We start from the raw sequence: 64,682 nt of genomic DNA, 5'->3' as shown, positions 1-64,682 counted from the left end.
AGCAATAACTAGCCTTCAATTTTGGAATTTTTTGACCTTTTTTCGTCCAGAAATAAAAATGGCTGAGAGAAGTTTACTATGGACCCTAATATCCTCCGGGAGTACAATTAGGTTTGTGGAACTATTCGATTTGCCTTAAAACGGTCAATTTACCCGTTCAAAAATTTTACCGATTTCGTGAACTCAAGCCTATTAGGACATTTATAACAACATATAATGGTCATATATGGTTCTAAACTGCATTATATGACCCTAAGATGTATCCCCTAGTGCCTTCAATTTTTGAATTTTTTGACCAATTTTCGCCCACAAATAAAAATCAACGAGATGTTTAGTATGGTCCCAAATACCCTCCTAAAGTCCAATTATGTGGGCGGAACCATCCAATTTGCCTTAAAACGATCAATTTACCAGTTCACAACATGCACCGATTTCGTGAACACAAACCTACCACAGACATGTTCGACAACATTTAATTGTCATGTATGGTTCCAAACGGAATTATATGACCCTGAGATATATCCGCTAGGGCTTCAAGTCTTTTCGCCACCAGGTCCTTGTAACCTCCGAAATTACTCAAAAAGAGTGGATAATAGCCTTCAATTTTGGAATTTTTTGACCTTTTTTTGTCTGGAAATAAAAATGGCTAAGAAGTTTACCATTATCCCTAATATCCTCTTGGAGTACAATTAGGTTAGTGGAACCATACAATTTGCGTTAAAACAGTCAATTTAACTGTTCAAAACTTTTACCGATTTCGTGCACTCAAGCCTACCACGGACATTTATAAAAACATAATGGTCATATATGGTTCTAAACTGCATTATATGATCCTGAGATGTACCTCCTAGTGCCTTAAGACTTTTTTCCACCGGGCCCAAGACTCCCGAAATTCCTCAAAAATCATGGATAATAGCCTTCAATTTTTGAATTTTTTGACTATTTTTCTCCTACAAATAAAAATCGACGAGATGTTCAGTATGGTCCAAAATACCCTCCTAAAGTCCAATTATGTGGGCGGAACCATCCAATTTGCCTTAAAACGATCAATTTACCAACTTACAATATGCACCGATTTCGTGAAAACAAACCTACCACGGACATGTTCGACAACATTTAATGGTTATGTATGGTTCCAAATGGCATTATACTACCATGAGATATATACCCTTGGGCTTCAAGTCTTTCTTCCACCAGGCCCTGTAACCTCCGAAATTCCACAAAAAGTGTGGATAATAGCCTTCAATTTTTGAATTTTCTTTACCTTTTTTCGTTCGGAAATAATAAAGGCAGAGAAGATCACCATGGTCCCTAATATCCTCCGGGTGTACAATTAGGTTGGTGGAACCATCTAATTTGCCTTAAAACGGTCAATTTAACCGTTCAAAACTTTTACCGATTTTGTGAACTCAAAGCCTACCACGGACATTTATAACAACATATAATGGTAATATATGGTTCTAAACTGCATTATATGACCCTGAGATGTATCCCCTAGTGCCTTAAGACTTTTCTCCACCGGGACCCGAGACTCCCGAAATTCCTTAAAAAGCGTGGATAATAGCCATCAATTTTTGAATTTTTTGACCATTTTTTCGCCCACAAATAAATATCGACAAGATGTTTAGTATGGTCCCAAATTCCTCCTAAATTCCAATTATGTGGGCAAAACCATCCAATTTGCCTTAAAACGGTCAATTTAACCGTTCTAAACTTTTACCGATTTCGTGAACTCAAGCCTACCACGAACATTTATAACAACATATAATGGTCATATATGGTTCTAAACTGCATTATATGACCCTGAGATGTATCCACTAGGGCTTCAAGTCTTTTCGCCACCGTGCCCCGTAACCTCCGAAATTCCTCAAAAAGTGTGGATAATAGCCTTCAATTTTGGAATTTTTTGACCTTTTTTCGTCCGAAAATAAAAAAGGCTTAAAATTTTACCATGGTCCCTAATATCCTCCGGGAGTAAAATTAGGTTGGTAAAACCATCTAATTTGTCTTAAAACGGTCAATTTAACCGTTCAAAACTTTTACCGATTTCGTGAACTCAAGCCTACCACGGACATTTATAACAACATATAATAATGGTCATATATGGTTCTAAACTACATTATATGACCCTGGGATGTATCCCCTAGTGCCTTAAAACTTTTCTCCACCGGGCCCCAAGACTCCCGAAATTCCTCAAAAAGCGTGGATAATAGCCTTCAATTATTGAATTTTTTGACCATTTTTCGCCTCTTAATAAAAATCGACGAGATGTTTAGTATGGTCCCAAATACCCTCCTAAAGTCCAATTATGTGGGTGGAACCAACTAATTTGCCTTGAAACGATCATTTACCGGTTTATAACATGCACCGATTTCGTGAATACAAACCTACCACGGACATGTTTGACGACATTTAATGGTGATGTATGGTTCCAAATGGCATTATATGACCCTGAGATGTATCTCGTAGGGCTTCAAGTCTTTTCGCCACCGGGCCACGTAACCTCCGAAATTCCTCAAAAAGTGTGGATAATAGCCTTCAATTTTGGAATTTTGTGACCTTTTTTCGTCCGGAAATTAAAATGGTTGAGAAGTTTATTATGGTCCCTAATATCCTCCGGAAATACAAATAGGTTGGTGGAACCATGCGATTTGCCTAAAAACGGTCAATTTACCCGTTTAAAACTTTTACGATTTCGTGAACTCAAGACTACCACAGACATTTATAACAACATATAATGGTCATATATGGTTCTAAACTGCATTATATGACCCTGAAATGTATCCCCTAGTGCCTTAATACTTTTCTCCACCGGGCCCCAAGACTCCCGAAATTTCTCAAAAAGCGTGGATAATAGCCTTCAATTTTTGAATTTTTTGACCATTTTTCTCCCACAAATAAAAATCGACGAGATGTTAAGTATGGTCCCAAATACCCTCCTAAAGTCCAATTTTGTGGGCGGAACCTTCTAATTTTCCTCAAAACGATCAATTTACCAGTTCACAACATGCACCGATTTCGTGAACACAAACCTACCACGGACATGTTCGACAACATTTAATGGTCATGTATGGTTCATAACATCATTATATGAACCTAATATGTATCCACGAGGGCTTCAAGTATTTTTCGCCACCGAGCCCCGTAACCTCCGAAATTCCTTAAAAAGTGTGGATAATAGCCTTCAATTTTTGAATTTTTTGACCTTTTTTCGTTCGGAAATAAAAATAGCTGAGGAGTTTACCATTGTCCCTATTATCCTCCGGGAGTACAATTAGGTTAGTGGAACTATCCAATTTGCCTTAAAACGGTCAATTTACTCGTTTAAAACTTTTACCGATTTCGTGAACTAAAGCCTACCACGGACATTTATAAGAACATAGAATGGATATATATGGTTCTAAACTGCATTTATGACCCTGAGATGTATTCCCTATTACCTTAAGACTTTTCTCCACCAGGACCCGAGACTCCTGAAATTCCTCAAAATTCGTGGATAATAGCCTTCAATTTTTTAATTTTTTGACCATTTTTCGCCCACAAATAAAAATCGACGAGATATTTAGTATGGTCCCAAATACGCTCCTAAAGTCCAATTATGTGGGCGGAACCATTCAATTTGCCTTAAAATGATCAATTTACCAATTCACAACATGCACCGATTTCGTGAACACAAACTTACCACGGACATGTTCGACAACATTTAATGGTCATGTATGGTTCATAACGTCATTATATGACCCTAAGATGTATCTGCTAGGGCTTTAAGTCTTTTTCGCCATCGAGCCCCGTAACCTCCGAAATTCCTTAAAAAGTGTTGATAATAGCCTTCAATTTTGGAATTTTTTGACCTTTTTTCGTCCGAACAAAAATGGCTGAGAAGTTTACCATGTTCCCTATAATCCTCCGGGTGTACAATTAGGTTGGTTGAACCATAGATTTTGCTTTAAAACGGTCAATTTAACCGTTCAAAACTTTTACCGATTTCGTGAACTCAAGCCTACCACGGACATTTATAACAACATATAATGGTCATATATGGTTCTAAACTGCATTATATGACCCTGAGATGTATCCCCTAGTGCCTTAAGACTTTTCTCCACCGGGACCCGAGACTCTTGAAATTCCTCAAAAAGCTTGGATAATAGCCTTCAATTTTGGAATTTTTTGACCATTTTTCGCCCACAAATAAAAATCCACGAGATGTTTAGTATGGTCCCAAATACGCTCCTAAAGTCCAATTATGTGGGTGGAACCATTCAATTTGCCTTAAAATGATCAATTTACCAGTTCACAACATGCACCGATTTCGTGAACCCAAACCTACCACAGACATGTTCGACAACATTTAATGGTCATGTATGGTTCCAAACGGCATTATATGACTCTGAGATGTATCCCTTAGGGCTTCAAGTCCTTCCGCCACCGGGCCCTGTAACCTCCGAAATTTCTTAAAAAGTGTGGATATTAGCTTTCAATATTCGAATTTTTCACCTTTTTTCTTCCGGAAATAAAAAAATTCTTAGAAGTTTACCATGGTCCCTAATATCCTCCGGGTGTACAATTAGGTTGGTGGAACCATCCAATTTGCCTTAAAATGGTCAATTTACCCGTTTAAAACTTTTATCGATTTCGTGAACTCAAGCCTACCACGGACATTTATAATGACATATAATGGTCATATATGGTTCTAAACTACATTATATGACCGTGAGATGTATCCACTTGTGCCTTAAGACTTTTCTTCACCAGGCCCAGAGACTCTCGAAATTCCTCAAAAAGCGTGGATATAGCCTTCAATTTTTGAATTTTTTGACCATTTTTTGGCCACAAATAAAATTCGATGAGATGTTTAGTATGGTCCCAAATACCCTTCTAAAGTTAAATTATGTGGGCGGAATCATCCAATTTGCCTTAAAACGATCAATTTACTAGTTCACAAACATGCACCGATTTCGTGAACACAAACCTACCACGTATATGTTCGACAACATTTAATGGTCATGTATGGTTTCAAATGGCATTATATGACTTGAGATGTATCCCCTAGGGCTTCAAGTCTTTTCGCTACCGGGTCCCATAACCTCCGAAATTCCTCAAAAAGTGTGGATAATATAGCCTTCAATTTTTGTATTTTTTGACCTTTTTTCTTCCGAAAATAAGAATTTCCTAGATGTATACCATGGTCCCTAATACCTTCCTAGAGTCCAATTAGGTGGGTGAAACCATCCAATTTTCCTTAAAACGGTCAATTTACCCGTTCAGAAGTTGCACCGATTTCGTGAATTCAAGCCTACCACGGACATTTAAGACAACATATAATGGTCATATATGGTTCCAAACGACATTATATGATCCTAAGATGTCTCCCCTAGGAGCTCAAGAATTTTCGCCACCGGATCCCGTAACCTCGTAAATTCCGCAAAAAGCGTGGATAATATCTTTCAATTTTGGAATTTTTTTGACCTTTTTTCGCTTGGAAATAAAAATTGCCGAGAAGTGGTTGCTTTTGTCAGCCCTGTTTGCATGATCATCACCACTGCTATAGGATCCATTATCTTGCATGAGATACTTCATTTAGTCAGGTAATGTCAAATTAATTGACTTCATTTACTTTACTCATCAAATTAAAGCAAATATAAAAGCTACTTTTGGACCCATCACTTTTAAATTTTAGAAAAAACTAGAATTAAGTAATGTTTACTTGAAAACCTAGCTTAGCTCATTAAAAATAAAGCTAAAGCCCACTATAGAGAGAGCTAGTTTGCTATGGAAACATTGCCCAATAACAATATAATAGAGCAAAAAAAACTTCAAGCCAAATAGATTTCCTTTCTAAAACTCGCTGGGCACAAAAGGTATTTGGTAACATTAACTACTTTTTATTTTTATTTACTTTTTTTTTTAATCCTACCAATTTTGAAAATGGAGCAGTATCATAGGATCTTTAATTGCATGTGCTTGCGTGATTTATAAGTAATTTCAAATACTACATCTATTAATTGTTATTTGCAACTTTGAAATTATTTTTATCTCACAAAGATAGTAATAATGTTAAAGCTTATAGAAAAAATTTTGGTGCAGCATTATAGGAGCTTTGGTCATAGTCATAGGCCTGTACACGGTGGTATAGGGGAAAAGCAAGGATATCCGAACATTTGATGAGAAAGGCAAGACGCTACCTGATTGCCTATTGTCATCGACACTGCCACCACCACCGCCACCAAGTCTATTGACATTACTACCCTTACTTCGGACGATCAAACCAATCATTCTGAAATCCCGACGACGAAGAAGATCTCCTCATCACAAGAGGTCGCGTAACTAACACCATCTCTGATGGAGCCACCTAAAATTATTAAACAGGAAACAAAAAATGGATGTTTGTTGGTTAATATGTATAATTTGGATTATTTGACAAAATCCTTATAGCAATTAATCTAAAATTTTGAGATAAAAGGGGACTATCATGAAGAGAAATGATTAGCTTACCTTATATTGTTGGATTGAAAGAATATTAATCCTTTTTTTTTTTTTGTCATCTTGTTGCTAATCAATTTGATTTTTTTTTATTTCTCTTGTTATCACACAATCACACAGTTACACTTAACGTTGATCCTCGTTCGACTACACTAGCTTGATACGGAGTTTCTTTCATTATTAAAGTTGGATGTGACAATTAAATTGAAGCCCCTTACTTTTAACAAGATTGCATTTTTTTGGTATTCCGTGCTAAAAACCTCTAAATTTCAACTCAATTTTATTATTATTTTTTTTTGAAAAATACAAGTCATTTTTTTTTTAATACTTGTGTATTTTAGTAAAATGTTATATATATATCCCTTAGGGCTACTTATAAGCATTAAATACACACTAAATAAACCGTGCAAAGTTAGATGATCAATATTTAGAAGCCCCAAAACTTTTATCAAACTTACAATTTGTTGGTTTTAGCTTTATAAACCTCTAATCCTTTAATGAATTAGGAAAAAAAAAATTTGCTTTGTCACTAAGCCTGATATCTTGGAACGAAATTCTAATTTTGCAAAATCCCAAGTTCATTTGCAACACTATAACTTTAAATTTGTAAAAGATTTTCGGGTGATTCTTTCACAAAATACAGATGTCTTAAATCGAAATCATTTTACCCTCAAAATGGAGGCATCAAATCAAAATCTCGACATTGCAATGGTTTGGTTTAGGGTTTTAGGGTCCAGGGTATAAGGGTGGGAGGGGGGAGTAACATGAGAGGGGAGGTTTAATTAGCATAACGGGGTTTGAATAACATGAGAGGGGGGTATGATTAGCATAAGGGAGGTTTGAATAACATGAGGGGGGTGTTTATTTACTATAAGGGGGGTTTAGTTAGCATAAGTGGGGGGAGAATATGAGAGGGGAGGGGGTCAAATTACACTCATAAGCTAGCTGATAAATTTACACAAAAAAACCTATTATTGCACAAATTGGACAAACTTCGCTATTAAAAAATTGATCAACATCATCAGCATGATAAATTGATTACTTGAATTAGTCTGACTTCTTGGACATGATGCCTTTTTTAATTATTGCAATTTGTGCTCCCTTCTGACCTTTTTCTCCCTCTTTTTCATCATCTGAGCTGCTAAAATAAGAAGCTCTACCATTTCAATGCCTGCTGCAGAAACTGAATCCATTTTCTCCGCGTTGGGGTTGCCATAATTTGAATTCTCATCGACATTTAAATCACTAGATGATGCTACATCTCCCTCCCCAGACCAGCTAAGAGGCAAGGCAGCGCTAAGCGCAAGCTTTACCATTTCAGCTTCCCTAATAATTTCATCCAAGATTTCTGTTGTGCTAGAAGTAGCACTCTTAGATGAACGTGCATGTTTGGCCTAGAAATACAATTGGAAAATATAAAAACCAAGTTTTTATCACTTTGTAAATATAATGAGTTGATACTTGATAAGTGAACTGGTACTTGTACACACTACAAGAAGCATGGTTGCAAAAATAATATAACTAGAGAGTAAAAATCTGTTGAAAGAATCACCTGTATGAGAGAGACTCGAAGTTTACGAATATCAAATGTCAATCGCTCCAAGTTTTGCATGCTTTCCTTAAGGGTTGCAATCTCAATCCGCAACCTGCATGCTAAATTAACAGATCCGACTAAATAACTAGAGCATCAAGAATCTAATGAATTCAATCGAACCATGATTCTGCTAACACAAACTTTGTAAAAATTATTAGTCATAGACCTTGCATCATTCATGTTGTGATAAGAGCTTCTGTTTAAAGATGCTTCAGGTTCCAAGTTAGGGCGAGTCACAACAGGAGAATTTTCTTCTGTACCAAGCCAGCGTTTCAAAGAAGTTCTGTAGAATAAATTTTTAAGTCTCCCATCTCTTCCATGAGCAATTATTTTTCCATCACCAGGTTTAGTAAGGTTTCCTTCTTCAGTAGTTTTCCTGCAAAGTTCCAATCATAGACACTTAACAAGATGCTAGATTTTTGGCCAGCAATATAAAATCCAAGAGGAAAGAAACGCAGAGGAGAGTGGAAGATGTAGCATTTAAGGAAGAAGGTACATTCCATTAAAGGCATCAAGTTTCTAGTTTTACTAAAATTAGTCTTAACCCACCCTCCCCCCCCCCCCCCCAAAAAAAAAAAAAAAAAAAAAAAAAAACCCCAACCACACAAAGAAGCAGATAACAGCATTAGGCATGAAATGTATGCGTATGAGGTCAGAATATGAGATTATATATACTCCCATTATAGGCAGTATGCACAACTGCTGTATCATGGTTACACTCATCAAACAAAACCTATATCAAGCATTCTACTTTGCCAAGATGATGTTCCCAACCTCATTTCTTCTTCCCCTCTCTCTTTTTTTTTTTTTTTTTTTTTGGGAGTTGGAGAGAGGGCAGGAGGGGGGGGGGTGTTGCAACAGGTAAGAAAACCTATTCAGAGTTAGCTATTTTGATCGAGCAAGAAAGAAAGCATATTAATAAGGTCTTTTATTTGGGGACGTGGGATTGGGACTGTAGTGGCAGATATGAGGAGCACATACTCTAGTAACAGTTGATATTCCTTTTTCACCTCTGCCAGTTCCAAGAGGGCTCTCACCTTCTCTTGAGTAGCCTGAAAACATGATATTAGCAATGAAAGCACTAAATATCAACCAGTACGAAAATTTAGCTCAAGAAAGAGATGCTTAACTTTGAGTAACTATAGTGTGTGACTGTGACAATCAGAATGATTTCCCAATGTATAGTATAATTGATATTATCAGCTTTCCAGTAAATATAGATATAACCCCCATATTCTAAACCTTCCAAACTGGAAGTCTTGTAGTTAAATGAGAAGATATCCACTGCTTTCATATCCAAATAACTCTCTCTCTCCTCACCTAAAAAAAAAGACGTCTCTTCCTCAAATCTACATTTGCAAAACTAATACTCTCTCTCTCTCTCTCTCACAAGCACGTTCATTACAAGAACCGTTTGTTTTTTTAATAAGGGAAATCCAGTGTTAACTGTTCGATCTAATTTAGTTCCTTACATCTGACTATAGACTAGAGTTTTCCCTTTCCTCATTCAACATTTTTTGCCTTTCATACTCTACAGTCAATACTCAATAGATTTCAAGGAGGGGAAGAGTAATTACTAGTTGTAGAGTCCTTTGAAGCTCATCCATAGTTTCTTGCAGTGCACCTTGGACATTTTTCTCAAAAAGATGTCTTTCTTCTTGCTGTGATAGAAGTAATAAAGTCGAAACCTGAAAATAAAGACCATGTCAATTAAAATGCCATCATGAACCAAAAAAAAAAAAAAAAAAAAGGACAAGTGACAAGCATATAATCAGTACTTTTTCTTGCAACGCCTGTGACAGAGCTTCTGAAGAATCGACCATCCGAGAAACATTCAGTGCAGAAGAATCAGTTACCTGCAGAGGAATGCCCCACAAAAAATCACACAGGCTTTTATATCTATTCAAACTACAGTTATCAGTTCATATGTAAGCTCATTAGCTACTTTTATTGCAACTAGTCACTGTCCAACACAATTCCTGTCAGTATAGTGACTACAGTCAGCTAGTCACTAGGGAGAGTAGTGTAATAAAACCCAAACCATTTCCTTAGAAAAATTTATGCACAAAGATGAGCCAACAGACCTCAGCAGAATGGGTGTGTTTAGGAAACTCCTTAATCTTTTCCTGAATGCTGCTGACAACTGATTTTATATAAGATTTTTCGTCATCAAGAAGTTTCATGATGTAGGTCTTTTGTTGAGAATTATATTCACGAATTGATGATATTCCTTCAACAATAAGTCTGTCTGACAGAATCTGGTTTGAGAACATATTTACCTTATAAATAATGCAACAATTAGAGAGTTGATATTCAAACTTCGAAAATGGAAAAAGAACCTTACCCTTTTATGCTCCAATTCAGTAATCTTACTCTTCAAGTGCTTTTCAATTTCCCACCCCTGCAAGCCATACCATGAAGGGAGGTATAAATTCATAGCAGGAAGATAAACAGGAAATGTACACTGAGTTCATCCATAGAAGAACTCATTCATTTACATTTGGAAGTTCCATGACTTATTTTATGTAGTAATTTAATCCAATAGTGGTACAAATGTTGTTTTCAATTTAAACAAAGAGTTACTGAAACAAAAAGACTAGGACACCATCCCCCTAGACAATAATTGGACTAATAAAGTTCAAATTTGAAAAAGAATTTCCATCTCACCATTTGCATTTTGTTTTGAAGATCACTTCTTAAGGTCTCCACCTCTTCTTGCAAAGCAGCCTGTCTGAGAAAGAACTAATAAATATGGGCATGTAATGTAAATATAAATGCACATAAAAGCCCAGGAATTCATTAGAATTAATATACAATCCAGATTATATTGTATTCACTACTCAATGTACCTAAGTAGAGATCAAAGGTTATTCTTTAAATGCAACAACAAAATAGATTCAGTGACTTTTCTCACACTTAACATGCTTCCTAGCCAAATATGCCCTGTTCACACTACCTTAAAAGGAAATAAGTATTTTTTTTCCTTTCTTTTCAAAAGTCAACAATGTGTCTATTCTTCCAAATTCAAAGAAAATATTTCATCAATACTTGATTGAAAATGTGTCATCAATACAAATCCCTTTCAGCACTTTAAGTTTTCATTCCTTTTAAATAGACAGCTTGAGGATGTGGTACTGCAGAGAACTTCTACAAAAGTAAGGTCTTTAGAATATTTTTCTTTTTTAAAACTGAAGAACAAATAAATCTTCCCTGCTACAAAGTGGGGCCTTTTCCACGATTAGCTCAAGTGATACAATGTAATCTCTCACCGTCTCATTATAGGTGCTTACTTCTACAGCTTTGTCATTATCCTCATTTCAATAAGATTTATTTATTTATTAAAGAAACAAGAACAGGGAAGAGTAATCTGTTTCTAAAGATGCTTACTCCAACAGCTTTAGCACCTCTCCAATCCTCTCAAGCCTAATACCAGAACTACATCTAATCCAAAAGTTTCTCGCATTACAACTATGAACTATCACATGAGTCATAAATCTCATAATCATAGAAATCATGGTACACTCTTTCTTCTCTTCCATACTTCCAGGGTAAAATATAAACAATTATCTCATAGGACCCTGGGTTTACAAAAATGCACAGCAGTCAAATGTAGAAAAATGGGCCATATTCACTTATCCTGAAGCTTTGAATACATAGAATTAGTTCTAAATCAGCAACTCACAGCATAGGCATAAAATTTGTTTACACATAAGGATATGGCATATCAGATAAAGTTAAATTTCAGAAGACTTCAGGTTCAGGATATGGATAAATTAATTTAGTCTACAAAAAGCCTCATCTTAATTTTACACCAGAGCATTGCTCCCAAGGCCTTCTATAGATCTACACTCCCTCTGTTTAAGCTTATTAGTATACACATGTCGTGTCATCTAAAGGGTCATGTACACCATTTGCACAGAAAGAAAAATATTTCTTTTAATCTCCTCTTTCCTACGGAATAAAAAAGACACATATTGCCACATTCACACCAAATTGAGCTACAAGCTTCCATTCAATAGAACCCTGGAAGGAGTTAATTGTAAAACAAATAGAACAATGTAAAAGAAAAACATTAACTCACCACATAAGTAGCAAAGGAAGCTTCCTTATAAACATTGAAGCTCCATGATTCTGAGGAATCGTTATACAAGCATGCACACTTGTCATCCCAACAAACATCATCACATTGATCATCACACCCATTATCGTCATCCCCGTTACCTCTACAAGCTTGCTGTCTGATCTTGTAGAACTTATTAATGATCTGCAAGAAAAGGCATTGCAAATGTTATATAGAACCAGCTGGACAAACTCAAATTAAACCATGATTTGGATAACTGGATCAGGCTCATTATTAAAGGAGGACAGAGTATATGCCTCTCTAAAAATTTCCATCTCCTGATCTTGTTTTGCAAGCTTAATCTTCATACTCAATAGTTGCTCTTGTGTATCAGAAAAATTTACAGTAACTTCTTGTAGCCTGCTTCAAGGATTTATTAAAACGTACATCAACTAAGCACATCTAAATCAACTGCCAATCACTTGCTTCAAAGAAACCAAAAGGCAATTTCAAATACCACCAACAAACTCCAATAAAACACTACTAGAATAAAGGGGACAAATATTCTACTTCCTCTGTTTTTTGTTAGATGAGACATTAAAAAAATATTAATCAAGACAAAATTAACAAGATCCCACATGACTATGATTTTCCTCATAAAATAACAACAAACATCGATTACACAGAGTGTGAAAAGTGTAAATTTAGAAGTGTTTCATCTACATTAAAATGATGTATATGCTTACATGACATCCGCAAACCACATATCCAACCAGTTAACTGTGTGTAAATAGTTATATTGAGTTAACTGATTGAATATGTGGTTTATGAAACATATATCACATTGCTTTTATGCAACGGACGCGTGCACTTTCAAGTAAAAATAACAACTCAATAAGGAAGAAGACTAAAGGATTTGATAGATAAATAACCAAAAGGTTGAGAGTAACAAATGTAATGACTTTAGGCCATCAATCTCCAAGGTTTCAATACAATTTTTCTGAATGCCTTCACTCTCTCTATTCTTTGCTATTTATACTACTTACTAGTGGCCAAGCCTTAATTACTACAACAACTATTTTTGTCCTCTTCCATAAGCCTCCAAAAGGGCAGATAAAGTAACGGTCCTCTTTCACTTTTCCCCTTCAGCACTGAAATGCTGCTGTGGTGTGTTTGTGCCAAGCCCAAGTCCTGCTGTTGCTGTTTTCTGTTGGTGTTGTCTCCTGCTGTAAGTCCGTATGATGGGTGGCCTTCGGTTCATTGCATTTTATATAGTCACGGCATTATAGTGTAAGCCAGATCTTATAATGTATTATTATTATACACCTTCCCCCCCCCCCCTTCTCTTTTTATGGGTAATATAAACTTATATTTCAAGGACATCGAGGGGTTGTTAGCCAATTAAAGAGGTTTTAAGGTACATGGTCACCAACAGAAGGGGTCAGTATGGTGTTATTAGATAAGGAGCCAGAGGGGCTCCCTTCACAGGCAACTTGCAAGTAAATTACAAATACAAATGCGCATATACCAAAACTTGAAACACTTATGAATCACAAGGGGAAACATTATGAACTGAAATGCACCTTTTCTCGGCATCATTCATTTTCTGAAACATCATATCTTCATTTTCTTTAGCTTTTTCAGCCTGCAAACAGTGAGCCAACATAAATACAATTACAGCTAAACATAATAATAGCAAAGCATCCAAACAAGAAAGAGATAGATAATGACCTCCAGTATTGCATGATCACGGTCAGTGAAGGCATTCGTAAGCATTCCACGCATGTATTCAAGCTGCTTAGCTAATTCAGTGTTCTACAAAATGGTGAAAGCAGATAAACAGAATCAAATGTTGTGTTTAATGTCCAATTTCACATTAAAAATTAATACACCTTCCCTTCTTCATTCAGACTCAAGCATCAAATAAACAAATGAAGTTATAATCTTCAGTTTTCACCAATCTCCATACTGACTGTCCTCCCATACATATATTAAATACTTAGTACACGAAATTAAAAAAAAAAAAAAAAAAATGCCAGTTTTGCCTTTTTTTTTTTTTTTTTTTTTTTTTGAGGTCAATTTTGCCTTCAAAACAACTTGTATGCTCTATGCATTGTCTAGCGGTAGCCAATTTGGTATTTAAGTGCAAAACAATGATTCTGAGTCCAATAAACAAAAGAACACTCCTAGTCTCGTAGTCTTTGCCCCTTTGTTCAATAAAATAAGTCAGTTTTATTGGCAGGTTTCCACAACAAGAAATACTTAGCTGCTGCAACAGAAAACAAGATGCAGCACAATCTTTTAACAAAAATTGAATCAAGGGAAGAACATATAACATAAGTCTCTAGCAGAAGCAGAAACTTCAGTTCATCAATGCAGGTAATTTTGTAGGTGTGTCTAAGTTCACGGTTCACCCAACATAGTAGTGAGCTAGTAACTAAGCCAAATAAGTCTTACACACCAATGTACAGGAGAGAGAAAGTAACTGACCTTTGCAACCTCCAATTTGTGGAGTTGATCTATATATGTCTGGAAAAAGAAAAGAGAGCCCATCAGACATCGATAACATTAAATAGTTGATTGTAAATGTAGTAAAACTTACTTTAATTCTCTGAGCCTCAGAAAGCTCTTCCTTGATATTTGAATTCTCTTTGACACTATTAGTCAGCTTCTTCTTTAGATTCTCAACTTCCTGTTCCAAGCCAGCAGTTCTAATAGACCAATAAACATGCAGTGTTGTAATATTTCTCAGTTTAAACTTCAAACCTCACATTCAGCATACAACACATTATTGATATTAAAAAAGATAAAATCACCCAGTAGCTTCATTAATTCATATGTGATGTTCACCTTCGACAATACATCTGAGTGGCAAAAGCAATATAACTGGGACCTGCTTGCTGCATGCACAATTGCTCAATGTCTTTCTGCAGCTCATCTTTCTCTACCAATAAAAATAAACAAGTGTCATGACACTCACTTCCCAGGGATATCCATACAATGACAATAAATGAACATTGTAGTACAAGCAAAAAAAAAATTAGGGGGGGGGGGGGTGCGCCAACCCTTAAGCAAAACGCAGCTGTCTGGCTCCTAAATAGCTCATACATGAACACTCCCAAGTCCACCTCTCCCCTCCCCAACCCCTAAAATAATAGCCCGAAGGTCCCACACAAAACCATAGTCCATTCAGCTTTGTTCAATAACAATATGAATAGAAATTCCATCCCAACTTATCCATTGTCTTGTTATTTGTTGTACATCACCCTTCTTAGCCTCAATATGGAAGGAGTAGAGTAAAAAGGTAGCTAACATGAATGGTGCTGCAACCACCACCTATAGTGTTTGACAACCTTCCAAACAGAAGAAAACTTGTAAAAGCGAAACTAGCTACAATATCATCTTACAGGAACAGGGGTTTTTATGATGGGAGAGGTCCGTGCTTTTGGAAATGAGCAGAAAGCCTACATCAAGGAACACTGCAAGTTTTAGTGAGCTCTGGCAATGATACCACCGAGAAAATGGCAGTTGAGACAGGTATAGACCAAGGTTGGCAAGGTGAACACTGAAGATCTAGACGATAGTATGATCATGAAACTAACAAATGGAAAATAGGAAACAATAGTTTGAAATTCAAATTTCGAGATTAATACATATTGAAAGTCCATTTAGGTGCTTAGTCGGTTAGTCTCACTTTAGAGAAAGGAGAAATAGTAACTTCTCACAAGCTTAGGTAGGTGATCCTCTTCCCATTCCCATGATTTTGATATGGAATTTCACTAGGGCTTTGCGGGTAATGTGACTCTTCTACTCCATGGACAGGCTAAGACAGCTAGGTATATTTGAAATCCAACAGGGTACCAAAGGTAGGTTTGCTAATCTTAGATTATGAGCCTCTAATGATGGAGCAGACGAGAAGCATAATTGTCCACTAAAATGTTTCGGCCCAAATAGAAGAAAACGAGAGGAACCAATCAACTTATAAGCCTATTTAATCACTCCTCCCACTATGAATTAGCTTCTAAATGGAACTTCACCTAGATTCTGAATATGTTTTCCTGTCCTCATCCTTCACAAGCATCACGAGCGAAACATATGCTAAATTTGAAATGATGAAATTTGAGAAAACAAGCTTACTAAGGCCCTCCAATTACAGTTATAGAAAGAAACCTTCAAACAAGTTTCACACGAGGTAATTCATTCCATTAGTTCCACTTCAATCTCACAATTCCAAACAAACAAACAAAAAAAACAAGCAAGCGTAGTAGCACCGAGTTTTCAGACATCATATTCATCAAAATTCAATTACATCTAGTATGTATATCTTCTAGCATAGTATGAGCAACATACCATGTTCCAGCTGCTGAATTCGAGCATTTAACGACTCCTTGTCACTCGAACTTTCATCCATACCTGAAATTACACAAATTAATCTTTTACCAGGCCGTAATCAACAATCTATTGCATACCATAATTTACATTACAACAAGATAATCATACAGAAATGACATACCTAAAATCAATGTAACTTCCATGCTAACATAAAAAAAAAAAAATTAAATTCCAAATGCGAATATCATCATCGATTATTAATTAAAACATCACTTAGAAAAAAAAAATTAATCAAAAATTAATTTAAATGGATTTGGGTTATCATCAACATCACATATCAAAATTTTAAAATGGGAAAATTAAGAGAAAACCAACCTGAAAACGACGAAAGAAACCCTAGGTAGCAGAATTCGGAAAGGAACAACGTGTAATTGGCAATTAGAAGTGGGCAGTTTGCTTAAACCAATCAATTTCTCTTTCTGTGTGGATTAATCCAGTAGTTGTTGATGGAAGGAAGACGACGAAGATGATGATAGTTTGTCGAAGAGAAAAAAAAAATGAAAAATGAAAAGTTAAATTGAAAAGAGAATTGTGGAAGAAGAGGGATTGAGTGGGTTCGACTTGTGCACGATTTAACGTGCAGCTTCCATTGTTTGGAGAAGGGAAGAAGTTGTCAAGCCTGTAAAGTTTACGATTTTGTCCGGATCTTCGTGCTTGCTTCTTTAAATTGTAATCTCAATATTCACAAACTACGGGAAGTGACGAGTCAACACATATACGTAGTACGGAGTATTATTATTATTCAACTAGTTTTTAGGTCCGGGTGATGCCCAGGTATACATTGTAATTTATGATTTTATTTTCTTGTAATTAAATAGGTTATTCAAATTTCACTAGTTTTGTGCCCCGTGCGATGCCTGCATTGTTTATTGAATTTTAAGATAAATTTTTAATCTTTATAATTATACGATTTGCCAGATTGTGAAATATATTATTTTAACCGATTATAAGGCAAATGTATGTTCTACGCTTTGAACTACTTCCTTCGTCCAAAAAATATTATGATATAAAAAAAAGGTTATTTTAGATTTTAACACCTCACAAAAACACGAAAATTGATTTTAACACCCCCATAAAAAAAATTGATTTTAACACCAGATAAATTTCCAAAAAATTGGTATTACCACCACTTAACGGTTTCCATCCAAAAATTCCGTTAAGTGGCCCACATTAACACGTGTCAGCATTTTATTTGTTCAAAAAAAAAAGAGATTAAAAAAAAAGAAAAAAAAATAAAAACCTAAAACTACCCAGCCACCACCATAGCATCACCCCTGCGCCACCGCCGGCTTCCCCCCAACTCACCACAGCCCTCCTCGAAACCACCACCCGTGTCGCACCACCACCCCTAACCCACCTGAACACTCCCCCTCCCTTTCCCGCAACCATAACACCCCCAAAAACCACCAAACCCAAAACCCTCGTCCCCCCTAAACGGCCACGAATCCGGCCTTAAAAGGCCGAAATCGGCCGGTTAAGGCCACTAATCCCTAAAACTGGCCATTTTTGGCCAGATTCGTGGCCGTTTTGGGGAACAAGGGTTTTGGGTTTGGTGGTTTTTGGGGGCGATACGGTTGCGGGAAAGGGAGGGGGAGGGTTCAGGTGTGGGTTGGGGGTGGTGGTGCGACACGGGTGGTGGTTTCGTGGAGGGATGTGGTGAGTTGGGGGGAAGACGGCGGTGGCGCGGGGGTGCTGCTGTGGTGGTGGCTGGGTAGTTTTAGGTTTTTATTCTTTTTATTTTATTTTATTTTATTTTATTTTTTATTTTTTTGGCCAATAATAACACGACACGTTGCTTATGGACCCACTTAACGGATTCCTAAACAGAATCAGTTAAGTGGTGGTAATATCAAATTTTTAGAAATTTATCTGGTGTTAAAATCCTTTTTTTTTATGGGGGTGTTAAAATCAATTTTTGCGTTTTTGTGAGGTGTTAAAATCTAAAATTTCCTAAAAAAAATTATTTGATAATTTTTGAGAATTATAATCTAATAATTTTTTTAATAAAATTATAATTGAATTTGTACATTTGAAATATAACTTTTTTATCTCATGGGGTCTATTTAAATCTATCCAACATGTCGCGACACTTGGCAAAAAGTTGAAACGCCAATTGTCGCTACACCTCGTGACCTGTCTAAAAGTTTAGCTTTATATATTAATTATATGATTTGCTACATATTAATATTTTGTATTCAAAAGATAACATAAAGAATCACATAACTTGGTGGTAAGACATTTAGTTCTTGAATTACAAGTTGCAAGTTCAAATCTTGTGGAGATTTTTTTTTTAATAATTATTATGAGTGCATGACATGTGATGAAAATCAATGGAAGAAAGAGCCATGTGGCGTTACGAGTACTTGAATGGATGACGTGGCGTAGTGAGGGGAGCTTACGTAACACGTGGACGTTGTTAGAAACATCTTTTAATATATTAGTATAGATTAGCTTTGTATACTTATGTTCTACTCATTTGATGTACCACAATTACTATTATTTTTGTGTGTGACATGGAAATAATAGTAATTATACTGCTTACGATTTATCAAGGCTAATGTCCCAAACTTACTTTGTAGTTTATTAATAGGTGTACAAAAAGATAAAAAATCATAATAATTTCTAATAGTTAATTATTACTTCTAAAAGAATATTAAGCAATAATTTTATTAATTATCTACGTACTCTTAGAAAGAATCTTGAGCTATAATAAAAGTCCGACTTGATGAGTGAGGACCCACTTTGAAATTTAGAGAAGTTAATGGAGAAGATTGTTCATCCAATGTGTGTAGTTGTCCTAAGAGCTTGACTTGATAATCACCATGTAAGAGTGAAGCGTTGAAGAAACCATCGGCACCTGTGGTTGCAACGAAGGCTTTGTCGCGGTAGCCCCATTCTTTCAACACCTTGTCTACAACATCCCCTGCTGGTAAATTAGTGAAGTTAGGGTCTACCAAACACAAATTGTAACATTGTTGGCCTTGGGGTGACCATGGTCCCCAAATCACAATGCCTTGTACTCCTTTATGGGAATGCACTTCCCTTATTACTTGTTCAAAGTCTGATACCTACGCAACAAGTCAACGACTACTAATTTAGACAGTAGACTTTTAAATATAAAATTAAAACACGATGAAATTGTTGGTTATTATAGTATTATTAGGCGATGGATGCATAAAAATTACCTGGTTAGGTCCCCTTTTAACATCAAGCTCAGTGATCCAAATAGGGAAGTTAGAAGCAGCAAGAGTGTCAAGAGTGGATCTGACGTAAGGAAGATTTGGGACACCGAAATGACCCTCAAGGCCAATACCAAGGTTAGCGTTACCCCCAAGGAAGTTAGATATTTCCCCAATCTTCTCGAGATACTTTGATGGGGAAGAGGCTGCGTCGCCCTCATCCTCTATTGTGTTATAGTCATTCATAAACAACGTTGCTTTTCCATCTAGTTGACGCGTTTTCTGGAAGAATACATTACTAATATTTGCCCCAAGCTTGTTCTCGAAATAGTTAAAATGTAAGTTTTCATTGTTAACATCCCATGCTATCACCTTCCCTGCATACCTCGAAACTATTGAGTTGAGTCTCTTATCGGTGGCTGCTTGGAGGTCACTCGGGGAGAGATTGTTTTCCCATCCCATTTGAAAATGAGGATCATCCCAGAAGATGTTGTGGCCACGAACAGATATGCCGTGCTGGCTAATCAAGTCAAGCATGGAATCGGCTTGAGAGTAGTCTTCCTTGCCTTGAGTGCTTTCTGTGGAATACCACTTCATCTCGTTCTCAAATGTGGTCACTGTGAACCTGGAGGTAAACCAATTTTGGTAGGCTGTGTTATCGACAATGTTATGGTTGATAGAGGCTCCAAAAGGAAAGCTTGGTTTGTTTTGCTTGATTGAGATGTTTGCATAGGGTACCGCCTTTCCTTTGGAGTTTACAACTTGGACTCTCACATTGGCCTTTCGAACCTATCAAACAAAATTAATTTGCTTTCATTATGAGTATTTATATATGGAGGACTAGTTCTGATCGAGTCACTTAAGGTTAAATTATTAGTACCTTCTCAATGCTTTGATCTTGATGAGATCTCCATTCCTCCTTGGTGAAAGGTTGTAGTGAAATGCTATCAACCCATATATCAACCGATGTATCATTGCTCTAACACGAGGAATAAAAAGTTTTATCATCAACTTGACAACTTTTCCTGCCAAATACAGTAAATATAGAAAAAGGATGTATGTTACCTGGAAATAAAATTCAGCTGGGCCTGAAGACTCGACTGTGATGCCACCCTTAAGCATGGACCAACATCCTACTTGAGCAATGACTGAACCAGCTGCCTTGAACCCTTCATTAGTCTTAAAAATTGCACTGACTGGTGTATTTTTCCTCCCACTTACTTGTATCCAAACTTTATGGAAAAAGAAATAACAATAGGAAACATATCAGACAATTAACTAGTTGGAAATAAAATATTCCGATCCATGTATCAACTAAACTAATTAACATTCACGTATATATCATAGATTTGTGGATGGATAGAATTTGACAAGAGACGAACCAGAAAATGTGTAAAGTTTCTCTTTGTCTAAGACGAACTTCTGGGATACACTGGCATAGCGGTGTCTCCTACTATGAGCCACAATGAAGTTGTTTCCTTGTACTGACACTTTAGGCTCAATTTTCACCCCTCCATGAGTTGTCCAACCATTTAATCCATCATTTATATCGGGGTTCACAACTATTCCTCCATTATACTGAGGCTTTAGGGGCTCTGCCAAGCACTGAACGAAATAATCAAACAAAATTTATTAGATTGATTAAAAATATATACATATACATAATTCATAGTTTTTCATTGGTTCATGTTGTTTAAATAAATTCATTCATTGCACCTAATAAAATACGGAGTACTACGTACACAAAGCACTAATCATCTTCTAGCATGCAATCAATTATAAAGAGAACGAACGTCCAACTTCATTATAACTATATCCTAGCTAGCGTTGCTTGTGATAGAACTATAGAAGAAAGGACATACAAGATAAAAAGTACAAAAGTGCTTACATCAGTGATTGCAGTGTGATCGTATAACACTGCATCTACCAAAATTCCTGCAAATGTATGAGAGGTTATTGTCGATTTTTCATTCCATTTCAGATACAAGTATAGTTTAGACAAATTTTATGCAATGGTAGCTTAGTAGTCTGCATAAGATCAAACGGGATTTGTTTATGTATACTTCACTTACTTGTTTCTCCTTAAATAACTTATTTCACTAGTATACTTGTCCATGCATTACATAAACAATTAATTTCATAATTAATAAGTAAAATTTATAGAAATTATTTTAAAATTATACACTCATGACCATATTTTTCTTAAGACTAGAATAAATCAACTTGATTATGTATGTATGGTATAAAATGTCAAACAAATCATCTAAAATAGAGCAAAAATAGTATATGTATGAAAGAAAATAACAATATACCAATCCACAAGTAGGTATAATGTCCTTAATGTAATACTCTAAATCTATGTTTAATTTAAAGATTTGGGTTAGTTACCAGGTCAATTGCTCACAGTTGATATTAAATACTTGGTACATTGGTAACATTAAGAAGAGTACCAAAAAAATTTCTAGTTTCTGCAGTGTGGTTAAAATGTGGTCCGACTGGTTAACTGTCATAATAGAGCCATATAGAGGTGTTTTAAGCCTAAGAATTTAAGCATATAGATGCTACTAATTAACCCACATTTAGAATACTTAATTAGGTGCTACCTAATCCCCATCTACATGCCCAATATTAGAACTTCATTTATCTATTTTTGCTTTAATTTTGGGGAGTAATATAGTGTATGTATACTTGCTGTATGTTTTTAAGGATAAACATTGCCCATTTATATATTTTTATATCATTTTTTTTTCATTATTGTTTGAACTTATATAAATCTGGATTGCAAAAATATGATTATTTTATTTAAGGTGAAGAATAAGGAGCATAAAATAAAAGACCAATGTCACGAAAAAAAAAATAGTTATTACGAACATAATTCATTCTCCACGTAGGATAATCATATGCACTAAGTCAAATACTCATTTAGCTCTAGATACTTCGTTCTTTTTATTAGTTGTCATAACATACAAACAAAATATCCAACATAAATTATTATTATACATTGACAATGAAAGGGAATCGCATAAATAACTTTTTTTTTTATACGTAATTACGTAGTGTAAGTCCGCTCATGAAATCATGAATATGGTGATAAGGCTAAGATTTAACCTTCTCAAGCATTAAATACCTATACTACAAAAATTTTTTGTGAAAGTTTTTGTATAGATGCTCGGGTGCACTGTACGTGCACCCAAGTGGAAAACCTAGTGCTTGGACATTGAAATCGAGAGAACGTACCTCCAAATATAAACAAAGATGCTAGAAACAATACCACATTGCTTCCTCGTTCAACCTTCATTTTAGGTATCTGCAAATAAACCTGCACAATTTTGAGACAATATTCATAGATAAAAAAAAAAAAAAAAAAAAAAAAAAAAAAAAAAAAAAAAAAAAAAAGACGTTAACGAAAATAATGTAAGAACTCGGGAGATATATACTTGTATATGATGACTTTACCAAATAATATGAATAGAACAGAATAACCAATTTAATATTGATAGAGTATATGAATAATTTGGAGTTATACACTAATTAGTATTAGACTAAAAGTATATGAAGAAGCACCGAGTAAAAAAAAAAGGCTTTGATACTGTATTATATATATTCGGAGGATAAACAAAAGATATGGTTGATTTAACAATAATCCCAATGTCTAAATGGAATGAATTGATATTGGACAAATCTCCAATTAGAGGAAATAAATCACCAATACAGACCATAATTAGCTAGATATCATAAAGAGGTGATTACATTCTGTTTTTGGTTCACTGCCTGGTGTGTCTCTCTTGAGCTAATCTATCTTTGCAAGTGATTTTCACAATAATTTATCAATTATTATAGTCCGTATATTTTTCTCCAAACCATCTTCAAATATCTTGTTGTGTGTAATTGTTTGATTTTGTGTTCGAAAATCATTTTGTGTTTGATATTCTAATCATGTTCATGGACCATGCTCGTTTTGCTTTCCATATTCTATATTTTGTCATATCCTCTTCTTCTCTCTCTAATAAAAATTATGTTCGTGTCTCGGGTTCCTTTTATTCTCAAGTATTTATTGTATACAAACTTATATATATTTGGCAAACTTAACTTATTTTTGCTGGACCTAAATTATTAACTTGTAAATAGAAACTTTTTTTTGCTAAACTTAACATATTTTTCATTAAAATTAAATTATTTTAATTTCTTTATTCTTTAAAGTAGGTTTTTTTTTTTAATTTTTTTATTGTAATAATTTTTGTGGAAACTAACTTAATTTATGTTGAACTTAACGTATTCTTGCTTAACTTAACTTAATTTTACGAACTAAATTTTATTTTTTGAGCTTAAATTACAATTGTCAAACTTTATTTATTTATTTATTGAACATTATAGAGAGTTCAAGAGATGACTTATTATTCATGATGAAGTCTGAAGAGAACAAGGCCTTATAAAGATAGCAAAAAGTATAATACTACCTCCGTTAACTTTTAGTCTGCAATTAAAAATTAACGAAGGTAGTATTACTCTCGAGTGCGTATGTATATTATGCACATAAAAATGGGCACATGCCGTGTCAACATGCCTCATAATCAAGCAAATTGTTTTAGCCGGGCCAAGTTGTACTGAGTTTGTGCCAAATTTTAAAAATAATCTTCATGCACGATCCATGACATGTTGGAACTCTTTTCATTCTGTGTTAGGCTTGTGATGAGACTGAACCATTTTAGTGCCATGCCTAATTGGTCTCATGCCAGCCCAATCCATGTCCATTTATAGTACACTCTCTACCCAAAAAAAGTTGGTAATGTTGATGGAATATGATGGGGGCATTGGAGAGTAATACTATACTGCGTATTTCGGTCCGCACCAAAAATGGGCTTTCTCGCGCTCAATTCTAATTGCATAATAATTATTCTTCTTCTTCAGTGAGTTGAGTCGTTTCTTTGTTACTCTCGTATCAAACAAGTTACAGTGAAGAATGGAAAAGATGGAGAAGAGTGAGTCTTCTTCCAGCGATGTTCCACTTTCAAAACCATGGCAATCCTATCACACTGTTTATACTAACGCCAAAGCTGGTCATTTTTCTTTCCTTTTTTTTTTTTTTTAAATTCTGTATTTTCTGCATTTTTGTTATCTAATTTCATTTTCTCTTTTTTAAGTCTTTCATTTATCTTTTTGCTTGATATCTAGTAGTTTATACGAATTTATTTCTAGATCAATCTGATATCACCATTAATTTTAATTTACTCAACTTGCAAGAAATACATAAATTTCAATTTCAATTTCAATTTTTTGAAGTCCTATTTTTTGTTGCCATGATGTGTTTTTGATTACCAGAATATACTTTAAACTATACCCTTTCTCGTAATTTAGGAGAAAAGGGAGTTGGATAATTAGGTTTTTAATGAATTGGGTCTGGTTAATTTGACCACAAGTTCAACTATGTTATGGAATTATGTCTTAATTTGATGTTCCTGAATCCTGATTTTCTCTACTTGCACGCCCAAGTGTCCTTTGTTTCTATTTTTGAAGGTGATTTACTGATATCTTGTTACTCTAGGCCGCCAATATCTGATTTTATAGGTTCCTTTAATCGAGTTTTTGGGATCAATATTATGTATTCACTTATTTATGTTTGAAGTTTTCTTTATTATATGGATATATGTGTATTCTAGGACTAAGAAGATGGCGCCCATTGTGGTGGCGCCTTTTAAAGTTGCCAATTTTGCCATTTCTTGATCAAGTTATATTTTATTTTTAGGTATGGATGGAGTTGATAAGGAAAAAGTTCAGAGAATTGTATATGAAATGAGCAAAGGGTCAAAGTATTTTGAAAATGAGGAACGCAAGGAGGCTCTTATGAGGCAAAGGACTGACAACATGCGTGAAAGGCTTGGGAAGCTCTCAAATACTGATATAGCTCACTATCAGAAGGTTGGTTCCTGCTATTTTGGCCATAAGTTATGCTATTGTTTTTGTTGATTTATTATCTCAGTGTTTGTGCAAATGTACAGATTGCTGAAAGAAGAATTACAGAATTAGAAGCCACACGTGATTTATCAAGAATTTGGCTTCATGTAGATATGGATGCCTTTTATGCTGCGGTTGAGACATTGAGCAATCCTTCGCTAAAGGGCAAGCCAATGGCGGTTGGCGGCATGTCTATGATATCTACTGCTAATTATGAGGTATGGAAAATTTGTCAGTCGATGTGGTTGGTTGAGGATTTTCACTTGGAAATCTGATTTTGATTATCTAGCTTCTCACTTTCTCATCTGAAGATGTTTTGTCTTCTTTTAGGCACGGAGATATGGTGTTCGTGCTGCAATGCCAGGTTTTATTGCACGTAAATTGTGCCCAGAGCTAATCTTTGTTCCTGTAGATTTTGAAAAGTATACTTACTATAGTACTTTGACTAGAAAAGGTGGGAGCTAATAAGGATGTTTTTTGCAATTGATACCAAGTAAATTTTTTTATTTTTATTTTTTTGTCTATGGCTTGCTAATCCAAGTCTGCATGATCAATCTTCAGTATTTCAGAGATACGACCTTAACTTCATTTCCGCCAGTTTAGATGAAGCATACCTTGATATAACTGAGGTCTGCAGAGAAAGAGACGTTAGAAGTGATGAAGTGAGTATGCTTGATGATTAATAACTGTCCTATATTCTTAATATTCTGCTGCTTTTGTTTATCCTTTACCTTTGTGCATCACTAAGTTTATGAATTACTTCATGTCTTCATTTCATCTTTTCATGTACTTTTTCAACAAGGTTGCTGAAGAGATCAGAAGAGGTGTTTTTGAAGAAACTGGTTTGACTTGTAGTGCTGGTGTGGGTCCTAATCGATTACTGGCTAAGGTGCTTTTATAGTTTTATTTATTTCTATTTCACTGCATGTATTTTGTTGCTCCATATCATGATTTCTGTAATGCATTCTTAAGTCCATGCATCTGACAAAATCCCTATGTTTGTGCATAAAAGAAGGATTGATGGTGTCATCGAGAAGGATTACTGACAAGATATTATCGATGATTAGTATAAATATGCAATAAACTCAGCATTTGCATGAGAAGTTTCAAGGCAACAGTATTTGTCCCTTTATAGAGTAAAATATTGTATTTTTTGTGTATATTAGAAGTGTTGAGGGGCTTTTAAGTAGTAATTTGCTTTATCACATTTTGGACAGACTGAAAAGCTTGTATGGGTAAGGGTTTTCATTAATGTTGTTGCATAGCGTAGATCATCATTAGCAGTAGGATAAATCTGTCTTCAGATGAAAAATGTAACTCTTTAAGGATTCATCAAATATGAATATGAGAGCTTTTAAATATTTAAACTATGCCCTTTTATTTCACCTGATACTCCCTCAATCACTATTCGATTGTCATTGATGTGTTTAAGGATGCAGTCACGCATAGCATTCCTACCAACTTTGAAAATAGCAGATTTGGATGCCCTGTTCTTTGATGTTTGCCTGTTTTGTATTGTGATATTGACATAAATTCTCGGGATTTGTGTTTATTGTATGATTTTTAGGTTTGCTCAGATATAAATAAGCCAAATGGACAATTTATTTTGCCAAATGATCGAATTGCTGTCATGACTTTCATATCTTCCCTCCCAATAAGAAAGGTACTTAATATGAGCCCCCCAATTTATTTATTTTTTACTTTTTTTTGGTATCTTTTCTTTAATTTAGAATGTTATGAAAGGCAATAAATGTAAATTGTAAAACCTATTGAATTTTGTAGTGTACATGAACATTTGTTCATCACTTGTTTGCTTTATATGCTTTACGAACAGATTGGAGGCATTGGCAAGGTTACTGAGCATATTCTAAGGACTGCTTTTGAGATTGATACATGCAAAGATTTACTCGACAAAGGCGGTTTTCTGTGTGCATTGTTTTCTCCTTCATCTGCAGGTTGATTACCTTGTATTTTTTCTTCTACTTGAATCAGTATATAATTGTGCAGTGCCCTTAACTTTTGCTTAATGATTTAGTTGCATTGTAGCCTAGTAGCTTGTGTCCTTTTAGGGATTTTTTCTCTTCTGTGTTTTTCTTTTTTTCCCTGGTACATGAAGGCATTTCAACTTGCATTTCAGCTATGTAGCAGAATTTGAGTAGGGCATCATCAGTTTTTAAACAAAAGTGTCACTAGTTGTCATTAAACCTATAGTGCTTAGTTATCCAGAGACTTGGCCACTTACATTTTCTCCGGGAGTCCAGGTACATCACATAGCAATTTAACCAAATACCAAAAGATCTTTATTGATGTGAGGTCATTAGAAGAGAGGGAGGAGGGGGGGGGGGTTTGATTGTGATTTCCTATCGAGGAGTGGTGTTAATTGAAATCTAGATATATTATGGGGCAAAAGTAGGTAATTTGAATTAATGGTTTGGTAAGGAAGTGCAAGAGGACCACAACGAAGTGAGAGAGGAAATTTGTCAAAAATAACACCGCCTTTAGCCGGTCTTCCAGTAATAGCACCACCTTTTGATTATTCCAGAATAACACACCTTTCACATGTATTTGCCAAAAATGAAACAAAACCAATCAAACTAGAACACGTGTCCCATATATTTTCTTTATTGATGTGAGGTCATTAGAAGAGAGGGAGGAGGGAGGAGGGGGGGGGGGATTGAATCTGCTACGGGGAGGAGAGGTGGGGGCTGAAATCGGGAATGGGGAAGGGAGGAGGCCGAAAACGGAAATGGGGAAGGTGGATGGTCTTGGTGGGGGTGGTGGATGTCGGTGGGCAGAGGGGCTGGGAATGTGGGAAGGGGTTTAATTTTTTTTGTTTTTTTAAAGTTTTTTCAAAATGAAAATAAAAATAAACAAGTTAACCAATCAAACTAGAACACGTGTCCCAGGGTTACCTGTAAAATAGGTTACCGGTTTTTTGTTTCATTTTTGGCAAATACATGTGAAAGGTGGTGTTATTCTGGAATAATCAAAAGGTGGTGCTATTACTGGAAGACCGGCCAAAGGTGGTGTTATTTTTGACAAATTTTCCAAGAATTTATGAGCTGATCAGTACCCTGATTTTTGCTTGGTCATTTCTTGTTTCTGATCAAATCAAAACACCTATATCTTGTACGAAGTACATATTAAATAACAATAAATAAATAAATATACTTCAAAACCAATATTTGTACTAAAATTCACATCATTTCTGGCAAGATAATAATATAATAGCAAGCAGAGTATGATTCCTTTTACATTTTGCTTCGCAGGCTACATATATTAACTTGACAATGTTCATATTGTAAACCTGCTGCAGATTTTTTTCTATCTGTTGGATTGGGACTAGGGAGCACAGATACACCACAAGCTAGACTGCGGAAGAGCATGAGTAATGAAAGAACATTTTCCGCCACCGAGGATGAAGCTTTCTTATATCAGAAGCTAGGTAATATGAACTTAAATTAACATTTTCCCTCTACTGTTTAATTTCTTCACCTTAATCTGTTATAGCTCTAGCATTCCCCTGGAATCTATTGATGTTCAGATGTTGAGTCCTAGGCTGTAGTGGATTTTGATGTTCAGAAAATCAGAAGTCTCTATTTTTTTTGCCCCATATAACTTTCACGATCTCCAAACGCATCTTAAAATGTATATATTTTTTTATTCTATACGCATAAAGATTATAAAACTTGATATTAATAAATTATACAATGTGACGAATCCAACATGATCCCATATGACTATAATATCTCTTATAGATTGACGGGAATTTTCGGTCAGTTATTTGACGCTAATAATGGCAATGGGGCAAAAAAAGTAGGGATGGAGTATATATTGTAAATATATGCTGACTAGCTAAGGGGTGGGTATCCTGAGGCTGGTAAATTTGGTGGCTGCTTAATTGGCTTTATCCATGCGCCTGGAAATTGACCAGCCTGTTTAGTTCATCACGTTTTGCTAGTGAAAACTTGCCATGGAATGGACCTTGTACTAATTTAATTACAGAAGAAACAAGAAATATGCAAAAATGTAAAACAAACCAACATATGTACATTCCAATGGAGAAGTTGTTTTCCTATATTGCAACTTTGCAAGTTGTGTTAAAGCATTTGAACTTACGTTTTTTTACCTCCAGCATATAAAAATAGTCGCATATTATTATACATGATTACCTTTTTACTTCTTGCTATTTGCATAAATATATCATAAACAGTTGAGGGTCGGCTTTAGAGATTAATATTTTACTTTGACAACTTCTCTTTCCTTGTTTTTTTGTTGCAGCTGAACTTTCTCATATACTTTCAACTGATTTGCAAAAGGAAGGACTTCATGGTCGTACTCTGACCCTTAAACTGAAAACTGCATCTTTTGAGGTGATCTATGATGTCTGCATACTTTATCCTTGATTCATTCCAAACTCCAGACTTGCATTAGTGTAATATAGATGCTTGTGTGCACAGGATAAGGTTTAGAAAGTGGCACATATATACTTGGAAAGTTTTTTAAGTTCTACATCAGCTTTCTGTTATCATAGTTAATATTGTTATATTTGGAATATTTTGGTGTGACCGATTGACCATGTGACAAATGCAGTTGTGCCTTTTGTTTTAGTTTAATTAATATTAGTTAATCTTTGGATCTCGTGATTTAACTTCAAGCTCTTGACTTAGCTCTGGATATTTCAGGTTCGAACTAGAGCTGTGACATTGCCAAAATGTATATGTTCAAGTGAGGATATACTGTTGCATGCAAAGAAATTGTTGAAAGCGGAACTTCCTGCATCACTAAGACTTATAGGTAGTAATGCAGTTTAATTTGCTTCTTCCCCCATTCAATATTAGATGCAACACTTTGATATTTGCACAATTCACCTTTAGTAGTCATGTGAGATCATATTAGATTTGTTTCAATTTATATTTTCAAAAATTTTATGTAATTTTTTTTTTTTTTTTTTTTTATCTTTTGAAATTACAAGTGAAAGTCATCAAGTGTTTGTTTCTAAACATAAATGGAGGAAGTATCTTATACTCTCTCCGTTTTCTTGAGTGATACTTGGTTTGTAGCAACAAAAACTAAGGAGAACTCAAAAGGGGGACCAATCATGTGGGTATCTTTGCTTTTAGGAAGAGAGAAATAGAGAGTAATATAATCATTAAATGTAATTGGGTCACAAAAACGTGTGATGAAAGATGATAAAATACAAATAAAAGTTTATATAAATGGAATAAAGTAAAAATGAGTTAAACTTAGAAAACGGATGAAAATAGGAAGTGAGTAGAACTTAGGAAAACGAAGGGAGTTTATAATTTGTTGTTATGCCAATTTATCTGTCCACCCTGATTTTTTATGATAGCTATGGTTGTTTTAGACTTTAAGAAATCGTTCGAGGCCGTCTACTTCTCATTCTTTTGTAAGTATTGTTCCTGAGTCATAAAATACTATTGCTATCTGATTCTTCTGCATTGAATAAATTTTATTATTTTAATAGGTTTAGTAACCCCTTATAATTCCATCAGTTCTTGGCAATTTGGCTTGGTTCGGTTTTGATTAGAGTAACTTTAAGTATATGATTTCTATCTTTTATACTTGAAAGACGTGAAGCTTTTTAACGCCCTGACACATGCTTAGTATGTTCCAATCATGTTTATATGTGATGTTTTGCATATATCAGTAATTATAAGTTGTTAATATATGATGGCTTTGTGTGTCTGACTGTCTGTTGTTTTTGATAGGCCTTCGAGTTTCTCAGTTTAGTGAAGATAAAGGTGGTCCGTCTGATCCTTTGCAGAAATCCATTACCAACTTTGTCATAGTAGGAGATGCTTCCAGAACTAATATCCTTAATGGTAATGTTTCACGGCTGAAGGCAGAGGATAATTGTTTTCCAAATGAGACTGGAGATGACATTGTTGCTTGTGACCACAGTGCATATGTCCGTAAAGATGTCTTCAACAGTGATCAATTCTCAGATTTCAGTTATAACTGCTGCAGTGTGAACAATAATACTTCTGATTTGGAACAAATTGATGTTCAGGTAGAAGTACGTTTTTTCATGTTTATCTCCTCTGTTTATATCCTTAATTTTATTGTTAGAAACCCCCAAGTGTTAGCATTTGTGTAAAAAAAAGGCGCCTATTCTCATTTTCTTAGGTTGTTTGATTGTTTCTTGCCTTTGCTGTATCTCAAGGAAAGTGCCGGGGTTGAAGCTCATGAACCTATTCCCGTGCAATTATTGGAAAAAAAATTATGTTGCAGTAGCAAAAATCCCAACGAAGTGACAGGGTTTACTAGAAATGACAATTCTGGCCCTTCCTCAAGTTTGCAAGATCAGTTTCGATGGGTTGATGATTACAAGTGTTCTATATGTGGAATAGAAATGCCTCTCGAATTTGCTGTTGAAAGACAAGAACATTTCGATTTTCATCTTGCTGAGCGGTTGCAGGAAGAGTGCTCTGCTAGCAGCTCAATTAATTACTGCTCTAAACAGAGGTAAACACACCGCTTCCTGCCTTTTCAGTTTGTTATAATTATTTATAGATAAATACTCTGTGATTAGATTGACCTTCCCTTCTGAAAAGACTGTAGACACAATAAATTTTTACTAGGTGTAGTCACTTTGTGCAAAAGGCAATGGTGCAATAAAACAAATAGTATAAGAACTCTTCATGTATATGTAAACACTTTGCATATTGGCATATCCATCATCTCTGGTTGTTTTTAGCTTTTGTCCCATACTGCTGATTGAACTCATTTGTAGAAATTCATAACAGTCATAAGCATGTAAATTGTGTATAAATATTTATCAAGTTATTCTAATTTTTGTCAGGTGTTTTCAAAAAGATCAGATTGTGAGCCACAGTAGTAAGAAAAGGCGCAGGTCACTGCCAGAACAAGGCAAATATCATGCTATTGATTCATTTTTTACAAAGAAGAATCAAAATACTTAGTGTTCTGTGATCTGTCTGTTACTGTACTCTAGTATGTAGAGCATGATACATAGGTTATAGGTACAAGGTATGGAAAGAATAATAACTGTTTGTTAGATGTTAATCAATGTCATTTTCTCGTGTAAATTATAACTGTGAATCTGTTCAATTTGCATCTAAATAAACAGTGCCCAATATACATCTTGTATAAATTTCTGGTTCAACATTTTTATAAGCCCGAAATCAATTAGAGATCAATCACTGCTGTAGACTTTAGTATCCAGTAAATGTATTGGTGAATGCATTTGATTGAAACTTCAATTTTGATTTTGAAAATAATAATTGTGTGGTTTTGTTAGGTTTGTCTTAACTGTAATCCTTTCAAAAAATCAAATTATTGTAATTTTCAAAAAATGAAAAAGAAAAGCTAAAGGCATTAATGATCAAAGTTGTGCATTGATAAATGTGAAACTCTCATGTTACAATAGATTTAAAAAAAATGGAGAAAGTGTATAGACACTATAAAAGAATACTGTAGTATTCATAGCAGTTTTTTTTTTTTAATTGATTTGTCATTTTTTATTTTTATAAAAGCATATGCAATTCCAATGTATGTGCCAAATTATCTGCAAAAGTGACATGTTTGATCTGAAGCATGTGCCATAAGTCAAAATTTCATCCATCAAGGTACCAAACTTGATTAAAAATTTACATTTTCAGACAGTTGACCAGTTCAATCAACGTGCTAACAATTACTTGGTTCATATTACTTTTTTTTTTTTTAAGATTTCATTTCTTACAGTTTACAAAATTTTAACTCATAATACTGGATCAAAAATACTTTTATTATGTGTCCTCCCCCCCCCCCCCCCCCCCCCACCCCAACCCAAGAGAATTGTAATAATCTATACCAGTGATTATTCCTTTCACTGTTTAACCCTAATACCAAAGAAATCAGCTACAGATGGCCACTGGAATGGTCCTCAGTGTTGCTAATACTCTGTTTGCAGCACTACAAAACAAGGAACTAAGAGAGCTATGCTCCAGTTTTGGGTATGAATCCCAACTTCACGAGCTTCAGTGCACCGTCACCTCCATCAAGGCCTTCTTCCTTGATGCGGAGTCTAGGCATCAGGAGCTCACCTATGAAGAAGGCCTAAATTGGGTTAATAAGCTCAAGGATGCTGTCTATGATGCTGACGATTTGCTCGATGAATTCACCACCATTGCTCAGCAACTCAAAAGATTGCCCGGTGGTAAAATCTTCAAAAAGGTACGCCGTTTCTTCTCCCCTGAGAACCAACTAGTCTCTGCATTTAATACATCTCAAGAGATTAAGAACCTTAGGGAATATTAGATTGTAGTCAATCTGGGTGTAGTGATGTGTATAAACCTATCAACAGAGAAGAGGAAAAATGCCCTTGTGTGTTTGAAATGAGTATTATTGGGAGAGAGCCAGACAAGGAAGCTATTGTAGGTATGTTGTTGTCAGACTCCAATTTTTCTGCTGATATTAATCAGGAAAATGTTTCTTTTATGACTATTGTGGGGATTGGAGGGTTGGGAAAAACTGCTCTTGCCAAACTTGTCTTTAATGATAATAGGATTAAAGGGGCATTTGGAGACTGGATGAAGTGGGTTTGTGTGTCAGACGGATTTGGCATAAAAGAAATCCTTGGTAAGCTGTTGGTAAAGAATGATAATTTAGAAGTGATGCAGAAAAAAGTTCGAAATCAGATAGAAGGGAGAAGGTACTTGCTTGTTCTAGATGATGTATGTAGTCATGACCGGCAAAAATGGGCAGAGTTGAGGGAGCTCTTGAGTTTAGGTGATAAGGGGAGTAGAGTATTGATAACTAGTCGCTCTATGGAGGTTGCAAATGTTGTTGGTGACCATCCTATTCATGAGTTACAAGGTCTATCAGAAGAGAAATCTTGGGATTTGTTCCGGATGATGGCATTCAAGCAAGGGAAAGAGCAAGAAGACGACGATCTTGCTGTTATAGGCAAAGAAATTACAAAAAAATGTGCTAATGTTCCTCTCTCCATACGGGTGATAGGTAGTTTGTTGTAAGGCCAAGATAAGAAGAATTGGCTATTTGTGAAAGGTACTGATTTGGCAAAAATGAGACATTCCAGACAATGTGATGAGAATAAAGTAATGACAACATTGATGTTTAGCTATCATCAACTTACTAATGAGTTAAAGAGTTGTTTTGGCTTTTGCTCACTTTCCCCCAAGGATTATGCCATAGAAAAAGATGTGCTAATTAATCTGTGGTTAGCACAAGGTTATCTTTTTCCAAGTCATGAAGGTCAAAGCATGGAAGATGTAGGTGAAGAATATGTTTCAATTCTTTTGCATAGATGTTTTTTTTATGACAATGAACAAGATGAATGTGGTGAAGTTAAGTCATTTAAAATGCATGATCTCTTACATGACCTTGCTTTAGAGGTTGCAGGAGCGGAGTCTTTGATGTTGACATCTAGTATGATCCATTTTGGAAAGACTATTCGTCATCTATCTACTACAAGTTATGCATATCTCAATAACTGGGTTAGTCCAAGTTATTGCTCGAATGTTACAGTGCGTACCTTATTCCAATTGTACAGTCCTCTGAAAACATCTGGGAATGTGGCTGCAATAATCTCAAGTTGTAGACGATTAAGGGTATTGGACTTGCATGATTTAGCCATTGAAACCTTACCAAAACTAGGTAAGCTCTTACATTTAAGGTATCTTGATGTTTCTGGCAACGAAACAATGGAGATGCTTCCTACTTCAATTACCAAGCTTCAGAATTTACAAATATTGAAATTATGCAACTGTAAGAAGTTAAAACAGTTACCAGAGGACGTGAGCAAACTAGTAAATCTTAGGTTGCTGAATTTAGACGGATGCTACAGATTGACTCATATGCCAGCAGGGATGGATAATTTGAAATGTCTTCACACGCTGACAAAGTTTGTTGTGCGTGGGGATGATTCTAACCTTGTTAAAAAGGGGGAGATCATAGACTTGAAAGATCTAGTGAACCTCAAAGGCGACCTCTGCATTGAAGTGCGAGAATTTTCTGGCAAAAACATGCCAGTTGTTACGGAAGGAGCCTATATATTGAAGAATGCACATCTTGAGGCATTACAAATAATGTCCTCAGATTGGTCTGTCCAAAGTGAAGTTCATGAGACATTGCTGGAGGGGTTGTATCCTAACCATGATCTTAGCAGGTTTGAAATGGAGGGATATCAAGGGATCAAATTGCCAACTTGGGCATCAACCATGGAAACTTTTCTTCCATGCCTTGTCAGTATCAAGCTGTCAAATTTACACGAGTTGCAGCATCTCCCGTCAATGAGTCAACTTTGCCATCTGAAATCTCTTTAGCTTTGGAATATGCCCAAGGTAGAGCATATTGAAAGCGATGCACCTTCAGCTTCAGTGTCTAAGGCCACTAAGCCGATGTTGACTTTCTTTCCATCTCTTGAGGAGCTAGTGCTAGTAGAGATGCCACAATTGAAGGGATGGTGGAGAAATTTATCATGGAAAGAGATGGAAGCAGGTGGTGCTTGTCTCATCAATGACAGCGGTGGCCAGGAACAAGCTGTAATTCTCCCTTCATTTCCCCGTCTCCGTGATTTGAGTATTGGATATTGCAACAGTATGACTTACTTTCCTCCGTGCCCACTTCTGAAAAAACTTGAACTTTGGGTCGTCAATGAAGCATTGACATTTTGTATGAAGGGAGGCTTCCATCCAAGTCCAATCAAGAGTACAATTACTGTCTCAACTTCACCATCGTCCTCCAGCTCATCGGTGCCATGCAGTCCAAGAGATCCCTTTTTATGTTTAGAGAAGCTCAACATAGATAATCCAACTATTTTTAATTCACTGTTTGAAGAGTTTGTGCTAGGTGTTGTTCATATTCAAATAGAAGATTTTGCTCAAGTGGAAAGTATGTGGACTGTTAGGCAGGGATTTCGAAGTTGTAAATCTTCAATTCGACACCTGAAATTAGAGTCGTGTTCAGAAATAACCACTCTGTCAGGAAGCGGAATAGAGCATCTCTACAATCTGCAATCCCTCTCAATTGAGAGGTGTGATAACCTGGATTTGGAAGGGATGCCATGGTGTGATAATCTGGATTATTGGGGAGTGCCATGTATTTCTCTTGACTCCCTCTCTTCCTTGAGACTAGCTGAACTTCCGAAGCTGGTGACTCTGCCATGGAGATTTCAGTACTTGACCTCCCTTCAATCCCTCCAAATTGAACGTTGTGGAAACTTGGAGGCCCTAGGGGATTGCATCGGCTCTCTACGTTCGCTTCGTTCCCTCCAAATTAAAAATTGTTACAATTTGAAGGTCCTTCCGGAATGCATGGACTCTCTAAAATCCCTGAAATTGCTGCACATCAGCCATTGCCATGAACTGAAATTGTTGCCAGAAGCAATGCGGCACCTCACCTCCTTAAAAACACTTAAAATACTATACGCTAGAGATGACCTCGAGAAGAGATGTCGACAGCCAGATGGGGAGGATTGGCCCAAAATACGCCATATCCCTCATGTTTATGTTATTGGATGGACAAGAAGAGCTTTCATTTACGACATGTTTGGTGAAATATGATTAATTAAGCCTTTCTTCAGCCCTCCACCTTTTGATCTATATGTCGTGTGAATGTCCAAATTCTGATCTTTGATTGTAAGTCTGGAATCTGAGTTGCTAGAAATATCATTTTCTAAAGATCATATTCGCTTTGAATTCAGTGTAATGTGTAATCTTTTTTTTTTTTTTTTAATCTCACCAAAGCACAAGACTCTATTCACAGGGTGAGCATACTGAGCAGAATTAGTATAGGCGTCTAGCAGAATCTTTGTTGCTATGTTGTGTGTGTCAATGTATCATGTATGTTGTAGGTTTTGGTACTGAATGATTTATTAGTATTACTATGGAATTGAATTGTGAAATAATGATTATCCCATCATTAGTATTACTATGTTGTAGGTTTTGCTTGACTCTTTTCAAGATGCCGCTGTTAAAGGGATGGTGGAGGGGTTTAAGTTGGATGGAGATGGAAGCAGGTGGTGGTTGTTTGGTCAATGATACTGGCACTGATGTGATTCTCCCATCATTTCCTCGTCTCCGTGAATTGATTGTTGGGCATTGCAAGAGCATGACATACTTTCCTCCATGTCCACATTTGAAAGAGCTTGATTTATATTCCGTCAATGATGCACTGAATTTTTGTATGAAGGAAGGCTTACATAATCCAAGTCCCGTCACAAGCACAAGTACTGCCTCATCTTTGTCATCGTCCTCCCACAATCCTAGTTTATGTTTAGAGTATCTCAACATTGATAATCCAAGGGTTTTTAATATTCTATTTGAGGATTTTGTGGGAGGCGCTGTTCATGTTCAGATTGATCATTTTGTCCGAGTGGAAAGTATGGGGACAGTCTCCAAGGGTTTTGAAAAATGTGAATCTTCAATTCGACACTTAACTTTGAATTCGTGCAAAGAGTTGACGACTTTGTCAGGAAGTGGGATAGAACATCTCTTGTACCTAAAATCCCTCACAATTGAGTATTGTGAGAACCTGGATTTGGAATATCTGGATTGTTGGGGGGCGCGACATATTACACTTGAAAACCTCTCTTCCTTGAGTTTAGTTGGGCTTTTAAAGTTGGAAACTCTGCCATGGAGATTTATTCACTTGTCATCCCTTGAATCCCTCCAAATTGAATGGTGTTGCAACTTGGAGGTCCTTGGGGAATGCATTGGCCACATTACGACTCTCCGATCCCTCCAAATTGAAGGGTGTCACAATTTGAAAGCCCTTCCAGAATGCCTCAAATCTCTAACACCACTAAAGTTTCTGCACATCTCTTACTGCAGTGGACTGAAATCATTGCCTGAAGCAATGCGCCACCTCACCTCCTTAACTACACTTAAAATTATTTACGCTAGTGAAGAGCTGGTGAAAAGATGCCAAAAACCAGATGGAGAAGACTGGCCTAAAGTATGCCATATCCCTGATGTTTATGTTACTGGACACACAGGAACCTGGACGCACATGTTGGCGAAGTATTATTAATTTTCTTCAGTCCACTGCCTTTTGCAGAGTTGGAATGTTTGCTATTTGTTTCTTACATGTAAGCTAGCTGCTCTTGTTGAATTTGTTGCATCAACTGAATATACTTCGATTTTGTTTGTATCCAAAATTCTGATTCAGGCAGCAGCTAACTCATGCAGCAGCTCAAAATTGTTTATGTTAAGAATTTAAAATACGTAGTATATACAAGTGAAACATATATGTACTCAGAATTTTGTCAAACAGTCACTTGAAGACCTACCAGTAATTAAAGGACCATATTCTTCCACGTGGCAATACATCCTCCAATACTTATCTATCCCAACTCCCATTTAAAAAAAAAAAAAAAAAAAAAAAGCATATGATTCATCAATATTGCTAGATAGGTGCTGAATTTATCCATCAACCCAAAAATCAAAACTTTAATCCCAAATCAAAGTAATCATTGTATGAGTTTAAGTATGAGCATGATTAGAGCATCAACAACATCATCAGTAAGTGGCACTAAATTCCCAACAATGCAAGAAATAATTGAAACTTCAAAAGGCAGAAATCTGGATTTAAAGCTGCAAAAAGTGGGACCCTTTTTCAGAATTACAGCAAAAAGCTTGGAGACAAATAAAGAGCTAGGAAGAGCTGAAGGACTGATAAGGGTCTGGTTTGATGGCAAAATTCTGCACTTGGATTCCATCAGATTGAATAGGGAGACTTTGAGTATGCAAAAATCTATTTTTGGTGTTGGATTGTTCCTTGGTGCTCTTGCTGTTAGGCTTGGTTTCGATTCCGGTTGCACCACTGCTCAGTTGCTGGCTATCAATGACACTGATCTTTACCATTCGAAGGTTTTTCTTTCTCCTTTCTTTATGCTCAACTTTTGTTCTTTCATGTATGTCTTCTCTTTCTTTGAATTCGTCTAAAGGATCTAAGGAGTATTGTGTATGAATTCATTTATTCCATTCAATAACCCATACTATAATGTAAGAACTCAATAAAAGTGACCATCTTATATTTTTGACAATAAATTCAGCAAATTAACGAGTATTATTTGTATCCTTGTGCAGCTGGTAAGGTTTTATAGTAGAATGGGATTCAAGGTCGTGCATGAAGTTGATGGCTCGTCAATGGGAGATCTTGCTCACATGCTAGTTTGGGGAGGTAAAGGAACAAGAATGAATGCTGATATCAAAGATCTTCTTTCGAAATGGTGCACCATATTCAAACCAAGAGATTTAAGGGTAGAATGACAGCAAGCATGAGAGAACACAATTCAACATATGATTTGAAACAAGAGAGTTTGAAGCAATACAAAAAGAATACAATTAATGGAGATTCTGTAGCGTACTATGGCGTACAAAAAATACATACATTCCATCAAACTTATGATTGGATGCTACTTATGGTTTCAGTGCAAGTAATATGCCAAGTTTGGGATTTGTGTCAACACAATTGTAATCAAACTCAGCTGCCATTGTCAGTACTGACTTAGGCTTGAACTCGTGTTGCAGAAGTGCTCCGAAACTCCCCTGGTTATTAAGCTTCAGCTTGATTAGAGTCAATTCATCAACAGCATATGATCCTCCAACAGTTAAAGTATTTCCTTCTTCAGAAAACCTGTTTTTAAACTCAACTGCTGTAGTGGTTTTCCCTTGATCAAGGTACCGTACATATGATGCCCTAACTAGGTCACCCTTTTCAGCCCTGAAATACATGGCAAGATCAGGAAAAATAGACGAAAAAAATGTACAAATCTATCTTTATTTGGATACTGCATGATGAACCCCCCCCCCCCCCCCCCAACCCAAAAAAAAATATTTACAGAAATTAGCACGGTGATATATAATTTCGATTAAGAGCCTGTTGAGAAAAATATATCTTGTTCGTCTTCTCTTATTTTGTCCAATAGTCTTATTTTCAAAAACTGTCATTTATATTACGTTCAGAAACATTTAACAGCTATATCACCTGCAAATTGTACATTAAGCAGCAACAACACCTGCAATATAACAGATGCAAGGAAAGAGACTTACAAGATAACAGATGTACAGGAACCTGGTTTTGTCATGCTTATGCCAACATCGTACTTCGTAAAATCAGAAATAGAAGAATCATAACCTGCCTCTGCACCAAGCACAGTGCTTGAAGTGCCACAGGTGGCTGAAAAACCAAAAACAGGGGACTTGTTGAAGGAAACAACTGAACTAAGTGCTGCAAGTTTATGGAAGTACTGAAGCTCAAGCTGCCATGAGAACAATATACCACAAGTAATTCAGCTGTATTGAGCAAAAACTTAAGAGAAGCATGTAAAGACTAATGTCTTAAAGTAGACTAATATTGCAGCTTTCTTTTGCCGAATAGGATCCAACTTTGCAGTGATATTAAGTTGGAAGCTATTTATAACAAAAGGCTTAAAATGCCAAAATATACATAGCTTATACTTTTGCTTGAATTTTCTGAAAAGATGAAGCTGATGAACAATTTCTTAGTTCAACAACTGATGAAAAAATATGATAGTTCTTCGGTAAGAATGACCATTTCAAACAGATGACTGGATGGGAGCAAACATGCGTTTGCAATAGATTACAAAATATTAAAAATCTCACTTGAAACATTAATGTTATTTTCCCTTACTTTACCATGTTTAACATAGCTAATTCGATTGTATAAGTAGCACACCTTTAAGAGCCTGCATGTCAGTAAGTCCTCGAGATCAAAGCGTCAAACAAGTTGATAAGTCAGCTTTACAAGCACGTCAGAATTTGGATCTATCTTTAACTCATTTAAATCCATTAAAAATTGAGTTACCATACAATACTAACAAGAGTCTCATTCTCATCATTCTGCAACATAGTTCCTTCGACTCTTCAAGTCCCTTCAGAGAATAATATCATAAGAACTCCACTGAACTTTCTTTCTAGATAATCAATGCAACAGCAAAGAAAAGAAACTCAAGGGTGCAAGGATTTGGCTTCCGTTCAGGCCAGTAGGCCACTGATGGATTAAAGCTGACAAAGTGACAATTAACTTCAGATAGATCTCTCATGCCTCCAACCGTGAAGTTTTTCATTCGTAATCAAGTTTCTCCAGCATCAAAATTCATCTTCCCCTAGGCAATTAGGCATAAGCCCTAGAATGAGATGAATTACAAGGCGATTCTTACTCGCTATAATTCAGATTGATATTATTTGCTTGATGTGGATATAGTGATATACTCATCCCCACATTTTTAGAAGGCATTCACCAAGAATGAATGATTAATTGACTATATCCTTCTAATGACAGACAATGACATATGATTTAAACATGAAAATTTCTCGAGTTCCTTGTATGCGTTGCAAAAATCTATATGATGAAATGACGTGATTAAGCAGATTATGGCAGATGTACCTTTGCAGAGTTGTAGTCAGGTAGCTTAACTGAAGCTATAGACTTGAGAGATGGCATAATATCATTCAACGTAAGAGTTGTAGCAATCTGTAAGAAAAGAATAAAACCATAGGTTAAAAAGTATTCTTAAAAACACAGCTATTTTGAGATGAAAAAAAAAAAAAAACCTACATTTGACTGTGTATCAACTTTGACATCAATGATCGCATTCTGGTATTTGAATTGTGCAGCCAGATCACCAACTGAGTGACCTTCCTTTTGTAGAGTACTTGAAGTAAGGGCCTTTAGACAAAGAAGAACTCATTTCAGAATTCAGAGTTGTCAAACAGTATCTCAAACACGTTGAAAGAAATACACAAATCAAAGATACAAACTATACCAAGATGTTAATTAAGAGGCACACGAAGCTGTCAAATTCTTCAGATATAAGAAACCAGTACAAAGGGAAAAATATAAGGCGGAATTTTCCAAACTTCTTGATTATCTGAGGCTCGTACACAGCCAGACCACAGATATATTGCACATCTTAAATTAATTATGCAAAGCCAGTCATGTAAATATCCAATGATCACAAAGAATGATGCAAAATCTAAAGCATCTATTACCAAACCAAACATTTGTATTTGAATCAGCTACTTACTATCAAAAAATTTCAGAGCAATGATTTCCCACCAAATCAAAGTTCTTTACTGTGCATTCAAGAATGTGGCACACGAAAGATGAAGTAAATGGAAACTGATGAAGCAAGTTCACAGTTCATGGCAGACAAGGGTTTAGGGTTAAAACCAAGTATTCTGTCAAAGGGAATGCGGCATGCTTTTTGGTTAAATTCTTTTGCAATTGTTTATGGAAACTAGAAAGCTCCAAATTTACCAAAATTGATTCATAATGAAACTGAAAGGGTTCAAAGACTGAAATTTTTCCACAAATTCAAGTCAATGTTTCTAAGAAAAGTCGTCTCTGATTAAAATTGCAATTTAAGCTTCAAGAAATGGCATTGACTTTGACAAACAAAACCAAAAATAACCCATTAACATTGCAATTGACAAACAAGACATAAAAATTAGAGAGAAAAAGAAGGGATAATACTAGTCCATCCTGAGTCTGAGTTGTGACACTGAATTTTCCATCATAGCAGTAATCCTTGTACAGAATATCTGCAGAAATTACAATTTAGAAACCCCAGAAAAGCAAAATAAAAATCAAATGAAACAGAAATTTAATTGAAAAAGGCAAAAGAAGGGGGGGGGGTACCTTTGGCTCTTTTACCGATGTCTTGGAAGAGAGATGGTCCTCCTTCGCTCATAATTCTGGGAATTTTGTGTCTGATGATTTAGTATTAAGATACAATAACCGGGAAAAAGAGGTGGCGGATGCGGCGGCGTTAAAGATGAGTGGTGGGCCACTGTTGATAACTGGGAAGCTGGAGAGAATTCTACAACTTACAACGAATCTTTTTTTCCCCTCTCACAAGCTTCGCGCCTTTTGTTTTTCTGCAGTTATTAGTCAATTTTTAAACACAAAGTTTAATTTGTGACTGTGTGGCCGGGGTTACTAAGTCATCGTATAATCGGTTGGTTATAGGTTAATCGGTCAGTAGTCAATTGGTCATGGGTTACTCGATCGGTTAAGTGTTATCCAGTTCAACTTTTGGTGTGTGTCAACCAGTCACACAATATAATCAGTCACACAGAAAACACACTGATTTTTGAAATAGGAGTTCTTTTTTTATTTAAATGGAACTCAATAGTTTAGGGTGATGTCATATGTTGTTATTCAAATGAAGTTTTTATTTTCTAAATAAATTTGAAGGTAGTTGTATCTTTTGTTATTAATAGAGAATATGAGCCATTGAGGCTGGAATGATTTGAAGTCAAATTATTTTAATAACCATGGGCACAACACTTGCTAATAAAAGTCAAAATAATTTTATAAATCCGGCGTTTAGGTAAACGATCAATAGTTTATAACTTTATAGCATCACAGGTCGGTTGAATTCATTATTTGTGCCAGTAATTTTTATGAAACGGTTTCATAAAATTATTCCTTTATCATTGAAAAGAAATAATCAAGGTACAATAAACAAGAAAGGATTGTAATTAGCACTTAGCAGTGAAAAAAAAAAACTCGGAATCTCTCCTATCTATCACAAAGTCCTTCCCAGAACTTGATCAGATATTTATGACTTCAATATATCTTAACCCCAACACAGGACTGAATATACATATCTAGTGCAGACCGCTCAAGTACTTCGGCAAAGAGTATGAGCAGCTTCTGGTTAGCTTGACAGTCACAAATCTACAGGCAACAAATTTTGAGTGGATCCATCACCGGATGATCTTACATTAATGAAGCTCTAGTGAAGGCTGCAAATTTTGAGTGGTCATCTTGAAGCAGAATCTGTGGATTTCCTTGTTCAACCTTGGATCAAATTTTAATATAATTAGAATCAAGAAAAATGTCAACGAAGAAACTTCTGCAACTTCCACACAGTAGTTAAAAAGGATTAAAAAAAACATTGAGAATGACAGATGCCTATGAGCTACATTACTACACTAAAGGATCATAAGGGCTGCCATAAATTTATAAATTGTGCGTACCTAACTGCCACTTAGTGTATGGTAAAAATAGGAAAATGATTAAATGATGAACTGTGTATGATTTATAAGATGTCTAGGGTGAAGGTGAACATACCAGAGTTCCTTTCTCAAGAACAAATATATCATCCATGCTCAGGACAGTTGAAATCCGATGAGCTATGGTGATTACAGTCATTCCTTGGCATGCAGTAAATATGACATTTTGTAGTAATGAAGCTGTTCGTATATCAATATTAGCTGTGCATTCATCTAAGAACATCACCTGAAATATCATAAAACATTTATCCAATCATGTTAATTGACTGGTATGTTTCATCTTCCAAACATTGGTTACTAAGTTCCTGGTTGACATGATGCAGAAAATTAACACTAATATGATTATAATCATAGAAACATAGTAATAGCATGTGTTTCAAAAATTCAAACTACTTTTGATTATACTTTATGCAGCCAACCTTGGAAGACTTCAAAAGTGCTCGTGCAAGGCAAAGAAGTTGCCGTTGGCCAACAGAAAATGATGCTTCAGACTCTTTTATTTGCATATCCAGCCCACCTACTGCTTCTATCTCTTCCTTGATGCGACATTTCTCTAAAACTTCCCAGAGTTTCATGTCATCATTCAATTGGAAAGGATCTAAATTTTCCCTAAAATAAATAAATAAACTAATCTAGTAAATAAATAAATAAACTAAATACAATGAACATTTCTAGCCACTTGAAGCAATAAATAAACTAATCTAGTAAATAAATAAATAAACTAAACATGGAAATTGCAGACATGTACAAAGCACATTTATGCATAATTTGTATTAACTTGGGGTTGACATAATACACAACCTAGATCAGTCAGAAATATAGCAAAGCTCTTATTTGAAATCTCTAATTAAACTTTACCTCACAGATCCTTGAAATAAGAAAGGACTTTGCGGGACAACAGCAAATCTTGAGCGAAGATCTCTAACAGAAACAAGATCTATGTTTACATCATCAACTAATATACATCCTCCGCATATTGGGCTCAGACGGAAAAGGGCATTAACAATGCTAGATTTTCCAGCACCAGTCCTACCAACAATTCCAACCTGCTCAACAGTAACAAACTTGTCAATTTTAACACATAGATGATAGTAAAAGCTAACTTTTTGCACAAAATAAGCACAAAACAAATATGAAAGAGGAAGAAAAGGCTTGCCTGTGTTCCACCTGCAATGGTAAATGATATGTCACACAATGCTGGAGGAAGAGAAGGCAAATATCTGAGAATCACATTCTGAAACTCAATCCGTCCTTGATAAGGCCAATCTCTAGGTGTGGCTATAGATCCACAAAGTTCTTCTTGAGGAATGTCCATATACTAGCAATTCAAGAGTAATTATATACATAAATTCATGGCACCAATAAACTTTATTCAGAAAAGAATGGGATGGTGGAGAATTAGATGATGGGTTGAAGTACACACATCAACAGCTAAAAGAGTCTCAATGGCATAACATCTTACCTGGACAACCCTTTCAACAGCAACCATTTCCTTCTCTGTCTCAGTGAAGCTAGATAAGAAACTTCCCAGCAGAGAAACAATTGGAGCAGCATAAGACAGAGCCAAGCCAACCTGTAAACAAAAAGAAGTTTATATAGTTTGATTAGCTTATAAACAGTACATTACAGTACAGAGGTTAAACATAGGTGAAAGCTTACCAGCCCAGATGTGCCCATACTAACAGGGAACTTGTCAAAAGATCCAATAATAGCCATAATGGCTATAAATGAGATGAGAAATGCTGCCAGCAACTGAAATATGAAATGGCTAATGCATGAGAACTGAGAAGATGTGGACTTAATAAAATGTAATGAATATAATTGTCTTTTTATCAGTAGTAACTAGTAATATCAGCTAAAAAGTAAAAACCAAAAGGTAAATAATACCCACAATATATAGAGCATTAGTCATTCTTAAATCACCCGAAAGAGAGAGAGAGAGAGCATTCTACAATCAACAATAAGTCTGAAGCAAGAAGATTTAATTAGCACTGAGAAAGACCTGAAGTCGCAGGGAAAGCCACAAACTGGCTGTTATTTCAGTGTAGGAGGTTCTCTGATACATCTCTACATAACTGGTGAATTTTGAGAAGAAAAATTCCTGCAACCATATCACAAAGATTATGTCTCTGAAATACTAAGAAAAAAATAATAATAAAAAACCTTCCTCATAAGACATTACTCCCCTTGCCCCATATATTTCAAAAAACTTCCTCAAAAGCCACTTATGATATGAGTTAATAAATTGATTTTTCAAAAATCTGAAGACTAACTAGTTAAGCACTAGTTTATTAGTTGACCCTTCCACATAAACAAAGAAAACAAAAGAACAGCACATAAACATAGTGAATTAAGCCACCAATTGCCAATTATGTTTACCCTTTCGGTGCAGTACCTAACTTAAAGTGGTGCAAGGCACCTTGCCTCCTCAAGTCCTCATCTTAAGATCCAGTAAGAAATTTACAAAAGCCGTAAACATATCACTTTTTAAGGTAAAGATTACATAATTCTACCTTCCAAAAATAGCTGCAAAGTAATCAACTAAAAAACTCGAAACTCAAAGAGATAAATCTTTATGAAATAACATATATTAGGCAATAATGACCAAAAAATATATAAAAACAAAGTAGTCCTCACTTTCACTCAAAAAGACCACTTAAAAATTAAAGTATATGGTTCACTCAATTAATACACTAGCATGCAAAGGTAGAATGACCCCATCATAATAGTTTTGAAAAATGAGAAAATGGACTGCTAAATATGTTTGCAATAAGTACTATTTTACTCTTCAGCCAATTAATTTCTGCATATAGTCATGACTCATATAGTACCTCTGACTTAAATGCCCTTATGGTAGAAGATCCATCTAGCGTCTCAGTGAATGATGCATATATTGGGGAGCGTGAAACACTATCTAGCCTGCGCAATTCACGTGATGTTGATCTGTAATAAAACTGAAGAGTATAGATCATAACATAATTCAGAAATAATGTAATATTAGTGGAAAAACAAAACAAGTACTATCAACAAATTAATGATTTCCCAAACACCATTATATTCACGAGTGTATGATAAGCATGCATCATACAAGTTCTGAATAACATCAAGAAAAGTAACTTGAACCCTTTGTGCCAACAAGTTCTACCTACAAAGTTAAAACTTGTATGCAGTTTTGAAGATGTCTGGAGCGTTGTAAGATGATTACATAAGAGCAGCTTCCCCCACTCTGCAGCATAATGCAAGTCAGTGGGAACAGGAAGCTTATCTTATCTAACAATTGGAATCACGTTTTTGTTAGAGAAAGCTCACTAAGGTTTTCATGTTGGCACAGCATCTTATTTTCTACAGTGACAAAATCAAAGCATTGAACATGAAAGATGGCCAGGTTCAGCATGATAAAGTACGCTAAATCAAAGGTACAGGAACAGGATCAGGGAGAAATTACCTCCATTACCCTCAACAAAATTTTGAGATCAATGAAATTCAATCTAAAGCTTCTGCTTTCTCTAACTAAATATTCCGTAACGGGTCATGGAAACAATTGAAATCAACTATAGCGTGGAAATAAAGCCATGCCTTGATTTCAACAACAATTTTTTTTTAAAAAAGCTAGTATTGTATGGAATATAGAAGTAAGGAGCATGAGAATACCTGCAGCTTCTTGTAGATATACCAAAAGGGCAATAGCAAAAGCAGTAAAATAATCTGCAGAAGTGCATATATCAGGTTAGGGAGTAAAATTTCAGTTAAATATGCACTATTTAAATGGAAAATTATCTTCAAACAATAAGCCAAACCATTAGTTACGTCACCTGCACATATGACAAGACTATTGCAACCCCCAAGAGGCCAACAAAGTTGGCAAGGAGAATGTTAAATATGAATGGAAGAGAATCGTCTATTGTATAAAGATCTGAAGACAACCTACAAAAGAAAGCATGTGAAGATACAGTTACTGATATCTAGACTTTAGAGACTCGCAACAAGGATCAAATATTCAAATCACACCTATTGATAATCCTTCCACGAGGAGTCCGGTCAAAGAAAAGCACAGGTGAGTTGACAAGATTATTAAGCAGTGAATCATGAACCCGCATAGCTGCTCGCAAACCACCAAATGCAAATGAAAAAGCCCTCACCAATGTCAAGACAGAGTTCAATATGCAGAAAACACTCAGTATAACCTGAAATTTTGATGAGGCAACAAAAAGTTAGGTAATGTCTTCAAAATATTATGCAAAGCATATAAGTCATAAAGTCATTAATTAAGATTAGCAAGTATTTCATTCCTCCTGGTAGCCAAGGGTGCTCCAAGCACCAGCTTAAGCTATGAATATTATAGTAAACCTAGGGCCATTATACACTGTTTGCGATTTTCCATGTTGTTTTTCTAAGATTTACAATTTCAAAGTTAGTGCGCAGGTAAATACAGAATATAGTTGAGCCCAAGAATCAAAAGCAGCTGAATTCTATCATTGATTTATACACGCTATTTTCTTAAATTATGTTCAGATTTTCAAAATAAATGACGGATTAAAGGGTGAGAGCAGAGGTACAGTTGAAACATTACACAAGATGAATTCTATTTTTTTTAAAGCAAGTACCAGATAGAAGGTTAATGAATAATGTGTTCTGTCATTTCCTTTAGTTGTATCAACCCAATATGATAACCAAAGATCATTTCCATTACGCGAAGCTTGCATCATAGCAGCAGAGATCAGTATCAGGGAAGCAAGAAACCAGCCAGAAAAGGCCGCATATTTTCTGCAGAAATTTTAAGCCCAGTAAAAAATAAATAAATAAATAAATAAATATATTAGGACAAACAATCCAGAACATCATACATGTCAGTAGATATTTTAATTTAATTATAAAAAAAAATACATAAATAAATAAAAAAAATAAAAATAAAAATAAAAAAAGAAACTGGGGACTGGGGTATCTGTTTACCTGTATACAGCCAGCTCCACATTGCCCTCTTTCCTCTCCTCAAGTTCAACAGTCTCCTCTGCTTCAGAAGAAATCTGAATACATTCTTTCTCTTCGCTAGAGTTTTCGTTAACTTCACAAATAGACTCTACACTCTTTTCTTGATTTTGAACAGGCAGCAATGGGCTCAATGCTGTATGTGCAGAAAATTCAGAACATGATGCTAAATCTGCTGGGCTTCCTACCAGCTTTACACAGCCTTTACTCATATACACCACTATATCTGCAGATAGTATAGCCTGAGGAGAACATATTTTAAAATAAAAATTTATTAAAAAAAAAAAAAATTGTCACATTAGAATATGGTCTCATTTCCATTGCTTCTCCATTTACACAAATACAAAAACCTTAAGTTTAAGATTAAAAATATAATAAAACTTATTACTCATAGTAAATATTTACATCAGCAAATCCTACTTTTCCTGGCAGGAACATGGGAGACTAAATTAATGAAGAAAACATCAAGAAAAACATGATTACTGAAAAGTTCCAAATAAATTGTCAATTAAAGGACAATACAAGTCACAAGCTTGGGTTGTTACTTGTTAGCAACAGGGGAAAGAATATTAATATTACATTGCATGAAAAAGGGTTGATAATTAACATCTTTACCTCACAAAGGATAAATACTTGCATGTTAAATCTTAACAATTCACAGCTAGTTGGCAAACATAACTTTAGAAAGAAAAAAAAAGGAATCACACTGCATAGGAAGGTATACCGGTGTTGGAGATGGACACCACCTATGACAGGTTGTCCCTGTAAATTGAGGGACAACCTGGGGGAAAAGGGGTGCAGGCAAGGGAGAGAAAGGTGGAAAAAAGATCTACAAACTACAAAGACAGCCATGTAATAGTCAAGACTCGAGAGACTTTTTCTGTCAGGAATTAAACCAAGGTCATTCCTTTACATTAAATTGCTGTGGCAGATTTTCAACTTGCAGTTCAAGTAAAAATAGTAGTGTATATTTGTTTACATATCATTCCATAACACCAGTTATAGACCATTATATTACAGTGTTACCAAATCAGCAGTTAGATTACACTAATAAATCTGTTTAGCACAATGATGCTACCAGATTCACATATAAGAACAGTTTACACCTGTAGTCCAACCACAATAAGTCAATAAGTGTTTGGACTTATTCTAATATAACAATTAAAGAAAATAACTAAATAAGGTTATACAAAATACATTTTCATCTATTTCAAAAAAAAAATCTTTGTTACAAAAGTCTTGAATTGCAATATTTTAACTATTGTTTCCCAACGAGCCAAATAAATAAAAAAATAAATGTTGCCTCACATCACTAAAGTCAAATCACATCACATTATTACACTTATATGACATTACTATATTTCATGAATTTCAAAATAGAGTCAAAATTCATTCTTGGTCCTTTATGGACATCTATATCGGTGTCTTATTGTTAAAATGTCAATTTTGGACAATTTTGCACTTATTTTGACCCGGAAATAAAAATTGTCGAGATGCTTACCATGGACCCTAATACACCCCGGGAGTCTATTTGGGTGGGTGCAACCATCCAATATGCCTTTAAACAGTCAATTTACCCGTTCCAAACTTGCACCGATATCGTGAACTCAAGCCTAACACGGAAATTTATGACAACATATAATGGTCATATATTGTTCCAAACGGCATTATATGACCTTAAGATGTCTCCCTTAAGGTCTCAAGACATTTCGCCACCGGGCCCTGTCACCTCAAAAATTCCTCAAAAAGCGTGGATAATAGCCTTCAATTTTGGAATTTTTTGACCTTTTTTCGCCCGGGAATAAAAATTGATGAGATGTTTGCCATGGTCCTTAATATCCTCCGGTAGTCCAATTGAGTGGGTGGAACCATCCAATATGCCTTAAAACGGTCAATTTACCCATTCCAAACTTGCACCGATTTCGTGAACTGAAGCCTACCACGGACATTTTTGGCAACATATAATGGTCATATATGGTTCCAAACGTCATTATATGACCCTAAGATGTATCCCCTAGGGTCTCAAGACTTTTCGCAACCGGACCCCTCTGAAAACGCAATATTAATTGTAAATAAAATATGACCAATATTAATTTCTTTCTGTAGTCTTATTAAGATTTCAGTAGTAGAAAAGAATTGAATACCAGCTGATTTACTGAATACGAAATTGAAGATAGTTCAGAGAAAAGTGAATCGGTGATTCTGCTCACAATCAGTCATTCAGTCATAGTTGAAATTTTAATTGTCAAGTAACGAGTAATCTACTCTGATACCCTTTCTTCTACAGAATAATAAATTCAATAAGCATAATTATGATGCACCCAACTTTACCATATTAAGCAACCTTACCAAAAAATCATGATTCATGTATAGTCAAGAACAGGAGTTTATAATTAAAGAAACATAGAGCAATCATTAATAAAATCTTGGAAAGAGAGCTGAATATAATTACCTGAATATTATGTGTACAAAGAACACATGTTTGCTGGTTCATAAGAGGACCATGGATGACATTATCTAATATAGATCGGGCAACTTGCGCATCAACAGCACTTAGGACATCATCAAGCAACAATATATCTGACATGTGATAGATAGCCCTGCCAATTGTGGGAACTTTATGAGGAAGAAACCGGGCATGCATAGGGATGCCCAACTTGGGCATGATATAAAGTTCCAGACCTTCCAGTACAGAAATAAAGCGAGCAAAATATTCACCTTGCCAAAGCTATGCGGACCCTTTGTCCACCAGATAAATTGGCCCCTTTGTCTCCCACATAAGCCATATCACCTCCAGGCATCAATGAAATATCAACATCCAGAGCACAAGCTCTGAGCACTTCTGCATATCTTACAGCAAAAGACAATCAGATTATTTTCGCCACTAAGAAACTGCTTGGCATAAATAATAAGCTTAAATTTATGATACTTGTGAAGTAAGAGAGCAGGAGAAAACATGAACTTGTACCAATTTTTCAGGGTAATTGGACAGAGAAGGAGAGTTAAACTGCAAAATATTAGATAATCATATCAGTTAAGTTTATACCTTTCTGAAACATGTTCCTTCCCTAAGAGTATGTTCTCACGTATAGTACCAGAAAGAATCCAAGGCACCTGCGAGTTCCAAGATTGGTTTACCAAAAAAGAATAACGACATATTCAAACAGGAAAGAAATTCTTTTTCTTATGTTAAACCTGTGGCACGTATGCTGTAGAACCATTTAAATGTACCCATCCCTCAATGATATTCATTTCTCCTAGCATTGAATTCAACAGGGAAGATTTGCCAGAGCCAACCTGTTACATATAATCAGAGTGAAATGGATCTTAATGAAGAGGTGTTCTCATCAAAAATAATAATAATAATAATAATAATAATAATAATAATAATAATAATAGTCCAAACAGGTAGGCCTTAGAATGAGTAGAGTAGCTCAAGCAACCAACTCAGTACATCTTTGGGCCTAGGCTTTGAAAAACTTATTGTACAGTACAAACCAAATATGAGCTGAACTTTAAACTAAATTCTAGTTCATTTGGAAAAAAAAAAAAGCGTTTTGAATTCAGCTTTTCAAGACAAACAGAAGCAAATCTGCAATGTTTCAGAGACTTCTGACAAGTGATGCAAATGACAAGAATTACGGAACAAGTGAACAGAATCACAATATCTCATGTCTATAGTTACCTCTCCGACGATCACTACAAAAGAATCTTTCGGAAGACTAAGATTCACATTATCCAGCCTGAAACTGTCCTTTATAATATGTTCATTTGACCATGAAAAGGATGCATCATGAAATGTAATAGCCTTATCTTCTAAGGCATCATCAATATGGACACTCAAACAAGTTGGATACAGAAGAGAGCTCTTTCCCCGGCTTAGACTATGTTCAGGGCAAGCAAGGAACCTGCTCAACCTCCTTGTAGATATAAAGGCCTAGAATATGTTAGGAAAACACATCAGTCACCAACTAGCAAAATCTAAGGGAGTTGGCATTTTAGGGACAATTGCACAGAAAACTTACGTCAACCAATCCATTGATCACCCAGGGAAATGAATTCAGAGGGGAAATCAAAGTATTAAACAGAGCCACACAAGTGAATACCTGGAAGAGGGATAACCAAGACGAGCACATGTCATACCAAAGTCGTGAGTAATTTTATTCTAATTTGAAAATGCTACACAAGTTGCTGAACTTTTCATTTTAGTGCCCATTTTCAGTTGACAATATCACATATTATTATCCAAAAGCCTGTTGTATTTTATACAAATATTTCAGAGTAGCTTCCAACCACTTACATTTCCAAGAGGTTGGGTGTGTATATGAGAATCAATACGTTTTACTTGTATTTGACTTTTTCAATTAACAACGGGACAACTGAGTGATGTTCTAAAAATAAACTATAAAATCCAGCTGGCTTTCTGTTGGAAAATAAGCGAGGGAGAGAGAGAGAGAGAGAGAGAGAGAGAGAGAGAGAGAGAGAGAGAGAGAGAGAGAGAGATGCAGCCTCTTTTAACTACAAATCATACCGTAGCAGCGTCAAGCTGATGCCCCATTAATGTGTAGAGTCCAAACGTACATAACGAGAAAAGAGTAGGTGTTGTAGCCCAGAAGAATACACACCAAGCATCAAGATACTTTCGCGTCTAATATAGTGAACAACATAAGAATGGTTATCAAACATAAAAAAAATATTTTTCCTAGGAAGGAGCAGCAGCATTATCTACATACGGATAAATTTGCAACTTCGGAACGTCTAGTCTCCATCACCCAGTTTTTAAAGAGAATTTCCCAGCAGTACATTTTCAATGTACGAATATAAGTTAAAAGTTCGCCCGTCCTCCTAATCCTGCGTTGAAAAGACAAAAACAACTTCAAACCAACATACATTTGTGGTGTAAAGCATCTTATACCGTGATCAAGTTTAATTCTCTTGCTCTTTCTGCTGTGAATCATTATACATGATTTCATTCTCAAAAAATAAAAATAAAAAATAAAATAAAAACTTCATAGACTTGGCTTTGACACTAGCACAAGATGGCCATCCAATCAAAGTAAAATGGCTGGAAGATGATAGAGCTTCTAGTTTCTTTTACATTCTCTCTGTCCCCACAACACATTTCTATATTAAACCAACCCAAAATAATACGTTGCTTTCTAAATTTAGTAATTTGACTTTGAACTTTCACATACTCCTAATGTTGCAGAGACGTACAAATTTGAATAATGAAGGATAGCTGCGATACTTAAACTCACTTTCTTAAAATTGATTCTCGATAAAACGTGGCCTATGGCTTAGAAATGGAATGGTCGACAAAACTGCAAAACAAAACAAACAAATCTACTTACCTCTCATCTTTCTGTTTCATCATTTTGTCAGTGGCATTAGCTATTAATTTGGCAATCCATTTATTAACTGCAATTCAGACTCAAAATATCTTAGTATGGTTGAAAACAAAAGGGAAATGAAATGAAGTACTGAAACGAAACAAACTGTAAACCCTGCATCAGACTACCCCTTTCTTGAAAAGATCCTTGACACCAAGGATCAAGATTTGGAACTTCATCTCAAAAACAGTAGCATTTTCCATATGGCTTCCTCAGGGGTAAGATTTTCCGTTGCAACAACCAGTGTACCGCAGCCTGTGCTACTTGACCATTCTATCCTTGCTGATTACAACTCAGATTTTTCCTCCCTCCTTTCAACTACCATACCGTGTATTAAACCAGCATAATACGGACAATTCTAAGGAGATGAAAATGATTATTTTGACTTTAAGCTCACAAATTGGAAAAAGCAGAAATTCAAAGGAACAAGAACAGGATATTTGCATTAAACTCTGAAAATAAGAAGGATTATAGCTGGATAGTACAAGCTTTTGAGAGGCTTGTTCTCTCCCTAGACAACATTTAAAAGGTTGGACCTCTCCAAAATGTTTTCAATCTAACAATATTCAACATGCCCTTTCATTATACTAACTATGTTGACTACTAAAAGAATAATATTAGACCTTCCTCTGAGTCGGTTCATTACCAACTGTCATAATTGTAAACCCTATACCAGGTCCTGTGCTTGTATCAGAAAGTTAATCTAGGCTTTCACAGGGAGACAACAATCAGTCTAAAATTCTAGTGCATTTACATAATGTAACAAGTAAGCCACGAAATATTCTATGGGGCAGTAGAAGCTTCCACTGAAGAGTATGCATGACTTTGACTATTGACACTGAATTATACATTCGTCAGTTAAAAATCATTGAGAAACATGTCTTAAGGAGATCTGACCTGGTATAAGAAAAACTGTAATAGTGATACCGGCAACAAAAGCAAAGCTAACTTGAGTGTACAGAAGATAGAGTGCAATCCCAATTTGTAAAGGCAAGCTGCAATTACAATACAAAGGTATGAAGGTTCAAGTATGATCATCTTGTGGAAAACACAAAAGGACAAAACAAATTTAAATAGAAACTCAACAATTTTAATTCATCTTTTACAAGATGCAAATCAGCTACAATCATACTCGCCAACATATATTTCTCTACTCAAATAAGAAAAACGAAAACTAAATAAATTCCACTTTATTTCATCCCTTTACAAGTACTTTGCAGCGTACTAAATGATCCCTTTTTCTCCTCAGCTATACTTAGAAACAAGAATCTACATACCTAATTCTAATACCAGATAAATTCCTTAACGTACTTACCAGGCTAGCATGCAGCATCAAAAGACTCTAAGCTTATTCACTTGTACAACAACAACAACAACAAAGCCTTAGTCCCAAAATGATTTGGGTTCGGCTAACATGAATCGTCATAAGGGACCGTGCGATATAAAGAAAGGGACAAGTTCACCTTAATAGGTGCGCATGATAGTAGAAAAAATCATTTCACAAAATAGTAACTTAAGGGAATATATTAGTGTTAGAAGATATCAAAAGCTGAACATAGCTAGAAATAGCTTCCACATGAACAAAGAGACAGATTTTGAGGTTGATAAAGCTTAATACCCTATGGAAAATCAATCTTACGACTCTTATCCAGGTAATGAAGCCATTCATGATAAACACTACCTCCAAATATCATGAAAACTGTTACACAAGTTAACAGCTCGATCAGCATCAACAGACATAAATGTCTGAATTTCCCCTTCAGAGAAGTTTGTTTTCTCTGCTAGACTGACAGAGAGGCACTGCAAATACAAATCAAATATGTTAATGTGGAATTATGAGTCATATCATGATGTCTGGGAAAATTAAACTGCTCTAACCCCTTTTTAAATTATTTTTCCATTAGTAGTCAGTTATATGTCCATTCCAAAGTACACATCTTCTGATTCATTGTATATGTACTATGTAATCACTCAAGGCATCTATTATTCTGTCATTTAATATCACATGATGACTTCAATAGCTTCTGATAAATTACGGTCATTATACCAGCTCAATATATATATAAAACAGTCTTGGAAAGTCACCTTCTGATAAATTACGGTCATTATACCAGCTCGAAGCTTTAATTTCAAAATAGCAAGGTGATACGTGTACTGTGTATCAAGAACTGACCTGCAAAATTAAACAAGGAATGACAAACAATATTGAGAGAAATAAATTCAACTATCCCAAGGCCAAAAATATTTCCTTAGCAGAAACACACTCCCAGAAGTATAACGGCATAATGAGTAGATTAAAATCCAAAAAGACTTGAATCCTATTAGAAAATATTGTAAACTGGCGTAAGAATTACTTCAAAAAAGATGTTAAACCCAATGATACTGCAAGAAGAAATCCATTCACCCCTCCAGAACCTATATACACAGAGAGAAGCACAGGTAAGATATACATTGTACAGCAGGTTAGCAAGATTGCATCCCCCCCCCACCCCCTCACCAACGAGGGGTGGGGGGGCGGGGGCGGGGGGGGGGGGGGGGGGACGCCAACTTGGACTTGTCAACTTAGGTTCTTGAAATCAGATAATTACCTGTAAATTGGACAACAGTTAAGTTATGGGATCCTAGTAGCTTATATTTTGGGGACCTAAGGTGATAGGAACTTTATCTAACAGACTAATTAATGATATTTGAATTTTAAAGTATATTTCACAAGCTTCACTATTGTTCTTTTGAACAGCGGAGGTTTAATCCAGAGACCAACAAGCCACGATGAAGGTATAGCCAAGTATACTCACTGTTTTAATAACATTTGAACTTTTTAAGTATATTTCACAATGAAAGTATAGTACTACCTCCGGTTCATTTTACTTGCAACAAAGTACAAGTTTTCGGAAACCAAGGCAAAAGATTGAAAACATGATTATGGGAAAATAAGGGTATTTGATTAACTATTAATCTAACCCAAAAAAAAAAAAAAAAAAAAAAAAAAAAAAAAAAAAACAAATTCAAACTTTATTTTAATTAAGGGTTTTTCTATACAGTGCTCCTGAGGTATTGACTTTTCCAAGCTGTGCCCACCCATTTTCAAAATTCTACACTGTACCCTCAAGTTACCTTTAGCGTCTACGATGTAACCCTATCTTAATCTCTCCGTTAAATTTCCGTTAACTTCAAAGTAACAAAATTAAAAAAAAAAATTAAAAAAAACCCAAACCTCTCTCTCCTCCCTCACAACTATCCACCACTACACCTCCACCGCACCACCACCGCACCCCCAGCCGCACCACCAAGCCGTGCGCGCTCCTCTCTCCTCGACCCACCACCGCGCGCGTCATCCTCCTCTCTCAACCGAGCCACGCTCCTCTCTCCTCGACCCACCAGCCGCACCACCGCGCGCGACAGCCCAAATTTCATTCTTCATGCCCAAATTTTCGACCAATTGAACTATATTCGTGCAGATTTTTATTGGAAAAATAAAACAAGTTTTGTGTATTGAATCTCAATCTAATTGAACCAAAATTGATGATTTAACAATTAAAATCGAATTGGGGAAAAAATTAGGGTTTTCTATTATTTTAAACCAAATTCTTTGATTTCAAAACAAAAACAACAATTAACAACTTAATTTTGCAATTAGAATCCAATGAAATAAAAGCCCTAAACCAATTTGTCAAAATTTCACTTCGAATTCGAATTCCTCCATTGCCTTGTCCAACAGTTTCTTTGGTTGTGCACTAGGTGGTGACGCGCGGTGGTGGGTCGAGAAGAGAGGAGTGCGGCTCGGTGGTGCGGCTGGGGGTGCGGCGGTGGTGCGGCTGGAGGTGCAGCGGTGGTGCGGCTGGAGGTGTAGTGGTGGCTGGTGGGTAGTTGTGAGGGAGGAGAGAGGTGTTTATGGTTTCTTGTTGTTTTTTAATTTATTTTTTTTTTAAGTTAACGGAGGGATTAGGGCAGGGTTACATCGTAAACACTAAAGATACTTAGGGGGTACAGTGTAGAATTTTGAAAATGGGTGGGCACAACTTAGAAAAGTCAATACCTCAGGGGCACTATATAGAAAAACCCTTTAATTAAATAGCCCACCACCATCAAGTCACCAACACCACCAAGCACCAAGCATCACCCAGCAAACCCCGACGCACCACCACCACCTCACACACCCAGCAAACCGTCGAACGCACCACCACCACCTCACACACCCAGCAACCCGCCGACGCACCACCACCACCCCACGAACCCAGGCAGTACCCAGCAACCCACGAACCCCAGCACCCCACGAACCCAGCGACTCGCCGACTCACCACCACCATCCCACGCACCCAGCATTGCCGATCCACCAACCCACCAAACCAATGAAACCATACCCATGAAACCAAACCCACCAAACCAATGAAACCATACCCACGAAACCAAACCCACGAAACCAACCCACGAAACCCGCCGATCTGAAACCACGAAACCCGACCCACGAATCAAACCCACGACGCCGCCGTTCTGCAACCCCCCGCCGCCGATCTGCAACCACGAACCCAGCACTGCCGATTCACCGACCCATGAAACCAAACCCACAAAACTAACCTACGAAACCCGCCGATCTGAAACCGCGAAACCCGACCCACTGCAACCCCTCGCCGCTCGTAACACCATGAAGCCACCATGAAAATGGGGTTGGAGGAGGAGAGAGAATATTAAATGGGATGAGAGTTTAATTAATTAAGGTTGGGGTTTAATTTAATGAAATCAAATTCGTAATTTAATAAGGGTGTTTAAGAAAAAAGTAAGGGCATATATGTCATTTTATAGGCCAAAAGTTACCAAATAAGGAGAAAAAAATTTGTTGCAAGTAATTTGAACCACCCTAAAATGGAAATTGTTGCAAGTAAAATGAACCGGAGGTAGTAGTATTCTTCTTAAAAATTGAACCATTCATCACAAATCCTTTTAAGGGGCTATACATATTCATAAAATAGAAAGAACAAAGGATTAGAGGAAAAACCATGACTATCATCCTCTCCTTCAACTTCAATAGGGGATTACAATACCTTGTTGAAGAAACTGAATCAACTTATTCAGAAGCAAAGGTCCAGCAAACCCAATGCAGTCATTGAACACCTGATTCACACACACATTACAGTAAAATAGGAAACGGTTTACACAAATATTCATCTTCAACTAAATAAGAATGTAGCAATCTTTTGTAACAAACCAATGCAAGACTTTTTTTTATTACCTGTCCACAGTACATAAGCAGAAGAAGGTTATTAACAGAAATTACCCGGAAAAAAAAATAAAATAAAAAAAGAGAAGAAGAAGAACTACTGCATTTTAATTTACTAAAAAGTTGATGGGTTAACAAACATCTTCCCTAGCATGACATTTGGAAAGAGACCTACTTTTGTGATTACTCGACTTTTGCACGTCCAAATCTCATTAAAATCTACTTCAGCTATAATTCTATTCTAAATTTTTAAAAAAAAAAAATGACGTGATTAAACTATTGGAATAAATCTCATTAGAATTCCTTTGAAGAGAATAGATTATTTCTCTAAAATCAATAATTGGATTAAGAGTGATCAGACAAAATTCAACACATATTAGAAACTAATATTAGCACCTTATGAACTTAACAAAAAAAACTCTACTGATGCTGACAATACCTTTAGCACGCCAAGGCGAAGATATGGCCATCCATATGAAGAACAAATTGCCTTGAAAAATGATGGATTAGAGCGATTAATAATCTGCTGAGCTCGCCAACTTGTCAGCAAGAAATTATGGCTGGAAGAAGGATCCATATCCGACGGCAAATCAAGCAATTCTTCAAAGGTAAGCTGCTTCATGACACCTTTATCCATTATTGGCTTGATTCTGCTGAATGTCATGAGCATCAAAATGGTTTTCACTGATCCCTTTCACAGAAAAAAGAAACAGGTAATTATTTACAAGTAGTTACAAATCTCATTCTTTGGAAGATTAGTAAAGTTGAGGGTCAATGTGAAAATCAGCATAGAAAAACCCTGTAACTATGAAGTCTGAATACGACAAGCAAGAAATCATTATTCCCATCCAAAATCGGTTATTCTACCTTCAACTATAATTTCCTCAAATAACAAACCTTCTAGGAGAATATAGACATATAGCTCGTTACACTCATGAAAATCTCTAGAGAAAAGCTCAATTAATTAAACACATCATATATCAGTATACAACTATACAACCATCATACATAAGAATAGAGGGTACTTACAGAATTCCTACGGTAACCTTCCTCAAGGTCATGTGACAGTAGAGGATCCTCCAGCTGATTATCACTCCTGCTAAAGGGGAACACCAAAAAAAGAGACAATTTCTAAATAGGGGGAAAACATTTTTGCATATGAGCTGGTAGCTAGTGCCCAAAACCATGTTGGCCAACAGATATTAAATGAATAACTAGAACATGACAGTACTTCTTTTTGCAATTTGAGCAATGGGCTAGAAAGAGAAAATAAGGGGATAAGCATAAGATGAGTACATTGATGCACTCATGAACACCCCATGGTCACAAAACTAATAGGGAGAGACTGCAAATCATCATAGTAAAAAGATTCTTATTCATATTCTAGAGTTTATATTTTGTTCAACAAACAACACATACCATATTCACACAACTATCAAACAATTTAACATTATAACATACAAAAAAGGTACTTTTTTTAATAACAATTTTTATAAAAGTAAATTTTCTGGATAACAATAAAAAAAATTAAAAAAGAAAATAAGTTAAGAAGCGCAGGAAAGGCCTTTGGAGTTTAAAGACATCAAACTAATGTTAGAGGTACCTGGAACAGGAATTTTGCCTTATTCTAACAACATTTAGACATACTCCAAATGCCATGTCCAGTAAAAAATTTAAGCACTCTTTAAAAGTCCACCACACCTGCATTGTTAGTCAAATTATCAAAGACTGAAATTTTAATCCGGTTTAATAATATTAGGGAAAATAAACAATATGCAATACTTGATATGCAGGGTTGTCCAACCCTATTATTCAATCAGCAAACCCTTCTGAAACTAGGTCCACTGTGCAAGTATGGGATCAGCTGTATAAGCTTAGAGTATCCAGAGTCTTGACTTAAGTTAACACAAAAAATTCTATCATTTGAAGCTTACAAGACAGACCAGCCTAGTCACGTATCAGAAACAATGCATTTGAAATTTCACGTTCTCAGAATGGCATAACACCCACTCTTAAAGAATATGCAAGAACGTCTAAATTGTCTTCATGAACAAAAAATTTGATAATGTAGATGAATCATGGAGAAACCCTTAAAGAGACGGCTCACAGTACCAATTTAACATCTTTCATGCTCACAGTAGCATCAGTCCATCAGATAACACTTGCTATTATGGAGAAAACCCAATACCCCTACACAATCACTAACAATAACATGACACAAATATTTGTCAACATACTCAATAATGCCATGCATCATCAACACCACAGACCACCACTACAATTCACACCTACCTCATTAAATACAAAGTCTGTATGCTAAGCAGCTTAGCTATATGTTGAATACATGGCCAAATAGTGAAACAACCATTAAAGTGTTGAACAGGTGCAAAAATGGAATAAACTTCCCATTGTACTAAGGGAAACAGATACTTTACCTCATATGATGATATGACTATCTGCAATTGAGGCACTAGCAAAAGTGGCTTTACAACCCACCAAAAACACAAGAGGCGACTGCAACATAGGGTGTACCAGAAATCACACCTAGATAGCAGAAGAATGGTAATCTGCAATGTCATGGTTTGACAACAAAATATCATTCGAGAACATACAATGTTATTTAATTAACAGCATGCTATATTAAAGAACATACCCAAACAGACAACTGAGAGCATCTGTAGATCAAATCATGGTACAAAAATCCGTGACCATTATATCCGTCCCACAGAATCAATACCATGTCAAAGAACGACACACATGCTTCAAGGGCAGGCAAAACTACAATAAATCTCCCAGGCAGGTGCATCTATTTAAATTTAATTCATTCAAACAACATAAATGAAATGAATATTACAAGTCTTGTTCCCAAAATATAAAATAAACCATAAAAAGTTAGCATGGGGCAAAAGGCAAACCTTGATTCCTCCTCTGGCATCCCCTTGCAGGATCCAAATGCCAGCAATCAAAATGAGAGTTACCGCATTGCTTCCACAGCCAAATACTGTAATAAATGTTAAGGACATTTGAAAATATAACCACCTAGAAAAAATGGTCTTCTACAGCAAGGGAAAAGAAAAGGGAAAGGGAAAAAAAAAACTCGGATAGTGTTAGACAAAGGATATAGATGAGTAAAGCATTGTGAGAACATGTTATCTTCCCAAACCTGAAATCAAAGAGATGATTTCCTTCAGAATGAATAGATAAACAAGTAGTTAACATCTTGAATCGTTGTTGAAGCTAGTTGTGTTCCAACTTCTAAGAAGTATTCACAAACTTGTGTGAGTAATTCAGAGTTGATATGTTTAATCATAGTTGGCTATTGTTTATAAAAATGAAGATATGCATTAGAATAGAGGAGTATTTCCCCCCATCTAAGAAATTTTGCGTTGGAGTTCGAACTACTTGAAAATAGTTTAACCAACAAATGGCCTATTTTCAATTTAAATTAAAAAGTTCATGAATGGGTGAAAATAATAATAGGCATAATTCGGCTTAAGATCAATTAATCAAAGCAGGTATTGGTTCATAGTAAAATTGTTCTAAAATTCTTACGGAGTAGCATTTTGAATTTTTTTTTTTTTTCATCACATCCTAAACCTAACAGCGTTAAGTTTGTCTCATTAAAAAAAAAAAAAAAAAGTAGCAACAAATTATAATTATAATGAATAAAATGGCAGCAACAATTAAAACTTGACATTGATGGTGTAACGAAGAATTGAAGTAGAAAACCTAATTGAATAAAGATAACACAACGCAATTAAAGTATAATGAAAGTAGGGCAGTGTGTAAATTACTTGTATAATGTGATCATGCAAAACGAAAATTATAAAATAACAAAAAAATTAAAAAATTAAAAAAAAAAAAAAAAAAAGAAGAAGAAGAAGAAGAATCGAACATACAGTGCAAATGAAATTGGTGAGGAGCAGCATGATTGTAGTGGAAAGAGAGAAAGGAAGAAAGAAAGAGAACGCATTAATTAAGAAGAAGAGTGAAAGTGGGAATTAAAGCGAGGGTTTGAGGAAGAAGAGAGTGTTGGGACTTGGGAGTTACAGATACAGCACCACTTTGAAAGTTTTTTGAAAACTTTAATTAAAGGCTTCCCACTAACTTGTGAACCCCACTTCGCCAAAAAAAATTACACGCATTGGCGCGCTCAAAGATTCTTCTTCAACTAAGATTAAAGCCTTGGCCTTCTTAGCATACCACCCCCATTGTGTATAAAATATTTCATTTCACCAAAATTAAACTTTTAGGTTTTTTTTGAATTTTAAAGTAATGCATCTAATAAAAACGGAGGAAGTAACATAAATATTCCCTCTGTTTTTTTTTAGTGTTACACTTTTCATATTCGGTCGTTTTTTTTTTAGTGTTACACTTCTATTTTTGGCAAAAAGGTACGT

At 35.7% G+C, this 64,682-nt stretch overlaps 6 protein-coding genes across 16 annotated transcripts; 2 read left to right on the top strand and 4 right to left on the bottom strand.

Annotated features, from left to right (window-relative positions):
* Positions 1-7,401: 7,401 nt before the first annotated feature.
* On the bottom strand, positions 7,402-17,201 carry LOC110684986 (myosin-9-like). Of its 4 annotated transcripts, none has more exons than XM_021861440.1 (19): positions 16,842-17,200; positions 16,648-16,670; positions 16,485-16,547; positions 14,985-15,078; positions 14,737-14,845; positions 14,625-14,663; positions 13,866-13,949; positions 13,718-13,779; positions 12,452-12,554; positions 12,156-12,338; positions 10,742-10,801; positions 10,419-10,475; positions 10,159-10,332; positions 9,853-9,930; positions 9,652-9,762; positions 9,056-9,126; positions 8,241-8,450; positions 8,033-8,126; positions 7,402-7,874 (listed from the first exon to the last, which is right to left on the bottom strand). In XM_021861440.1, exons 2-19 carry the CDS (start codon positions 16,667-16,669, stop codon positions 7,563-7,565), a joined length of 1,926 nt encoding a protein of 641 aa, XP_021717132.1. In that variant the 5' UTR covers position 16,670; positions 16,842-17,200; the 3' UTR covers positions 7,402-7,562. The 4 variants fall into 4 exon arrangements, 3 of the variants coding, with proteins under 3 accessions (XP_021717132.1, XP_021717134.1, XP_021717133.1); XR_002503898.1 differs by having other exon boundaries at positions 7,735-7,874; positions 8,033-8,133; positions 16,842-17,201; XM_021861442.1 differs by lacking the exon at positions 10,159-10,332 and having other exon boundaries at positions 16,842-17,201.
* Positions 17,202-19,213: 2,012 nt separating this feature from the next.
* LOC110685092 (anti-sigma-I factor RsgI6-like) lies at positions 19,214-23,003 on the bottom strand. The gene is made up of 7 exons (XM_021861557.1): positions 22,943-23,003; positions 21,594-21,640; positions 21,088-21,310; positions 20,771-20,937; positions 20,586-20,684; positions 19,712-20,494; positions 19,214-19,594 (listed from the first exon to the last, which is right to left on the bottom strand). The coding sequence occupies exons 1-7, from the start codon at positions 23,001-23,003 to the stop codon at positions 19,214-19,216; spliced, it is 1,761 nt and encodes a 586-aa protein (XP_021717249.1).
* A 1,333-nt stretch (positions 23,004-24,336) lies between these two features.
* LOC110684985 (DNA polymerase kappa-like) lies at positions 24,337-33,395 on the top strand. Of its 6 annotated transcripts, none has more exons than XM_021861438.1 (14): positions 24,338-24,762; positions 25,449-25,621; positions 25,702-25,875; positions 25,988-26,111; positions 26,219-26,319; positions 26,460-26,546; positions 27,225-27,320; positions 27,492-27,612; positions 28,974-29,102; positions 29,939-30,030; positions 30,343-30,454; positions 31,390-31,503; positions 31,583-31,697; positions 31,845-31,943. In XM_021861438.1, the coding sequence occupies exons 1-13, from the start codon at positions 24,666-24,668 to the stop codon at positions 31,651-31,653; spliced, it is 1,491 nt and encodes a 496-aa protein (XP_021717130.1). In that variant the 5' UTR covers positions 24,338-24,665; the 3' UTR covers positions 31,654-31,697; positions 31,845-31,943. The 6 variants fall into 6 exon arrangements, with proteins under 6 accessions (XP_021717128.1, XP_021717130.1, XP_021717131.1 ...); XM_021861439.1 differs by having other exon boundaries at positions 31,583-31,691; positions 31,850-31,938; XM_021861437.1 differs by having other exon boundaries at positions 24,339-24,762; positions 31,583-31,691; positions 31,845-31,987.
* Positions 33,396-33,485: 90 nt separating this feature from the next.
* On the top strand, positions 33,486-40,481 carry LOC110684983 (disease resistance protein RGA2-like). 2 transcript variants are annotated; one of them, XM_021861431.1, is made up of 3 exons: positions 33,486-33,856; positions 37,585-39,513; positions 39,733-40,481. In XM_021861431.1, the coding sequence occupies exons 1-2, from the start codon at positions 33,765-33,767 to the stop codon at positions 38,672-38,674; spliced, it is 1,182 nt and encodes a 393-aa protein (XP_021717123.1). In that variant the 5' UTR covers positions 33,486-33,764; the 3' UTR covers positions 38,675-39,513; positions 39,733-40,481. The 2 variants fall into 2 exon arrangements, with proteins under 2 accessions (XP_021717123.1, XP_021717122.1); XM_021861430.1 differs by having other exon boundaries at positions 33,486-39,513.
* Positions 40,039-43,550, bottom strand: LOC110684984 (mitochondrial outer membrane protein porin 2-like). The gene is made up of 6 exons (XM_021861432.1): positions 43,310-43,550; positions 43,145-43,212; positions 42,227-42,337; positions 42,056-42,142; positions 40,699-40,907; positions 40,039-40,369 (listed from the first exon to the last, which is right to left on the bottom strand). Exons 1-6 carry the CDS (start codon positions 43,359-43,361, stop codon positions 40,066-40,068), a joined length of 831 nt encoding a protein of 276 aa, XP_021717124.1. The 5' UTR covers positions 43,362-43,550; the 3' UTR covers positions 40,039-40,065.
* Positions 43,551-44,085: 535 nt separating this feature from the next.
* LOC110684981 (ABC transporter C family member 13-like) lies at positions 44,086-64,460 on the bottom strand. 2 transcript variants are annotated; one of them, XM_021861428.1, is made up of 36 exons: positions 64,182-64,460; positions 63,405-63,445; positions 63,198-63,285; positions 62,936-63,088; positions 62,718-62,849; positions 61,886-61,983; positions 61,312-61,381; positions 60,722-60,973; positions 60,107-60,176; positions 57,422-57,482; positions 57,153-57,240; positions 56,749-56,867; positions 55,965-56,062; positions 55,029-55,095; positions 54,411-54,528; positions 54,209-54,325; positions 53,703-53,783; positions 53,363-53,614; positions 52,873-52,974; positions 52,724-52,791; positions 52,396-52,527; positions 52,130-52,277; positions 49,642-49,919; positions 49,296-49,455; positions 48,700-48,875; positions 48,504-48,615; positions 48,343-48,396; positions 47,523-47,645; positions 46,694-46,792; positions 46,351-46,443; positions 46,154-46,264; positions 45,848-46,009; positions 45,550-45,737; positions 45,111-45,300; positions 44,750-44,917; positions 44,086-44,476 (listed from the first exon to the last, which is right to left on the bottom strand). In XM_021861428.1, the coding sequence occupies exons 1-36, from the start codon at positions 64,209-64,211 to the stop codon at positions 44,396-44,398; spliced, it is 4,380 nt and encodes a 1,459-aa protein (XP_021717120.1). In that variant the 5' UTR covers positions 64,212-64,460; the 3' UTR covers positions 44,086-44,395. The 2 variants fall into 2 exon arrangements, with proteins under 2 accessions (XP_021717120.1, XP_021717121.1); XM_021861429.1 differs by having other exon boundaries at positions 61,312-61,378; positions 64,182-64,459.
* Positions 64,461-64,682: the final 222 nt, after the last annotated feature.

Source organism: Chenopodium quinoa, unplaced genomic scaffold (assembly GCF_001683475.1).
Source record: "Chenopodium quinoa cultivar QQ74 unplaced genomic scaffold, ASM168347v1, whole genome shotgun sequence".
NCBI classification, from domain to species: domain Eukaryota; kingdom Viridiplantae; phylum Streptophyta; class Magnoliopsida; order Caryophyllales; family Amaranthaceae; genus Chenopodium; species Chenopodium quinoa.
Note: the sequence above shows the minus strand (reverse complement) of the source record. Positions and strands in the feature narration are given on the sequence as shown.

Bases quoted from the DNA above. Each gene is read 5' to 3' on its own strand.
- LOC110684985 (XM_021861434.1), top strand. From the start codon at position 24,666: ATGGAAAAGATGGAGAAGAGTGAGTCTTCTTCCAGCGATGTTCCACTT. The intron at 24,763-25,448 runs GTCATTTTTCTT...TTTTATTTTTAG, and splicing joins TTATACTAACGCCAAAGCTG to GTATGGATGGAGTTGATAAG. The intron at 30,455-31,389 runs GTAGTAATGCAG...TGTTTTTGATAG, and splicing joins TGCATCACTAAGACTTATAG to GCCTTCGAGTTTCTCAGTTT.
- LOC110684984 (XM_021861432.1), bottom strand. From the start codon at position 43,361: ATGAGCGAAGGAGGACCATCTCTCTTCCAAGACATCGGTAAAAGAGCC. The intron at 40,908-42,055 runs GTACATCTGCCA...TTCTCATGGCAG, and splicing joins CTGACTACAACTCTGCAAAG to CTTGAGCTTCAGTACTTCCA. The intron at 40,370-40,698 runs GTAAGTCTCTTT...CATGTATTTCAG, and splicing joins TCCTGTACATCTGTTATCTT to GGCTGAAAAGGGTGACCTAG.
- LOC110684986 (XM_021861440.1), bottom strand. From the start codon at position 16,669: ATGGAAGTTACATTGATTTTAG. The intron at 16,548-16,647 runs GTATGTCATTTC...GTGTAATTTCAG, and splicing joins GGAAGTTACATTGATTTTAG to GTATGGATGAAAGTTCGAGT. The intron at 14,664-14,736 runs GTAAGTTTTACT...TTCTTTTTCCAG, and splicing joins CTGAGGCTCAGAGAATTAAA to ACATATATAGATCAACTCCA.
- LOC110684983 (XM_021861430.1), top strand. From the start codon at position 34,708: ATGAGACATTCCAGACAATGTGATGAGAATAAAGTAATGACAACATTG.
- LOC110685092 (XM_021861557.1), bottom strand. From the start codon at position 23,003: ATGAAGGTTGAACGAGGAAGCAATGTGGTATTGTTTCTAGCATCTTTG. The intron at 21,641-22,942 runs GTACGTTCTCTC...ATACATTTGCAG, and splicing joins ATCTTTGTTTATATTTGGAG to GAATTTTGGTAGATGCAGTG. The intron at 20,685-20,770 runs GTAACATACATC...TCCTCGTGTTAG, and splicing joins CAGCTGAATTTTATTTCCAG to AGCAATGATACATCGGTTGA.
- LOC110684981 (XM_021861428.1), bottom strand. From the start codon at position 64,211: ATGCTGCTCCTCACCAATTTCATTTGCACT. The intron at 57,241-57,421 runs GTAATTCTTACG...TTAATTTTGCAG, and splicing joins GGTTTAACATCTTTTTTGAA to GTCAGTTCTTGATACACAGT. The intron at 44,477-44,749 runs GTATGTTCACCT...ATTTGATCCAAG, and splicing joins TTCTTGAGAAAGGAACTCTG to GTTGAACAAGGAAATCCACA.